At 37.3% G+C, this 62,993-nt stretch overlaps 2 non-coding genes across 2 annotated transcripts; one reads left to right on the top strand and one right to left on the bottom strand.

Moving 5' to 3' along the window:
• Positions 1 to 20,907: 20,907 nt before the first annotated feature.
• LOC121211715 (small nucleolar RNA R71) lies at positions 20,908 to 21,014 on the top strand. The gene has a single exon (XR_005906934.1). It is a non-coding gene; the product is annotated as a small nucleolar RNA R71 (small nucleolar RNA).
• An 11,265-nt stretch (positions 21,015 to 32,279) lies between these two features.
• LOC121211859 (small nucleolar RNA R71) lies at positions 32,280 to 32,386 on the bottom strand. The gene has a single exon (XR_005907076.1). It is a non-coding gene; the product is annotated as a small nucleolar RNA R71 (small nucleolar RNA).
• Positions 32,387 to 62,993: the final 30,607 nt, after the last annotated feature.

Here is a 62,993-nt window from a genome sequence, read left to right as displayed (position 1 = left end):
CAACTTGCCCTTAGCAAACAAACTTTTCCAAGGCGAACTTTAAGGAACACTTTATCTCCCACCTGATATTCAATGTCCTTCCGTTTCAGATCCGCATGACGATTTCTGACGATCTGTGGCTGCCTTCAAACTTTCACGGATTTACTTTTACTTTCTGTTCAGCATCTTTAATCAAATCAACTCCGAAAATTTTACTTTCACCAAGCTCGGTTCCAAAACAATGGTGTACGGCATTTACGACCGTACAAAGCCTCGTAGGTGCCATCTTAATACTTGATTGAAAACTATTGTTGTAAGCGAATTCAATCAAAGGTACATACCGTTCCATGAACCACTAAACTCAAGGATGCAGCATCTCAGCATATCCTCGAGTATCTGAATTATCCGCTCGGATTGACCATCGGTTTGGGGATGAAAGCGGTGCTAAAATGCAGCTGGGTACCAAAGCTTCTTGCAATTTCTTCCAAATCGCGAGGTGAATCTCGGATCTCTATCCGACACGATAGAAATAGGTACTCCATGTAATCTCACAATCTGAGCAACATACAACTCGGCTAGTTTATCCAATGAGAATCCGTACGCACGGGGATAAGTGAGCCGACTTAGTCAGCCTATCAACAACAACCCAAATCGCATCCTTCTTACTTGCGGACAATGGCAGTCCGGACACAAAGTCCATTGTGACTCGGTCCCATTTCCACTCGGGTATCATGATCGGCTGAAGTAACCTGAAGGCACTTGATGTTCCGCTTTCACTTGCTGACATATTAAACATCTCGAAACAAAGTCGGAGATGTCTCGCTTCATACCATGCCACCAAAATCGACGTTTCAAGTCGTTGTACATTTTCGTGCTCCCGGGTGAATTGACATTCGGCTACAATGGGCTTCGTTCAGGATCATCGGAATGAGTTCCGAATTCCTTGGAACGCACAAACGACTTCTAAACCTCAAACAACCATCATCATCAATCTGAAACCTCCGATTCCTTGTTTGGAACACACTCAGCTCGTTTGCAACTAATTCATCATCGACTTTCTGAGCTTCATGAATTTGATGAGTCAATAATGGTTTGGCTTTTAATTCAGCTACTAACAATTGTCAGGTAGAACAGACAAGTGTACATTCATCGCTCGCAAAGCAAACAGTGATTTCCGGCTTAAGGCGTCCGCAACCACATTAGCCTTTCCCGGGTGGTAATCAATGACAAGCTCATAATCCTTCAACAATTCAAGCCAACGTCTTTGTCGCAGATTCAAGTCCCGTTGAGTCATCAAATATTTGAGACTTTTGTGATCCGAAACACATGGCACTTCTCACCAAACAAATAATGTCGCCATATTTTCAATGCAACACAATGGCGGCTAGTTCGAGATCATGGGTCGGATAATTTCTCTCGTGTGGCTTCAATTGTCTCGACGCATAGGCCACAACTCGACCTTCTTGCATCAATACACAACCCAACCCGAGTAGGGATGCGTCACATAACGACAACTCTTTACCCGTTCGGGTTGCACCAAAATTGGAGCTTTAGTCAGATGAGTTTTCAGTTGATCGAAGCTTTTCTGACATTTCTCCGTCCATTCGAACTTAACATCCTTCTGAAGTAGCTTCGTCATTGGTGTGGCTATCATCGAGAAACCTTTGACAATCGTCGGTAATAACGGCGAGCCCTAAAGCTCCGGACTTCGGTAACGTTCTCGAGGCTTCCAGTTAAGTATGGCTGAAATTTTGCTCGGGTCAACCCGAATACCCAATGCGGATACCACATGACCAAGAAGCTAACCTCTCTTAGCCAGAACTCACACTTACTGAACTTAGCATATACTGCTTATCCGCAAATTTGCATCACTAGCTCAGATGCTCAGCATGTTCGGCCTCATCTCTTGAATAGACCAAGATGTCATCAATAAACACAACTACGAACCGATCCAAGTACGGCCTAAAGATCCGATTCATCAATCCATAAACACGCAGGGGCATTAGTGAGCCCAAACGGCATCACTAAGAACTCATAGTGACCGTACCTCGTTCTGAAAGCAGTTTTGGGTACGTCCGAATCTCGAATCCGTAACTGATAATAACCCGATCTCAAATCTATCTTTGAAAACACCGATGCTCCCTTTAATTGATCGAACAGATCATCTATACGCGGTAACGGATACTTATTCTTTATCGTCACTTTATTCAGTTGACGATAGTCAATGCACAACCTCATGGTTCCGTCCTTCTTTTTCACGAACAATACTGGTGCACCCCAAGGCGAGAAACTCGGTCGAGCGAAACCTCTATCCGTCAATTCTTGCAACTGAGCTTTCAACTCTTTTAACTCAGTTAGTGCCATACGATACGGAGCGATCGAAATTGGCGTAGTTCCAGGTACAAGCTCAATTCCAAACTCTACTTCCCGAACAGGTGGCAAACCCGGTAACTCTTCAGGAAAAACATCCGGGTATTCACAACACCGGCACCGATTCGGGTTCTTTTCTAACTCCTTGTCATCAAGTACATACGCGAGGTATGCTTCGCACCCTTTCCTTACATATTTCTGGGCCAACATTGCTGATATTACAGCTGGCAACCCCTTAAGTCCGCAGACTCAACTCGGATTATTTCGTTATTTGCGCACCTCAAATCGATAGTCTTGCTTTTGCAATTCACAACCGCATCATGCGCGGTTAACCAATCCAAACCAAGAATAACATCAAACTCGTCGAACGGCAAAAGCATCAAATCAGCCGGAAAACAGGATTCTCGGATTAATAGAGGGCATCTCTTACACACTTTATCAACAAGTACGCATTGACCCAAAGGGTTTGATACTCGAATTACGAGCTCAGTAGACTCAACAGGTAGAGTCTTACTGGTTGCTAAGGTTTCGCATACATATGAATGAGTAGAACCAGGGTCAATCAATGCAATCACATTAGTATCAAAGAGAGTGAAGGTACCAGTGATGACGTCGGGGGAGGATGCCTCCTCTCGTGCGCGAATGGCATATGCTCTAGCAGGAGCACGGTTCTCGGCGCGATCGGCCGTATCAGAAGCCCCCTCTGACTACCACCCTGCCTCCAAAAATTCTCGGTGGTCTACCTCTAGATGTCACTCCACTAGGTCTTGCACCTTGAATCTTATTCTTCTCATCCAGCTCCGTGCAATCTCTAATGAAGTGGTCCTTCGAACCGCATCCGTAACAGGCCCTGTTAGTAGACTTGCCCCAACATTCACCTAGGTGTCGTCTTCCACATTGGGGACATTCAGGTTTCTCGTGCCGATTATTGCCCACACTAGCTACCGAAGTAGCTCGGGAGCCCATCGATGGTCTTGCCCTGATGGAAATTCCCGTAGTCGCCCTCGACTTACTAATGTCCTCCCTGAACTTCTTCACAGCTGAGAACGGAGCTTTACCCGTCGATCTTTTACGATAATCTCTAGCTTCAATTCAGCCTTCCTCTTCTCCTTTCCAAGTTCCTCCGCCTTGCAGGCTCGTTCGACTAGTGTTACGAATTCCTTTATTTCCAGAATACCCATTAGTAGCTTTAAATCTTCGTTCAATCCTTCCTCAAATCTTTTGCACATAGCAACCTCATCAGCTACGCACTCCCGGGCATACCTACTAAGTCTTACGAATTCATGTTCGTATTCAGATACAGTCATACGGCCTTGCTTGAGTTCCAAGAACTCCTTACGCTTCTGGTCAATGAACCGTTGGCTAATAAATTTCTTCCGAAATTCCGTTTGAAAGAAGTCCCAAGTTACTCGCTCGTTCGGGACTATGGAAATCAATGTCCTCCACCAATAGTAGGCTGAGTCTCGCAACAAAGATACAGCACATTTTAGACATTCATCGGGTGTGCATGACAATTCATCGAACACCCGAATGGTGTTATCAAGCCAGAACTCGGCCCTTTCGGCATCATCAGTTACTATGGCCTTGAACTCCTCGGCCCCACGCTTCCTAATCAAGTCTACAGGTAGCTTACTCAGCCTCACAGGATCAGCGACTGACGGCCTTACAGGCTCTTGGGGTGGGTTATTCAAATTTGGGAATTGTTGGACAGCCGGGTTGGCTCGGGCATATTGCGCGACCCACTCATTCATCATGGTAAAGAAGGCTTGTTTAGCCCCCTCACCTTGATTATTCGCAGATGACTGGGGTTCAACAGGCGGCGTCCCTTGTGCAGGAGCAGCCGCTACGCTCTCAACGTCATCCGCTAGGGTTCTTTCTTCACCGGGATCCATTTACTAATCAAGACAAAAACATTTCAACCGTCAGAAGTCATCACCCTTTTAAACATTAACATTATGGCATGTATAGCTAGACTCATACGTGCTATGGAAGTCCTAGAACCGACTAAACCATAGCTCTGATACCAATAAAATGTAACACCCCAAACCCGAAACCGTCATCGGGGTCGAACACGAGGTGTTGACTGGCTTTACCCTCTTACAAAATTTATTTTCCAGACACTGCCCAATCTGTGTACTAGTCGTTTTAAAATTCATATCTTGAGTTTCGTAACTCGAAAATCAGTTTCGTAATTTTTCCCAGAAACTAGACTCATGTGCCCATCTATGTATTTTTTTCTAGAATTTTTGGTTGGGCCAATTAGTACAGTTTATTAGTCAAAGTTCCCCAAGTTGCAGGGGTCGACTACACTGACCTTTGCCCATTACGACTGGGATATCTCCCTGCACGGGGCTTCAATACTGTTGCCGTTTGTTTCTATGGAAACTAGACTCAGAGAGGAATCTGCACATATATGGTACGACCCCTAATTATCTCTGGTTAATTTATAATGAATTTCCAAAGTTGGAGCAGGGAATCCAGAAACCGTTCTGGACCTGTCCCACTAAAATCTGATTATCTCTTAATATACTGCCCATATGATCTTTTCATTACTTCCTCATGAAAACAGACTCATCGAGCTTCGATTACATAATTTATTCATCAATTAATTCCACTCCTACTATTTTTAGTGATTTTTCAATCTCATGACACTGCTGCTGCCAGCATCTGTTACGAAAGTAACTAGGTCCATTTCATGCCTACCCTCGATCCAACTCAATCGAACATTCGTGCCATTTTCGCATGGCTTAAAGTTTACATGCCATAATTCAAACACAACGTACTAGCTTATACATGCCAAAATGATCTTCTAAGCACACTAAGAAGAAAGTACCAAAACTAGCTATCTGGTGTGATGACTTCGTTGACGGCCCGACCCCGCAAAAATTGATGAGTCCAAGCAACCTATAATGGGTGACAAGGAAACACCGGGTGAGTTTATAACTCAGTAAGTCATAAGCAATGCTCTACTATACATCAATAACATTATCACAAGAGGAATAAAATGGAATGAGACAATTTACTCCATCCATACCGAACCATACCATAGTTCCACCAACCTACCGATTCAATTTCATATCAATTCATGCCTTCACAATTCATATACTCATCAATAGGACATTGAAGCATTTTCATAAATCAATTTATTTCGTTACAATCAAACCACAAAACGGCCTTTCACCCATCCTACGATAAATTTTTATGTACGTGACTTCAAGTATAGTTGTCACATAGGTTCAACTTACCGAGCTCAACACCAAGTATACGCATAGCACATATTAGCCATGTCCTCAAGACACTTACCCGATCCGCTGTCCGCGATCAGCTCAATAGTGTCGCACACATAGTGTCCATAATGATTCACGAATGTATATTGAGCCCGCACACTCAGTGCTATATAATCAACTCGCACATTTAGTGCCACGTAATCAAATCGCACACTTAGTGCTACATAGTCAAACCCGCACACTTAGTGCCGCATGGTCAATTCGCACACTTAGTGCATCATATTCATTTCGCACACTTAGTGCAACAAAGTAGAATCGCACACTTAGTGCTGTACAATTTAATCCCGCGCACTTAGCACCAATCTCATGGTCATAAATGGTTATCCCGCACATTTAGTGCCGAGATCAACAACTCATTACATCTCACCTCATTTATTTCATTCAACAATTTCATCATCACATACGTACATGCATATATATATGTACATTTATTCATTCCATTCAGCATCAATACACAACATTATGACCATTGAAATAATACCAACTACATGCTTAATGACTTACCTCGTGTTGGGTAAGACGGTTCCAACTCGGCTACTCGATAACCTTTTCTTTGCCTTTGCTCGATTCACCTCCTTTAGCTCCTTGAGCTATATCAATAATTTAACTAGTTTAACCACCTTGCTAAATATTTACAATCCAATCTCACATGTACATGTATGTTAGTATATTCGGCTAATAATCTCATGCAACTACCAAAGCCGAATCAACTAAATATACTTATGTATACACACATATATCATCATCGAAATCACCTAAGCTTAGACATCGATTTTTAATTTCAAGTAAGTTGCCGAATGCAACCTTACTAAATTCTCATGGATTCAATATACCATTACCATGAAATCAACAACCAAATTCATAGACAATTTAGGAAAATCACATTACAATTCTCATATTCAAGCAAAGACCATGGCCGAATGCACATATGACCTCATAACAAAAATATTGAACCTTTGGTTGCCCAATTAGCTTAACATCCATCAAATTTTTAAATCAAGAAGCTCACCTCATCTATAATCAACTCTCAATGCCCTAAGGCATCAAAAACAACATCAAAGAAATACAACCATCCATGGCCGAATGTCCTAGCCGAATTGTTTTAACCATGAGTAACATAACAAGCATAGATCGTGTTTATGGATATACCGTGGCCGATTCAAGCTAATCACCTCCAAAATCATCAACCATTTTCGTTGCATATAACATATATAAACATGAATAAGTTTCATATAATCCCTTAACACATTAATTTCTTTCATCAACAACCTTTTCCTTGAACACTTTCTCATGACCGATTGCTCATGTTATCAACAAGATTCAAAGTTTAAACATGGGCTATTTAAAACATGCATGCATCTCAAAGACAACATCAAACATACCTTAGTCTAACCACCACCATAGCCGATTTTTCTCAAGCCTTTTTCCCCTTCCTTTCTTTCCTCTATTCGGCCAAGGATGTTCAAGAATGAACTCTTTTTTTTTTTTTTTGTTTTCTTTCTTCAATTCACGGCAACAAGGGGGGGGTGAGACCATGTACTTTTTTTTTTTTTTTTCTCCATCACCCTTCTTTCATTATTTAATCACCATGCTTATTATTTTATTATTCTTAACATGCATCACTAGCATAACATGTTGGAGACATGTTTCCACCTATAGCATGGCCGGCCACTACATATTAGGGAGGGGGAATTTGACATGCAAGTCCCCTTTTTCTTCCACATGCACTAATAGGTCCTCATGCATTGACCTATCACATTTTAAAATTTTCTCATATAAGTCCTATTGACTAAATTCACATGCAATCGACTAAATCGAAGCTTGAAATTTTTACACATTCATGATTACATATTCTAGACAATAAACATCACATTCAAACCTTTCGGTGACTCGGTTTAGCGGTCCCGAAACCACTTCCCGGCTAGGGTCAATTTTGGGCTGTCACATTGCATATGAATCAATAGCTAAATATAAGATAGACAGAGGGCTAAGGCTAAACCAAGCGAATGCTAAAAGACCAATTAAGTGATAGTGGATAATACTATTAATAATTCTAATAATGTGGCCAAATCAAGCAAGAGTAAAGATCAATGAAACAACTAAGTAAATCTTTATCATTAGTAAAATTGGAAATCACTAAACATAGATAAGCATGCAAATTATTAACAATGAAAGCAATTATAAGTCAAGAAATCAATAAAAAAATTAAAAGAAAGAGTAATAGGTAAAAGGGAAACAAACGACTAATGAACGATAGTGGTGCTTGACGGAGGAGGAGTGTGGCGTCGGCGTGTGGCAGATGATGGCGGTGGTGCTGGCGCATTGGTGGGGCGTGGGATAAGTGAAGAAAGGAAGAAGAAGACAGGAATGTGTAGGGAAGGGAGGATAAGAGAGAAGATTTTGATGTGTATGGAAGAAAAAGGGGGGAGAAAGGGTGGATTTTGAGAGCTTAGGTAGTGATAGCGACGGAGAGGGTGGTGGCTAGGGTTAAGGTATTGGGGAAGGGGATGATGAATAGTGGGGGTTTATATAGATTTTGGGGCACACAGCCGTGGGGCACGCCCGTGTGCCCTTAATTCAGCCTGTCTGTTTCGTGGTTTTCAAATTTGAGCACATCTGGAATTCAGCCCACGCCTGTGTACTTTGGGCGTGTTGGTGCACACGATCGTGTCGCATGGTCGTGTCCTGCTTCGTTCGTTTCTCCCACACCTGTGTATATATGGGCACGCCTGTGTTATTTTGACAGCTTCGACTACGGGTGGTGGGCATGGGCATGTCACACGCTCGTGTTGATTTCTCAGTTGCTACCACGACTTATAGACACGAGCGTGTCGTACGCCTGTGTTGATTTGGCAGGATTGCCCGTGTTTGGGGAAAAATTTTACTCTATTTTCACACAGCCATATCGCATGGCCATGTCACCGCCCGTGGTATGGACACGACCTAAGGCACGCCCGTGTACCTGGCCATGTGGATTTGGAAAACCTATTTTCAAGGACTCAGTTAGTGATTTAGATGTTAAAAACTAAAATTTAAAGAACTCAACACTGTTAGTGCTCGGGTTGCCTCCTAGGAAGCGCTTATTTAGAGTCTAAGCTCGACTTACCTCTCTGTTGCATGGTCATGGTGGTGCGAGGAGTTTACACTCCTTATTCCTGCTATCAATTTTATCAAAATAATGTTTTAGACGAGTACTATTTACCTTAAAAGTGCCGAATTTGGGATGAGTTACCTCGATTGTACCATATAGGAAAATGTTAAGTACCGTAAAAGGGATTGCTCCATTGGGTTCAGAAGTGGTAATATGAGAGTCTGCCTCATCTAATAGTGCTTTGTCTCTACCTTAAGTTGATTTGATAAAACATTGAGTCCATCATGGCGTGGTTTTGGGTTATCGTGTGTTCTCGATTTCTGTGTCCACCATTCATCTAGTTCCTCAATCTGTAGCCTTTGCTTTTCATAGATGAGTGCTTTGTTGTTACTTGGACGTGGCTCATGTATGCTCTTCGAACGTGTTTCCTGCAAAGAAGGTTGCACCACATGATTAGTATTAGTAGCATGATTTATACAACCACCCTCAATATTCGATGTGTTACTAAAATTACGAGCTTGAAGAGTGATTGCTTCATCACCCACACGAAGTGTGAGTTCACCTCTATCAACATCAATAATGGTTCTAGCAGTTGCTAAAAAGGGTCGTCGTAAAATTAAAGGTACGTCACTATCCTCTTCTGTAACAGCCCGATTTAGGGCAAAAAAGGAATAGTGGTTTAGAAACCATGAATTTGAGGTTAAAAAAATTATTTTGATTAAGTTTTAGTGTTTATATTATGATTGCATAATCGTGTGAAAATTTCGTTGAGAAATTTTATCGATTGGGTGTTTAATTTGACGTTTAGGACGAGATTGAAATAGGTGAAAAATGTGTGTGTTCTTGTTCATAAAGAACTTGATTGAAATGGAGGTTTTAAGTAGAGGTCCTTAAATGGAAATTAGACCATTATACTTTATATGGACAAAAATTTGGGCATGGATGGAATTTTTAGAAAGTTTAGTAGTAAGGGCATTTTGGTCATTTGCATAATAAATGAAATGAAATGGGAAAAATCACACAAAAATGTGTTCATCTTCATTTAGCTTGGCTGAAACTTGCATGTTCTCCATAGCTAGGGTTTGTTTCAAGCATTCAAGCTCAATAGTAAGTGCATTCAAGCCCCGTTTTTAATGTTCTTACATTTTTGAAATCCTCGTAGCTCGGTTTACCTGTTTCTACCATTATTTTGAGTTAGGGTTTATGTTTAAAAATTTACCCATGAATGATATGCATGTATTTTGATGTTTGGTGGTAGAATATGAATGTTTGAGGTTAGGAGAACGATCTTTTCTAAGCGATTTTTAGCAAAAACGAGCAAAACAACATAATCGGTAAAAATACCTATTGTTCATAACTATGTGTTAGAGTGAGAATTTGTTGTCATAGAAGGGAAAAATGATCAGCATGTCATAAAACATAATAATAAGGGCTGAAATTAAATTTTCGAGCCTAGGGGCAAAATCATAATTTTGTAAAAGTTAGGGGGCAAAAATGTAATTTTTCCATAATGTGATTTTTGGATTGAAATAAATAGTATGAGTGTTAAATGAGCTAATGTGTTGTTATAGATCAAGAAAGGCGTGGAATCGATCTCGAACGGGGGAAGGAAAAGGTTTTGGACTAAATTGCAAAATTTCTATATTTTGCACCGAGGTAAGTTTGTATGTAAATAATACATTAACTTCATTTTCATTTTTATATTTCAGCCTATTATATATATTTTAACTGATTTTGAAGCATAAATCGACTATTGGAAGAATGGAAATAAGTAATAGAGAGAAAAATCCCGGTTGAACATTCGGAAAGATTGTATAATATAGATGGAGCGTAGCTAGGTCACATGTATGGTGCTGAGTGCACATCATGTGTACAAGAGAGCTATGAGATACTATGTAGTAGCTAGGTCACATGTGTGATACGGGATATATCCTATGTAGACAAGAGAGCTACGGGAGAGATAAATGTAGCTAGGTCGCATGTGTGATTCCAAGGGAAGGACATCATGTAGACAAGAGAGCTATGAGATAAACTGGCTAGGTCACATGGGTGGTACTAAGTGTTCATCATGTGTACAAGAGAGTCGAACTATATGAAATATAATGGTGGGGCTGTGTGCTGAAACCATCAAGTATCGAGGATTGATCCGAATTGTTCAACGGGATGGTTTTAAGGTGATATTGTAATCATGGACCTATACTTGTGATGTATGAAATGTGGTGAAAATGAATTGTGATATCCATGTTAAAATGAGGTTAATACAAAGAAAGTGTGAAAGAGTGAATTAGCAATAATACTGTTTTGGACAGTCACAGTGATGTGAATTTGAAAAATCACCAAAAATAGTAGGAATTTAATTAGAGGCTGAATAAGATATGAAATTAAAGCTTAATGAGTCTGTTCCCATGTCAAAGAAACAGAGCAAGTAAAGGAACTCTATATTTTGAGATATTTATATTTGTGTGTGATTTGCTCAGAATGACTATGTGATCCCCTATTCTAAATTTGAAAAATCAATAAAAATTGTACAAAACAAATTAAGAAATAGAGTTTATATGTCTAGATTTCGTATTGAGTCTAGTTTTAAATGAAATAGAGTTCATGGCTATTTGAATTGTGTACTGGTAGAAATCGAATTTGTAGTGAACAGAGGTCAGATCAGTCAAGCTGTATAACAGGGGAAACCTTAACTAATAAACTGTACTAATTGGCTAGACAAAAAATTCTAGAAAAATTTTAGTAAAAATTAATGTGAGTCTAGTTTCAGGAAAAAAATTACGGATTTCAATTTTGAGTTTTGTAACTCGAGTTATGATTTATTTAGTGAATATAACGCAAGAGAGACAGCTTCACCAAAGTGGAGTAAATAGTAAAATTAAAAAGTAGATACACTTGAGTTATTGTGTAAACATATTAAATTCTTTATTCATTATTTATTTACTTGCTTACTAAGCTATAAGCTTACTTTCTTTTCTCTCTTTTGTCTTTTAGTGCCGTCCAGCTTGCATAGGAGTCAAGGATAGTTGAAGATCTGCCTACACTATCAATACTTTTAGGTATTTGAACTGAACATTTTGAATTATGGCATGTATAGTAGACTTAGTTATGTGTCATAATTGTCTAGGTTTAAAATATTAATTATAGTATCTGACCGATTATTTTGTACGAAGCCTTTGAAATTGGCTAGTATTGTTAAAGGCATATGTTATAATGATTCATGGTCTAATTGCACGCCATATTTTTGTCTCGGTTTTATTAAATAGTATGTACTATGATTTGTTAATACATCGTACCCTGTTTCGGCGATGGATACGGGTAAGGGGTGTTACATTTAGTGAATCAGAGCTATCGTTTAGTCGGTTCTCAGACTAATAAAGTGTGTGTAAAAGTCTAGCTATACATGCCATAAATATACTGTGATAGTGAGGTGACTCCTGATTATTCTAAACTGTGTTTTGTTTTAATATAGTAATGGATCCTGAAGGAACTGCGGCTGATGATGCTGCTAGTAATGTGCCGGCTCCCACACAAGGGATCGCGCCTGTAGAAAGGAGACCTAAGACATTGAGACAAGGAGATGAGGCTCGGGATGCCTTTCTCCAAATGATGAACAATTGGTACACTGAGTTTATTCGAGAAAACCCAAATGCTCAACCACCCCCTCTCATACCTTAGACGGTTCCTGTAGCTACTCAAGGCATAGATTTGGTAAGAATGAACAAGCCTCCGGTTGACAAGATTCGAAAACAAGGGGCCGAAGAGTTTAGAGCAAAGATTGATGATGATCCTGAGAAAGCGGAGTTCTGGCTTGAAAATTCTACACGTGTATTTGATGAGCTCTCGTGTACACCCGAGGAGTGCTTAAAGTGTGCTGTATCACTTTTGAGAGATTCAGCCTACCATTGGTGGAAGACTTTGGTAGTAGTGGTGCCAAAAGAAAGGGTGACTTGGGATTTCTTCCAGGAAGAATTCAGAAAGAAATACATAAGTCAGCGATTTATTGATCAAACATGGAATGAGTTACTTGAATTGAAGCAGGGCAAGATGTCTATGGCAGAGTATGAACGTGAATTTGTAAGACTCAGCAAGTATGCCCAGGAATGTGTGTCCACCGAGGCCATTATGTGCAAAAGGTTTGAGGATGGGCTAAATGAGGACATTAAAGTGCTTGTGGGAATTTTGGAGCTGAAACAATTTGTAGTATTGGTTGACCGAGCTCTTAAAGCCGAAGAATTGAACAAAGAAAGAAGAAAGCTGCTACTGAGGCTCGAGATGCCAGAAAGAGGCCGATAAGCAAGTCATTTCAATCTCAATCAAAGAGGTTCAAAGAGACAAACCCTTGAATGACAGTTTCAGCCTGGAGATTCACACAGAGATCGTGGTAGGGGATATTCGGGGTCTAAAGCTGAGGGTAATGTGCGATCTAGAAAGCCTGAATGTCAGCAATATGGCAGGCAACATTATGGTGAGTGTTGGGGAATCGATCGAGCTTGTTTCAAGTGTGGTTCTCACGAGCATTTTATCAGAGATTGTCTAGAGAATGTTAAAAAAGAAAAATTTTGGAGTGCTAGACAGAGTACTATCGCTAGCAGAGGTAGACCACCAAGAAATACTAGAAGTGGAGCTAGCAGTAAAACTGTAATGAAAGATTCAGCGGCAAGATCAGAAGCTAGAGCGCCTGCTATAGCTTATGCCATACGTGCCCGAGAGGATACATCATCTCCCGACGTGATTACTGGTACATTTTCTCTCTATGATGCTATTGTTATTACATTGATTGTTCCCGGGTCTACTCATTTCGATATTTGTCTGAATTTAGTATCTAAAAAGAAGTTGCCTATTAGTTTAATGAGTTTACGATTAAAGTGTCGAACCCCTTAGGCCAATATGTGCTAGTTGATAAGGTTTGCAAGAATTGCCCATTAATGATTCAAGGTCACTGTTTTCCGGCTAATCTGATGCTGTTACCATTTGATGAGTTTGACGTTATTTTGGGAATGGACTGGTTGACATTGTATGATGCCAAGGTAGATTGTAAACAGAAAACACTAGAGTTGAAATGTGATAATGGTGTAATTCTGTGGGTTGTAACAGATGAATCAAATAAATTGCCTGTGGCGATTTCGCACATGCCTGTACAGAAATACATGAGAAAAGGGTGTGAAGCTTATCTGGCCTATGTAATGAATACTGAGCTGTCTGAATTGAAGCTTGAATCAGTACCAATAGTCTGTGAATTTCCAGATGTATTTCCAGAGGAATTGCCTGGATTGCCTCCAAACAGAGAGATAGAGTTTGCCATTGATTTGTTACCGGGGATTGTACCGATCTCGATTGCTCCATATAGAATGGCTTCAACTGAATTAAAAGAATTAAAGGCTCAATTGAAAGAGTTAACAGACAAGAGATTTGTGAGTTTCTCTCCCTAGGGTGCTCCTGTATTGTTCGTAAAGAAGTATGGCTTAATGAGGCTTTGCATTGATTACCGTCAGCTCAATAAGGTGATTATAAAGAACAAGTACCCATTTCTGAGGATTGATGATTTATTTGATCAGTTAAAGGGGACCACAGAGTTTTCAAAGATCGATTTGAGGTCCGGTTACTACCAGTTGAGAGTTAAGGAGTCGGATGTGCCGAAAACCGCCTTTAGAACAAGGTATGGACATTATGAGTTCCTTGTGATGACTTTCGGCTTAACAAATGCTCCAGCTATATTTATGGACTTGATGAACCAAATCATTCGGCCATATTTAGATAAGTTTGTAGTAGTGTTTATAGAAGACATTTAATTTATTCTCGGGATGCGTCTGAGCACACCGAACGCTTGAGAACCATATTGCAGATCTTGAGAGAAAAGAAACTATTTGCTAAGTTTAGTAAAAGTGAGTTCTGGCTTCGTGAAGTCAGATTTTTGGGACATATAGTCTCAGGTGATGGTATTCAGGTGGATCCGAGCAAGATTTTCGCGATCGTTGATTGGAAACCGCCAAAGAATGTATCCGAGGTTAGAAGCTTTTTAGGCTTTGTAGGGTATTATAGACGTTTTGTCGAGGGATTTTCAATGATTGCCTCTCCTATGACTAAGCTGCTGCAAAAGAATGTTAAGTTTGAATGGACTGATAAATGTCAGCAAAGTTTTGAAAAGCTGAAAGCACGATTGACTGAAGCACCAATTTTAGTACAGCCCGAGCTGGGGAAGGAGTTCGTAATTTATAGTGATGCATCATTGAAAGGCCTTGGATGTGTGCTTATGCAAGAGGGTAAAGTGGTAGCTTATGCCTCGATACAATTAAAACCGCATGAGAAGAACTAGAGAAGAACTATCCTACACATGATTTGGAATTGGCTGCTATTGTCTTTGCCTTGAAGATCTGGCGACATTATTTGTATGGTGAAAATGCCGAATTTTTACTGATCACAAAAGTTTGAAGTATTTAATGAATCAAAAGGATTTGAATCTGCCATAGCGAAGATGGCTTGAATTAATGAAGGATTATGAGCTAATGATTGATTATCATTCGGGAAAAGCAAATGTAGTTGCTGACACCTTTGGTAGGAAATCTCTTTTTACTTTCAGAGCCATGAATGCGGGGTTAGCATTGTCCGATGATGGGTCAATCTTAGCAGAGATGAGGGCTAAACTGTTATTTCTCCAGCTGATTTGTGATGCTCAAAAGAACGATAGTGAGTTGCGAACCAAGAGAACTCAGTGCGAATTGGGTTACGACTCAGATTTTTGAGTTGGACTAGTTGACTATTTGATGTTTCGAGACAGGATATGTGACCGAAAAATGATGAATTGATTCAGAAAATATTACATGAAGCGTATAGTGGCTGTTTGTCAGTTCACCCTGCTAGCACAAAAATGTATAATGATTTAAAGAAGTTATATTGGTGGCCAGGCATGAAAAGGGACATTTCTGAATTTGTAACCAAGTGTTTGATCTGTCAACAAGTAAAAGCTGAGCATCAAGTGCCTTCGGGATTACTCCAACTGGTAATGGTGCCTGTGTGGAAATGGGATAGGATTACCATGGATTTTGTAACCGATTTTCCACTGACTCCTAAAAAGAAGGATGCTGTCTGGGTAATGGTTGATAGGTTAACAAAGTTGGCTCACTTTATACCGGTACGTACCGATTACTCACTTGATAAATTAGCTGAATTATATATTACTGAAATTGTGAGGTTGCACGGGGTACCTATGTCTATAACATCAAATAGAGATCCGAGGTTTACCTTGAGATTCTGGAAAAAGTTACAATAAGCTTTGGGCACAAAATTGAACTTTAGTACCGCGTTTCATCCACAAACAGATGGTCAGTCGGAAAGAGTAATCCAAGTACTCGAAGATATGCTTAGATGCTGTGTTTTAGAATTTGAAGGCAGTTGGGAGAAATATCTACCTTTGGTTGAATTTGCCTACAATAACAGTTTTCAGTCAAGTACAAAGATGGCACCATACGAAGCCTTGTATGGTCACAAGTGTCGGACTCCTTTATATTGGACCGAACTTAGTGAGAAACAGATTCATGGAGTTGATCTAGTTAAAGAAACCGAAGAGAAAGTAAAAGTAATTCGTGATTGCTTGAAAGCTGCTTCAGATGGACAAAAGTCATATGCAGATTTAAAAAGAAAAAAGATTGCATTTTAGGTGGGTGATAAAGTGTTCTTGAAGGTGTCACCATGGAAGAAGATTCTGAGATTTAGCCGAAAAGGCAAGTTGAGTCCGCGTTTTATTGGGCCGTACGAGATTATTGAGAGGATTGGATCAGTGGCATATCGGTTGGCATTACAGGCAGAATTAGGAAGAATTCATAACGTGTTTCATGTATCAATGTTGCGACGTTATCGTTCTGATCCTTCACATGTGATTTCTCCAACAAAAATTGAGATTCGATCGGACTGGACCTATGATAGGTACCGATTAAGATTTTGGCTCGAGAAGTAAAATAGTTGAGAAATAAAAGTATAGCTTTAGTGAAAGTGTTATGGCAAAGACATGGAGTAGAAGAAGCTACGTGGGAACCGGAGGAAGCCATGAGAAAACAGTACCCAAACCTTTTTACCTGTCAGATTTTCAAGGACGAAAATCCCTAAAGGGGGGAGAGTTGTAACAGCCTGATTTAGGGCCAAAACGGAATAATGGTTTCGAAACCATGAATTCGAGGTTAAAAAAAATATTTTGATTAAGTTTTAGTGTTTATACTATGATTGCATAATCGTGTGAAAATTTCATTGCGAAATTTTATCGATTGGGTGTTTAATTTGACGTTTAGGACTAAATTGAAATAGGTGAAAAATGTGTGTGTTCTTGTTCATAAAGTACTTGATTGAAATGGGGGTTTTAAGTAGAGGTCCTTAAATGGAAATTAGACTATTATACTTTATATGGAAAAAAATTTGGACATGGATGGAATTTTTAGAAAGTTTAGTAGTAAGGGCATTTTGGTCATTTGCATAATAAATGAAATAAAATGGGAAAAATAACACAAAAATGTGTTCATCTTCATTTAGCTTGGCCGAAACTTGCATGTTCTCCATAGCTAGGGTTTGTTTCAAGCTTTCAAGCTCAATAGTAAGTGCATTCAAGCCCCGTTTTTAATGTTCTTTACATTTTTGAAATCCTCGTAGCTCGGTTTACCTATTTCTACCATTATTTCGAGTTAGGGTTTATGTTTAAAAATTTACCCATGAATGATATGCATGTATTTTGATGTTTGATGGTAGAATATGAATGTTTGAGGTTAGGAGAACGATCTTTTCTAAGCGATTTTTAGCAAAAACGAGCAAAACGGTATAATTGGTAAAAATACCTAATGCTCATAAGTGCATGTTAGAGTGAGAATTTGGTGTTGTCATAGAAGAGAAAAATGACCAGCATGTCATAAAACATAAGTGTAAGGGCTGAAATTAGATTTCCGAGCCTAGGGGCAAAATCGTAATTTTGTAAAAGTTAGGGGGCAAAAATGTATTTTTTCCATTATATGATTTTTGGATTGAAATAAATAGTATGAGTATAAAATGAGCTAAATGTGTTATTATAGATCAAGAAAGGCGTAGAATCGACCTCAAACGGGGGAAGGAAAAGGTTTTAGACTAAATTGCAAAATTTCCATATTTTGCACCAAGGTAAGTTTGTATGTAAATGATAAATTAACTTTATTTACATTTTTATATTTCAGCCTATTATATATATATTTTAGCTGATTTTGAAGCATAAATTGACTATTGAAAGAATGGAAATAAGTAATAGAGAGAAAAATCTCGGTTGAACATTTGAAAAGATTGAATAATATAGATGGAGCGTAGTTAGGTCACATGTATGGCGCTGAGTGCACATCATGTGTACAAGAGAGCTACGAGATACTATGTAGTAGCTACGTCACATGTGTGATACGGGATGTATCCCATGTAGACAAGAGAGCTACGAGAGAGATAAATGTAGCTAGGTCGCATGTGTGATTTCAAGTGAAGGACACTATGTAGACAAGAGAGTTATGAGGTAAATTGGCTAGGTCACATGGGTGGTACTAACTGTTCACCATGTGTACAAGAGAGCCAAATTATATGAAATATGATGGTGGGGCTGTGTGCTGAAACCATCAAGTATTGAGGATTGATCCGAATTGTTCAACGGGATGGTTTTAAGGTGACATTGTAATCATGGACCTGTACTTGTGATGTATGAAATGTGGTGAAAATGAATTGTGATATGCATGTTAAAATGAGGTTAATACAAAGAAAGTGTGAAAGAGTGAATTAGCAATAATATTGTTTTGGACAGTCACAGTGACGTGAATTTGAAAAATCACCAAAAATGGTAGGAATTTAATTAGAGGCTGAATGAGATATTAAATTAAAGCCTAATGAGTTTATTCCCATGTAAATGAAACAGAGCAAGTAAAAGAACTCTATATTTTGAGATATTTATATTTGTGTGTGACTCGCTCAGAATGACTATGTGATCCCCTATTCTAACTTTGAAAAATCAGTAAAAATTATACAAAATAAATTAAGAAATATAGTTTATATTTCTAGATTCCTTATTGAGTTTAGTTTTAAATGAAATATATTTCATGGCTATTTGAATTCTGTACTGGGAGAAATCCAATTCGTAGTGAACAGAGGTCAGATCAGTCGAGCTGTATAACAAGGGAAACTTTAACTAATAAACTGTACTAATTGGCTGGACAAAAAATTTTAGAAAACTTTTAGTAAGAAGTAATATGAGTCTAGTTTCAAGAAAATTTTACGGATTTGAATTTCGAGTTTTGTAACTCAATTTATGATTTATTTAGTGAATATGATGCAGGAGAGACAGCTTGACCAAAGTGGAGTAAATAGTAAAATTAAAAAGTAGATACACTTCAGTTATTGTGTAAACATATTAAATTATTTATTCATTATTTATATACTTGCTTACTAAGCTATAAGCTTACTTTCTTTTCTCTCTTTTGTCTTATAGTGTCGTCCAGCTTGCAGAGGAGTCAAGGATCGTTGAAGATCTGCCTACACTATCAATACTTTTGGGTATTTGAACTGAACATTTTGCATTATGGCATGTATAGTAGACTTAGTTATTTTGTTACGTGTCATAATTGTCTAGGTTTAAAATATTAATTATAGTATCTGACCGATTATTTTGTACGAAGCCTTTGAAATTTGCTAGTATTGTTAAAGGCATATGTTATAATGATTCATGATCTAATTACACACCATATTTTTGTCTCGGTTTTATTAAATAGTATGTACTATGATTTGTTAATACCTCGTACCCTGTTGCGGCGATGGATACGGGTAAGGGGTGTTACATCTTCCATGTCTAGAAGAACAAAATCAATTGGGAATATAAATTTATCAATTTTGACAAGAACGTCTACAATGATACCCCTAGGAAATCTAATGGTTTTATCTGCTAACTGAATGCTCATGCTAGTTTGTTTGGGTTTCCCAAGACCTAGTTGTTTAAACCTTTTATAGAGCATGACGTTAATGCTCGCCCCTAAATCAGCCAATGCATTATTAACATCTAAGCTACCAATTAAACAAGGAATCGTAAAACTCCCTAGATCTTTCAATTTGTTGGCCAGTTTATTCTGCAGAATGGCTGAGCAAACTGCATTCAACTCCACATGCGACGCCTCATCCAACTTTCGTTTATTTGCTAAAAGCTCCTTTAAAAATTTAATTACGTTTGGCATTTGTGAAAGAGCTTCAATAAACGGTAAGTTAATATGAAATAGTTTTAGTAATTTAAGTACCAAATTGTTCGTCCGTGTGGTCTTTCCTTGTCGCACTGGGATATGGCACACGAGGCTTGTACTCTTTACTTACCGGTTTTCGATTACTGTGGTCCACCTCACCTTTACCTTTACTTACCACAATTCCCTTCCTCGGTTCTGGTTAAGGTTCAACTAACCCTTCTTCATCTCGAACGGTAATCGCATTAAGTTGTTCCCTTGGGTTAGATTCAGTATTACTCGACAAGCTACCTTGTGGCCATTCAGAAATCAGTTTGGCAAGTTGGCCTGTCTGAGTTTCGAGCCCTTGGATCGACGCTTTTTGATTCTTAAGTACTGTCTTGGTATTCTGAAAATGAGTTTCTAACACCGAGATAAATTTCGTTAGCATCTCTTCAAGGTTCGGCTTTTTTCCTGCTGGTAAGGTGATTGTTGAAAACCTGGGGGATGATGTGGCCTTTGATTTCCTTGGCCACCCCACGAGAAGTTGGGATGGTTCCTCCAACCTGCATTATAAGTGTTACTGTATGAGTTATTTTGAGGTCTAGAATTATTGTTACCCATATATTGAACTTGTTCCTCCTCGGTGCCAGGGTTGAAGGGTGGAAAATCTGAGTTGTGCATTCCTCCATTTGAATCACACCTCATCACTGGATGTACCTGAGTAGAACCATATAAACCATCAATCTTTTTATTTAAAAGTTCTACCTGGTTTGACAGCATAGTGACCGCATCGAGGTTAAAAACACCAGCTGCTTTTGTTGGCTTTGTTCAGATGACTTGCCACTGATAGTTATTCAGTGACATCTCTTCAATAAATTCATAAGCCTCTTCAAGTGTTTTGTTGTTCAAGGTTCCACTGACGGCTGTGTCGATGAGTTGTATTGTTGAAGGGTTCACACCTTTGTAAAAAGTTTGAACCTGCAGCCATAGAGATAGCCTATGGTGAGGACACCTTCTTAATAGGTCCTTGTATCTCTCCCATGCATCATAGAGTGTTTCTAAATCCATCTGCACAAAAGAGGAAATATCATTCCTTAATTTAGCCGTTTTAGCCGATGGAAAGTATTTAAGAAAAAAAATTTTGGTTATTTGTTCCCAAGTGGTGATCGATCCTCGTGGTAATGAGTTCAACCACTGTTTAGCCTTATTCTTCAATGAAAAGGGAAATAACCGAAGGCGAATGGCATCATCAGAAACGCCATTGATCTTAAAGGTGTCGCACAATTCCAGAAAATTTTCCAAATGAGTGTTTGGATCCTCATCCTGCAAACCATCAAACTAAACAAATTATTGTATCATTTGAATCGTGTTAGGCTTCAATTCAAAATTATTTGCAGCAATAGTAGGTCTAACTATACTCGATTCAACTCCTATTAAACTAGGTTTAGCATAATCATACATAGTACAAGGAGCAGGATCCTGATCTAATCGGTTCGCAATAGCCACAGGAGGTAGCAGATTATTATGATTATCAGCCATCTCCTCGGTTGTGGTTTGAATATCGTCCTCTCGCCCTTCCTCTATGTATTGTAGACTTTACCTTATCTCTCTTCGATTTTTTCGAGTTGTGCTTTCGATCTCACTATCAAAAAGTAGAGGTCTTGATAGGTTTTTTCTAGTCATAAACTATAAAAACGTGCCAAAAGTAAATAAAAGAAAATTTAGTGATATAAACAAAGTTAAAACAAAAATTAAATTGCAATAAAATAAATGGCTAAAGTAATAAAAATTAAGCGTTCCTAATATCTCAGTTCCACGGCAACGGTGCCAAAAACTTGATGCGTGTGATAAGTTTTATATTTATGATTAATCATACTTGAAAACTAACTATTATCACGATAAAGGCAAGTGCACCTATCGAATAGTAGTATAGCTTATAGCAAGACCGAAATGTCGAACCCACAAGAACTAAAAGTACTAGTATTAACCTTCTTTTTATTATCTAGCCTAAAAATAAGGGGATTTTCTTTAACTAAACTAAGAATACATAGGAAGTAAATTGGGGAAATACTTGTTATTTGATTTAGACAATACCCAAGGAAGAATACACCTAAACTTCACTTGTTATTTGACTCTGAATTAGATGATTTATTCACTTGACTCGATCCGTAGAAATCCCTAATTTATTGATAAACCGTAATTTATACATATTTTTACCCCATGCTTAACGCATTTTATGGATGATTTCCTATTAGAATTGGTGAATTCGATGCTCCAAATGCTTTAATTTCATGTTTTATACTTAGGAGAGCATAGGAGAGCAAAGGGAACGAGAAACGAGCAAAAAATAGAGAAAATGGGCCGAAGTACAAAATCAACACGGCCTGGACCTCCTCACACGGGCAAACCACACGGCCGTGTCAATTTGGCAGTTTCGAAGCTGTGATAACCCGAATTAGGGCCTAATCGAAATAGTGGTTTTGGGACCACAAAATCTGAGATATAAATAATTATTTTATGATTATTTTGAGGTCTATGATATGATTTCATGATTGTGTGAAAATTTCGTGAAGAAATTTTATGCATAAAGTGCTTAATTTGAAGTTAGGGACTAAATTGAATAAGTTGCAAAACTTGCATTCTAGAAGTTTCTAGTATGAAATAGCTTTGAAATATTAATTAGGAGGTCTTAAATAGAATTTGACCAATTTCTAAGTTTATGGACAAAAATTTGACATGGATGGAATTCTTGGAAGTTTAGGAAGGAAGGAGATTTTGGTCATTTGGATATTAAATGAAATAAAATGGGAAAAATAACACAAAAATGATCATCTTCTCCATAAGTTGCTGCTGAATTTTGCTCCCCACCATAGCTAGGGTTTCAACACTTTTATGCCTTGATTGTAAGTGATTTCTATGCCCGTTTTTATTGTTCTTTACATTTTTGAAATCATCGTAGTTCGATTTACCTATTTCTACCAATATTTTGAGCTAGGGTTTATATTTAAAATTTTACCCATGGATGATATGTATGAATTCTGATGTTTTATGGTAGAATATGAAGTTTGAGATTGTGTTAAACAACTTTTGCTAAGTGATTTTTCGTAAAAACGAGTAAAATGACATAATCGGTAAAAATACCTAATATTCATAAGTACATGTTAGAGTGTGAGTTCGATGTTTCTATAGAAGGGAAAAATGATCAGCATGTCATAAAACATAAGAAAATAAGATGAGGTTTAATTTACGAGCCTTGGGGTAAAAGTGTAAATATGTGAAAGTTTAGGGGCAAAATGGTAATTTTGCCAAAGTTCGTACTAGGGGCTGTTTTGATGAATGTGTGTATTAAATAAATTAATTTGGTATTATAGATCAAGAGAAAAGAGATTCGAGTCAAGATCGGGGGAAAAATAAAGTTTACGAGGAATAGGCTCGACTATTCTCATTTTGTATCGAGGTAAGTTCATGTGTAAATAAGGTATCATAATTTTTATTTTAAGTGATTTAATGATATTTTTATGATATGATATTTATTATCATGAAATATTGTGCTTTGTGAATTATTATTTGGTAATACACAAATTATGTGAATAATTTAATAAGTTGAGACGTTAGCAAATATCGATTTCTATATTCCGAAGAAGGCGATTGAAATGTGTAATTGAAAAGAATCCCATTTGAACCTTGGGAATAGATTAGGGTACAAGTGACATGTCACTAGGATGGTTGAGTTCCGAACTCGTTGAGTTGAGTTTGAGTTCGTGAGATGTAACTAGGCATCCAAGCTCGTTGAGTTGAGTCCGAGTTCACTTATGGATGCGAACTTCCGAACTCTAGTCATCCAAACTCGTTGAGTTGAGTCCGAGTTCACTTATGGATGTGAACGTCCAAAGTCGTTGAGTTGAGTCCGAGTTCGTGAAATGTAACTAGGCATCCGAACTCGTTGAGTTGAGTCCGAGTTCGCTTATGGGCGGGTTACATGGTAGCTTGTCTACATATGTGGCACTTATGTGCAAACTTTCCATGTATCCGAGTTATATTCCAATGTGTTCAATGGGTAAAATTCTAGTGAAATGGAGGAATACTCAAGATGCAAGTGACATATTGGTAAGTGTTGTGGAATAGGCACTTTGGAGAGGTATGTACTTAACCCTCAGGTTGAGACTTGATACGAAAACAATAATATGGTAATATGATGAATGATGAATAGAAATGTGATACATGTTTTGGTGATATTATGCTAATGTTGGTTGGTATAATTGCTTTGTTAAGTTATTTGTTATTTGCATGTGGACTTATTAAGCATCTATGCTTACTCCCTCCTTTTCATTTTTTGTAGTTTTGACAAGTAAATTTGGAGATCGAGACGGTCGGAGGCACGCTCACACTATCACTGGACAATCGTGATATAATGACTTGAAATTTTTGGAAATATGGCATGTGTAGCATTCCAATCATTTTGTGTGTATAATCTTATGATATGTCCATGGATGGAATGGAAATGTTTGAGAATGATTAGCTATGGGAATGGCTAATCAAGTTTAAATATGATAACTTGTATGCTTTATGTCTTAACTAAACCATGAAAATCCTTGGAAAGGTAAAATTTGCCACAAAACAGAATCAAACATCAGTATTGATGTGAATTTGAAAAATCACTAAAAATAGTAGAAAGGGAATTAAATGATGAATAAGTTATGGAATGAAAGTGATGAGTCTATTTTCATATGGAAGAAATGAAACAGGTAAATGAGTTATATTTTATGAGATATTTATGTTTTGGTGGAATAGGGTCAGAGTGGTCTCTGAATCCCGTATTCTGAAGTTAAAAATTCACCATAAATTGTACAAAAACAATTAAGAGTTTTACATTACATTTATGAAATACTTATTGAGTCTAGTTTTATAGAAACAAACAGAATAGTCATTGAAACTCTTTACATGGAGATATATGATTTGTAGTACATAGGGGTCAGAGTAGCCGAACCTTGAAACAGGGGAGAATTTAACTAATAAACTGTAGTAGTTGGCCCAAGAAAAAATTCTAGAAAACAATTATCAAGTAGATATATGAGTCTAGTTTCAAGGAAAATTTACGAAATTGGATTTTGAGTTTCGTAATTCAAGATATGAATTTTTTAGCGACTGTGACGCAATTAGCCAGCTTGTCTGGAAATTCTAAAATAAATTGTTTAAGCTATTTAATTCATGAATTAAGTCCGTTAACATCTCGATCTCGACTCCGGCGATGGTATCGGGTGCTGGGGCATTAAATTTGGTGGTATTAGTACAGGTTTAGTCGGTTCTTGGACTAACGTGGTGTAAGTACGGATTTTGCTATACATGCCATATTTATATATTGTGATAGTGTGACGACTCCTGACCTTTTTAAATGATTTTTTTATAGTAAATGGATCTGAATCCAACTATGGCTGATGATGTAGAGAGTAATGCGCCAGCTCCTACTAAAGGGGCGGTGCCGACTGAAAATTGACCTCCTACTGTTTTCCAAGGAGGAGGAGAAAGGGCTTGGGAAGCCTTTCACCAAATGATGAATGCTTGGTATACAAAGTTCATTCGTACGAACCTGACTGCTCAACAACCTCCCCCACCACCCTCAATTTCTCGACCTATACCCAGATGCCTTCAGGTATGGATCTGATGAAATTCCATAAATCTCCGGTTGACCGAATCCGGAAGCAAGGGCCAAAGAATTCAGGGCAAATGTTGATGATGACGCTAAAAAAGTAGAATTTTGGCTCGAAAATTCTATTCGGGTATTTGATGAGTTATCTTGTACACCTGAAGAGTGCTTGAAGTGTGCTATATCATTGCTAAGGGATTCGGCTTATCATTGGTGAAATACATTAATTTCAGTGGTGCCGAAAGAGAAGGTGACTTGGGAATTCTTTCAAGAAGAATTTCGGAAGAAATATATCAATGAAAGATTTTTAGACCAGAAGCGTAAAGAGTTTCTCGAGTTGAAGCAAGGCAACATGACAGCTATCGAGTATGAAAGAGAGTTCATTCAATTGAGCAAGTATGCTCGAGAATATATCCCTTCAGAGGTTAAAATGTGTAAACGATTTGAAGATGGACTTAATGAAGACATCAAGGTATTTGTGGGTATTCTTAAGTTGAAAGAATTTATGGTACTTGTTGATCGGGCTTGCAAGGCTGAAGAACTAATTAAAGAGAAGAAAAATACAGAGTCTGAGACAAGAAATTGGAAGAAAAGATCGATGTTTTTACAAGAGATTTATGAAGCTCAGAGAAGTGATAAAGAATTACAAGCTAAAAGAAAACAATGTGAGGCAGATACAAGATCAGACTTCAGAATCAGCTTTGATGGTTGTCTGATGTTTAAAGATCGAATTTGTGTACCGAAAAATAATGAGTTGATTCGGAGGATCTTGCACGAAGCACACAATGGTTGTTTATCTATGCATCCGGGTAGTACAAAGATGTACAATGCCTTGAAGCAAATGTATTGGTGGAACGGAATGAAAAGAGATATTTCCGAGTTTGTATCGCGATGCTTGGTTTGTCAGCAAGTAAAAGCTGAACATCAGGTGCCTTCGGGTCTACTTCAGCCTATCATGATTCCTGAATGGAAATGAGATCGAATTATTATGGATTTTGTATCAGGATTGTCGTTAACTCTGAAGAAGAAAGATGCCATCTGGGTGATAGTCGACAGATTGACTAAATCAGCCCATTTTATTCCGGTACGCACTGATTATTCTCTTGATAAGTTAGTTGAATTATATATTAGTGAAATTGTTAGACTCACAGAGTACCTTAGTTGAATTATATATTAGTGAGATTGTTAGACTTCACGGAGTACCCTTGTCGATTATTTCGGATAGAGATCCGAGGTTTACTTCACAATTTTGGCAAAAGCTGCAAGAAGCATTAGGTACAAAGTTAAATTTTAGCACTGCCTTCCATCCACAGACTGATGGACAATCAGAGAGAGTAATTCAGATTCTTGAAGACATGCTCAGATGTTGCGTGTTGGAGTTCCAAGGAAGTTGGGAAAGGTACTTACCGTTGGTGGAATTTGCTTACAATAACAGTTATCAGATGAGTTTGAAAATGGCACCTTATGAAGCGTTGTATGGTCGCAAGTACCGGACACCGCTGTATTGGACCTAACTCAAAGAAAACCAGAATTATGGAGTTGATTTAATCAAGGAAACTAAAGAAAAAAGTGAAAGTGATTCGAGACTGCTTGAAAGCTACTTCAGATAGGCAAAAATCTTTCGCAGATTTGAAGAGAAAAGAGATCGAGTTTCAAGTTGGTGATAAAGTGTTTTTAAAGTGTCTCCGTGGAAGAAAGTTCTTAGATTCAGTCGGAAAGGCAAGTTGAGTCCACGTTTCATCAGACCGTATGAGGTAATTGAAAGAATTGGCCCGGTAGAGTATTGGTTAGCATTACCGTCGAAATTAGAGAAGATCCATGATGTATTCCATGTATCTATGTTACGTCGGTATCGTTCTGATCCTTCACATGTGATTTCACCGACAGAAATCGAGTTACAATCGGATATGACTTACAATGAAGAACCGATTAAAATTTTAGCTAAGGAGGTCAAGCAACTGAGAAATAAAAGTATCGCTCTCGTGAAGGTATTGTGGAAAAAACATGGGGTAGAAGAGGCTACATGGGAGCCCGAGGAAACTATGAGGAATCAATACCCACACTTGTTTATCGGTAAGATTTTCGGGGACAAAAATCCTTAAAGGGGGGAGAGTTGTGATAACCCGAATTAGGGCCTAATTGAAATAGTGGTTTTGGGACCTCAAAATCTGAGGTAGAAATAATTATTTTATGATTATTTTGATGTCTATGATATGATTTCATGATTGTGTGAAAATTTTGTGAAGAAATTTTATGCATAAAGTGCTAAATTTGAAGTTAGGGACTAAATTGAATAAGTTGCAAAACTTGCATTCTAGAAGTTTCTAGTATGAAATTGCTTTGAAATATTAATTAGGAGGTCTTAAATAGAATTTGACCAATTTCTAAGTTTATGGACAAAAATTGGACATGGATGGAATTTTTGAAAGTTTAGTAAGGAAGGGCATTTTGGTCATTTGGATATTAAATGAAATAAAATGGGAAAAATAACACAAAAATGATCATCTCCTCATAAGTTGCTGCTGAATTTTGTTCTCCACCATAGCTAGGGTTTCAACACTTTTATGCCTTGATTGTAAGTGATTTCTATGCCCGTTTTTAATGTTCATTACATTTTTGAAATCCTCGTAGCTCAGTTTACCTATTTCTACCAATATTTTGAGCTAGGGTTTATATTTAAAATTTTACCCATGGATGACATGTATGAATTTTGATGTTTTATGGTAGAATATGAAGTTTGAGATTGTGTTAAACAATTTTTTCTAAGTGATTTTTCGTAAAAACGAGTAAAATGACATAATCGGTAAAAATACCTAATATTCATAAGTACATGTTAGAGTGTGAATTTCATGTTGCTATAGAAGGGAAAAATGATCAGCATGTCATAAAATATAAGGAAATAGGATGAGGTTTAATTTACGAGCCTTGGGGCAAAAGTGTAAATATGTGAAAGTTTAGGGGCAAAATGGTAATTTTGCCAAAGTTCGTACTAGGGGCTGTATTGATGAATGTGTGTATTAAATAAATTAATTTGGTATTATAGATCCAGAGAATAGAGATTCGAGTCAAGATCGGGGGAAAAATAAAGTTTACGAGGAATAGGCTCGACTATTCTCATTTTGTATCGAGGTAAGTTCATGTGTAAATAAGGTAACATAATTTTTATTTTAAGTGATTTAATGATATTTTTATGATGTGATATTTATTATCATGAAATATTGTGCTTTTTGAATTATTATTTGGTAATACACAAATTATGTGAATAATTTAATAAGTATGAGACGTTAGTAAATATCGATTTCTATATTCCGAAGAAGGCGATCGAAATGTGTAATTGAAAAGAATCCCGTTTGAACCTTGGGAATAGATTAGGGTACAAGTGACATGTCACTAGGATGGTTGAGTTCCGAACTCGTTGAGTTGAGTCCGAGTTCGTGAGATGTAACTAGGCATCCGAGCTCGTGGAGTTGAGTTCGAGTTCACTTATGGATGCGAATGTCCGAACTCATTGAGTTGAGTTCGAGTTCGTGAAATGTAACTAGTCATCTGAGCTCGTTGAGTTGAATCTGAGTTCACTTATGGATGCGAACGTCTGAACTCGTTGAGTTGAGTCCGAGTTCGTGAAATGTAACTAGGCATCCGAACTCGTTGAGTTGAGTCTGAGTTCACTTATGGACGGGAACGCCCGAGCTCGTTGAGTTAAGTTCGAGTTCGTTTATGGGCGGGTTACATGTTAGCTTGGCGACATATGTGGCACTTATGTGCAAACTTTCCATGTATCCGAGTTATATTCCGATGTGTTCAACGGGTAAAATTCTAGTGAAATGGAAGAATATTCAAGATGCAAGTGACGTATTGGTAAGTATTGTGGAATGGGCACTTTGGACAGGTATGTACTTAACCCTCGGGTTGAGACTTGATACAACAACAATAATATGGTAAGATGATGAATGATGAATAGAAATGTGATACATGTTTTGGTGATATTATGCTAATGTTGGTTGGTATAATTGCTTTGTTAAGTTATTTGTTATTTGCATGTGTACTTACTAAGCATCTATGCTTACTCCTCCTTTTCATTCTTTGTAGTTTTGACAAGTCAATTTGGAGATCGGGACGGTCGGAGGCACGCTCACACTATCACTGGACAATCACGGTATAATGACTTGAAAATTTTTGGAAATATGGCATGTATAGCATTCCAATCATTTTGTGTGTATAATCTTACGGTATGTCCATGGATGGAATGGAAATGTTTGAGAATGATTAGCTATTGGAATGGCTAATCAAGTTTATACATGATAACATGTATGCTTTATGTCTTAACTAAACCTTGAAAATCCTTGGAAAGGTAAAATTTGCCACAAAACAGAATCAGACAACAACAGTAACGTGAATTTGAAAAATCACTAAAAATATTAGAAAGTGAATTAAATGATGAATAAGTTATGGAATCGAATCTTGATGAGTTTATTTTCATATAGAAGAAACGGAGCAGGTAAATGAGTTATATTTTATGAGACATTTAAGTTTTAGTGGAACAGGGTCAGAGTGATCTTTGAATCCCCTGTTCTGACTTTAAAAATTCACCATAAATTGTAAAAAAACAATCAGGAGTTTTACATTACATGTATAAAATCCTTATTGAGTCTAGTTTTATAATAAATAAATAGAATAGTCATTGAAACTCTTTACAGGGAGATATATGATTTGCAATACGCAGGGGTTAGAGTAGTCAAACCTTGAAAAAGGGGAGAGTTTAAATAATAAACTGTACTAATTCGCCTGACCAAAAATTCTATAAAAATATTAGTAAGTATATATATGAGTCTAGTTTTAAGGAAAATTTACAAAATTGGATTTTGAGTTTCGTTACTCAAGATATGAATTTTTGAGCGACTGTGATGTAGTTAGCCAGCTTGTCTGGAAATTTTAAAATAAATTGTTTGAGCTATTTAATTAATGAATTAAGTCCGGTAACATCTCGTGCTCGACTTTGGCTACGGTCTCGGGTGCTGGGGCATTACAGAAGAATGATTCATACAGGCGTGTCCCTGCCGAGCACAAGTTGAGTCCAATACACCCTATAGGAGGAAGAATAGGGAGGCACAGAATAGGGAGTAAGGAATTACTCCGAGGAAGCCAATTGATCCATCTCAGAAGCCGGATTCACCTCAAGACTGAAGATCTCTCCTCAATTTCCCCTTCAAGAGTTCTGGGTTTTCTTTATGTTTTGTATTCTTTATTATTCTGAGATGTTTTCTTATTTAGTTATAAACTAAATCCCCTAAATACCTAAGGGGAATGAAACCTAAGACGAATCTTGTTATTATTTTTTGAATTGTATGATAAATATTTAACTTGTTCTTAGTTATGTGTTCTTAATTCTTTTTTTGATATCCCAGCATACTGATCCAATATAAACTCTTATTCAGAAGAGGAATAGACCCTGTCTAAGAGTACATTTGTCATAATTAAGTAGATTTGATTGCGCGCCTAGACATAGGGTGATAAGATTTTGTCGGATTAGGTTGAAACCTAATAAGGGGATCCATAGATCGAGTTAATGCAACCCTAGGGTGTTAATAGAGAAAGGTCTCAATTATTCATTCTAGGGATTAGACGTTATTAGTCTTGAACAGGGATAATAACATAACTTAGGGATCTCTACGAAACAAGTTAAATGAATAAATCGTCTGATTTGGAGCCAGAATAACAAGTAAAGTGTAGGTGGATTTTTCCTTAGGTATTGTCTTAATTCAATCGATTTTCCCAAAAGCAATTTTCCAATTCCATTCTCTGTGAATTCTTAGTTAGATAATTAGTTAGTTAAAACAAAAACCTCTTTATTTTTAGGCTAGATAATAAGAAGACAATCATTACTAGTACCTTTAGTTCCTTTGGGTTCGACAATCCGGTCTTACTAAAACTATACTACTGTTCAATAGGTACACTTGCCTACATCGTGATAATAGTTAGTTTCAAGAATGATGAATTATAAATATTTAAAACCTATCACGAAATCACGCGATCAAGTTTTTGGCGCCGTTGCAGGGGAGCTAAGGTATTAGGAACGCTCAATTTTTATTACTTTAGCCATTTATTTTTCTTGCAGTTTATCTAATTTTATTATTATTAGTTATTAATTTTTATAGTTTATGACTAGAAGAAACCCGTCAAGACCACTACTTTTTGACGAAGAAATCGATCGCACAGTTTGTAGAAACCAAAGAGAAATAAAGCGAAGCTTAAGATACACGGAGAACGAACAAGAGGACGATGCTCAACCCCCAACCGAAGAGATGGCTGAAAACAAAGACAATCAGCTACCTCCTGTAATTGCGGTTAATCAAAATCCTGCTCCACGTACTATGTATGATTATGCTAAACCTTCTTTAACAGGAACTGAATCAAGCATAGTTAGACCTGCTGTAGTTGTAAATACCTTTGAACTAAAACCTAACACTATTCAAATGATACAACAATTTGTTCAGTTTGACGGTTTACAGAATGAGGATCCCAACGCTGACTTAGCAAACTTCTTGAATTCTGCGATACTTTTAAAATCAATGGCGTCTCTAATGAGTCTTCGGTTGTTTCCCTTTTTATTAAGAAACAAAGCTAAACAGTGGTTGAACTCATTACCACGAGGGTCAATTACTACTTGGGAACAAATGACTAAAAAAGTGTTACTAAAATATTTTCCGCCGGCTAAAATGACTAAATTACGTAATGATATCTCTTCTTTTGTGCAGATGGATTTAGAAACACTCTACGATGCATAGGAGAGATACAAGGACCTTTTGAAAAGGTGCCCTCACCATGGGTTACCGCTTTGGTTACAGGTTCAAACGTTCTATAATGGCCTGAATCCTTCGACTCGACAAATGGTTGACGCAGCTGCTGGCAGAACCATCAATAATAAAACACCTAAAGATACCTATGAGTTTATAGAGGAGATGTCACTGAATAACTATCAGTGGCAAGTCATGAGGACAAAGCTAACGAAAACATCCGGCGTTTATAACGTCGACTCGGTCATCATGCTCTCTAATCAAGTAGAACTCTTGAATAAGAAAATTGATGGTTTTCTTAGTTCTTTGCAGGTTCACCCAGTAATGCAGTACGAAGCAAGTGGAGGTGGAACAAGTCATTCGTAATACCAACCCTATGGCCACAACATGGATAACGAACAATTAAATTACATGGGTAATAATCCTCGACCTCAAAAAAATCCATATAGTAACACTTACAATGCAAGTTGGAGGAACCACCCCAATTTCTCGTGGGGTAGTCAAGGAAATCAAATACCATAACCACCTCCAGGCTACCAACAACCACCCTACCAACAGGAAAAGAAGCCGAACCTTGAAGAAATGCTCTCCAAGTTTATATCGGTGTTAGAAACTCGTTTCTAGAATACCGAGACAACACTTAAAAATCAACAAGCGTGGATCCAAGGGCTCGAAACTCAGATAGGCCAGCTTTCCAAATTAATCTCCGAACAACCACAAGGAAGTTTTATAATATCCTGATTTTGGGCCTAGTCGAAATAGTGGTTTCGTGACCACAAAATCTGAGATAGAAATAATTATTTTATGATTATTTTAAGGTCTATGATATGATTGCATGATTGTGTGAAAATTTCGTGAAGAAATTTTATGCATAAAGTGCTTAAATTGAAATTAGGGACTAAATCGAATAATTTGTAAAACTTGCATTCTAGAAGTTTCTAGTATGAAATTGTTTTGAAATATTAATTAGGAAGTCTTGAATAGAAATTTTACCAATTTCTAAGTCTTGGACAAAAATTGGACATGGATGGAATTTTTGGAAAGTTTAGTAGTAAGGGCATTTTGGTCATTTAGGGGTAAAATGAATTAAAATACAAAATTAAAAGCCAATTTTGCTCATCTTCAACCCCATGGCCGAATATAGCAATGAGAAACCATGGCTAGGGTTTTTCAAGCTTCCAATCTCGATTGTAAGTCCGTTCTAGCCTCGTTTTTAATGATTTTTACGTTTTTGGAGTCCCGGTAGCTCGATTAAGCTTATACTAGCAATAATTCAACCTAGGTTCATATTTGGAAAAATTCCCATAGGTGAAATTTGTGTATTTTGGTGTTTTATGATAGAATATGAGGTTTTAAATTATGTTAGACAACTTGTGCTACTCGGTTTTAAGCGAAAACTAACAAAAGGGCTTAATCGGTAAAAATACCTAATAGTCACAAGTATATGTTAGAGAGAGAATTTGATGTTGCCATAGAAGGGAAAAGTGATCAGCATGTTATAAAACATAAGAATAAGGAATAAAGTTTAATTCCCGAGCCTAGGGGCAAAAGTGTAATTATGCAAAAGTTTAGGGGCAAAAGTGTAATTTTTCCAAAGTTCCTATTAAATGCTGTTTTGATGAATGTATGTATTAAATAAGATTAATTTGGCATTATAGATCAAAAGAAACGAGATTCAAGTCGCGATCGAGGAAAAGAAAAGATTGTGGACTAAATTGCAAAATCTTTATATTTTGGTACCAAGGTAAGTTCATGTGTAAATAATGTAGCATAATGGTTATTTTTAAGTTATTGATGTTAATTATATGTTATGCTGAATTTTATTATGAAATGTATGCTTTGTGGTTAATTTCAAATAATATGTAAATTATGTGAGCTACTTGTTAAATATAATTGTTACTGAGTATTGATTTCGGCATTCTACGGAAGACGGCAAGGATAAGTGTTCGAGGAAAAAAGCCCGTTTGAACCTTAGGAATAGATTAGGATACAAGTGACATGTCACTAGGATGGTTGAGCATCCGAACTCGTTGAGTTGAGTCCGAGTTCACTTATGGATGCGAATGTCCGAACTCGTTGAGTTGAGTCCGAGTTCGTGAGATATAACTAGGCATCCGAACTCGTTGAGTTGAGTTCGAGTTCACTTATGGATGTGAACGCCCAAGCTCGTTGAGCTGAGTCCGAGTTCACTTATGGGCGGGTTACATGATTGCTTGATTGAATATGTGGCACTTATATGCAAATTATCCATGTATCCGAATTATATTCCGATGTGTTCAACGGGTAAAGTTTTACTCAAATGGAGGAATACTCGAGATGAAAAGAGACGTATTGGTAAGTGATGAGAAATGGATATTTTGGACAGGTATGTATTTAACCCTCGGGTTGAGTGTTGATTACAACCACGATAAGGTAATAAGATGATGAAAAATGATTAAAAAATGTGATAAGTGTGTTGGTGATATATGCTAATGTTGATTAGTTTGATTGTTTGTTATGTTATTTATTATTTACATATGAACTTACTAAGCATTTATGCTTACTCTCTCCTTCTTACTCATTGTAGTTTTGGACAAGCCAGTTCAGGAGTCGGGATAGGTCGAAGGCTCAGTCACACTATCCGGAAGATTTTTGGTAAATGGCTTGTAAATTTAAGTATGGCATGTATAGCAATATACTTATTTTGTGTAAATGATTTTATGATATGGTGACAGGATGGTTGAGAAAATATTTGATAATGATAAATTATGAAAATGGTAAGTTTAGATTATGTTTGATGATAAGGAAAATTATTAAGATACTTAGTGCATAAAAACTCATAAGAGGGATGAAATTTGCCATAAATAGAATACTGCAGCAACACTGACGTGAGTTTGAAAATTTACTAAAGTTCATAGAAATTTAATTTAGTGATGGACTACATATCAAATTGAATCTTATTATGTCTAGTTTCACATGAAACAAATGAAACAGGTAAAGGAATTATATGTTAGAAGATATTTGAATTTTAGTGAAATAGGGTCATAGCAGTTTCTGAATCCCCTGTTCCTACTTTAGAAATTCACCATAAATAGTGAAGATATAATTAGGTGGTGTATTTTATATCCTCAGAATACTTATTGAGTCTAGTTTTAGGAGAAACAAACCTCATAGTCATATGAATTTTGTACAGAGAGAAATGTGGTTTGTAGTAAATAGAGGTCAGACCAGTCAAGTCCTGAAATAGGGGTAACTTTAACTAATAAACTGTACTAGTTGGCCCCACCAAAAATTTTATAAAAAAATTAGTAGATAGGTATATGAGTCTAGATTCAGGAAAAATTTACAGATCTTGATTTTGAGTTTTGTAACTCAGGATATGATTTTTCTTGTGACTGTGACGCAAGTAGCTTAAAAGCTGTGAATGTAGAAACAAATAATCCAAAGTTCTAAAAATGTTAAATTAAGCTTAGTAACACCTCATACTCGACTCCGGCGACGGTCTCGGGCGTGGGGGCGTTACAAGTTTGCCAAGTAATACTGAACCTAACCCAAGGGAACAGCTCAACGCGATTAATGTTCAAGATGAAGAAGAAGTTGTTGAGCCTGAGCCAGAACCAAGACAAGAAACTGTGGTAAGTAAAGGTCAAGGTGAGGTAGATCAAAATAAAAACAAAATGGTTCATTTTGAATATAAACCTCGTGTTCCATACCCCAACGCGACAAGGAAAGACCACTTAGATGAACAATTTGATAAATTCCTTAAACTCTTAGAAAAATTACACATTAACTTACCGTTTATTGAAGCGCTATCGCAAATGTCAAACGCAATGATATTTTTAAAGGAGTTTTTAGCAAATAAGCAGAAGTTGGACGAGGCGTCGCATGTGGAGCTAAACGCAGTGTGCTCAGCTATTCTACAAAATCAGCTACCGAAACAAACTAAAAGATCCAGGGAGTTTTACGATTCCTTACTTAATTGGTAGTTTAGATGTTAATAAAGCATTAACTGATTTATGGGCTAGTATCAACGTCATGCCTTACAAAATGTTTAAGCAACTAGGTCTCAGGAAACACAAACAGACTAGGATGAGCATTCAATTAGCAGATAAAACTACAAGATTCCCTAGGGGTATTATTGAAGATGTGCTAGTTAAAATCGATAAATTATATTTCCCATTGATTTCATTGTTATAGACATAGAGGAGGATAGCAACACTCTTTTAATCCTAGGAAGGCCCTTTTTAGCAACTACTAAAACAATTATTGATGTTGGCACAGGTGAACTCACACTCCATGTGGGAGACGAAACAATCACCCTTGAAGCTCGCAATTCTGGCAACACAATGGAAATTAAAGGTGATTGTCTAAACCATTCTACTAAAACTGACAATATGGTGCAACCTTCTTTGCAGGAAATGAGTCTGAAGAAAGTACATGAACCATTCTCAAGCAATAGTGGAGGACCCATTCATGACGATTGATGGCTACAAATCGAGGAGCTAGATGAATGGCGGACGCATAAACTGAGAACACTTGACAAACCGAATCTACGATAGAACGAGCTCAATACCTTTCCAAATCAACTTAAGATTGGGGATAAAGTTTTATTAGATGCCGCTGATCCTCACATTGTCACAACTACACCGAATGAAGAAATCCCTCTTACGGTACTTAGTATTTTTCCATTCGGTACAGTTGAGGTAAGTCACCTCAAGTTCGGCACTTTTAAGGTAAACAACACCTGTCTAAAACCTTATTTTGATGAGATTGATAGCAGGAATGAGGAGTATAAACTTCTCAAACCACCATGATCATTCAACGGAGAGATAAGTCGAGCTTAGACTATAAATAAGAGCTTCTCAGGAGGCAACCCGAGCAATAACTATATTAAATTCTTTAAAATTTAGTCTTAAACATCTAACTTACTAACAGAACACTTGAATACAGGTTTTCCACAGAGACACGGCAAAGAACACGGGTGTGCTTAGGGCCGTGTGAAAATAAGGCAAGGGTTTCCCCAAACATGGGCTATGATAAAAAGCTACGACCATGCGACATGGCCGTGGTCGAGCCTGCCAAAACAACATGGACGTGTGACATGCCCATGTGGAGGAACCGTGGGCAAACCTATTAAAACAGCACGAGTGTGCGACATGCCCGTGGCTAGCACCCGTGGTCGAACTTGTTAGATTGACACGGGCGTCGGAGAAGCGAACAACGCCAGACACGGCCTTACGACACGGCCGTATGCACCCACACACCTAAGGAACACAGACGTGTACTAAATGTCAGACGCGCCCAAATTCAAAATTCGCGAATCACACGGGCTGAAATTGGGGAACACGGGTGTGTTACCTAGCTGTGTGGCCCAAAACCTATAATTACCTTGCACTATTCACTTTCATCCCCATTCAAAAACCCTAACCCTAGCCCCTACAAGTCCACACGCCCTCCATACCACACTCGTGCGCCGCTTCCCACTCCATTTTTGACACTCAATCTCTCTCCCCTAGCGTTTGTTTACTTCTTTCACTTCTATTTTACTTATTTCAAATGCTTATTATCAAATGCTTATTATCAACATAATCTTTATATCTTTTGAACTATTTTTCATTTTTCTCATTATTATATCATTTAATTTGCATTCTTAGGTTGGTTATCATACATTTCGTGTTAAATCGAGTTATTAGGGAAACCTCATACCCATGACATTACTATGTTTATTTTCATGCTATTACCATGCCAATGTCTATCATTTAATTTGAATTCTTAGGTTAGTTATCATACATTCCGTGCTAAATCGAGATTAGGAAAACCTCATACCCATTACATTACTATTCTCATTCTCATGGTTATTTTGGTTGAGTTTGCTTCGTATTAGTAGTTTTGGCTGAAATAGTTAGTTCAAATTCATGACTTTTTACTTTTTCAAATTCTTTTACCTATTATTATTCTTTATATTACAGGCTTATAATGTCATCTTCACAAGGAAAGAAGGCCGTTGTCCCTACTTCGAAGAAGAGGAAGGGACCGTCATCTTCCACGAGTCCAACCACGGAAATTCGTCACCCTCTCCTTCAGTTCCCCTGAGGGCCCCAAGAAGAACTTTTCCAAATACTTCAGGCCCGACCTTTAATTGCGGGCTACTGCATCGACTGGGCTACCGTAGAATAAGTTTAGTTGGCTGATGCAATTCGGGCCCTTTTAACCACCGTCCCGTGGGAGCTGTTCTTTGGGATCATCGAACCAACATACCTCGAGCTCACAATGGAACTATGCTCAACGTTCTATATGCAAACTGTAATGACGAACTACGACGATCCCAGTACAATCCAGTTTCGCCTAGGCAGGTTAGGCCGCCAGCTAAGTGTCCAAAAGTTCGGTGCTGCACTGGGTTTATATACGGAGAAATTTAAGGAAGGGAATGAGCTACATGCTCCCAAATGCCATATCCATTGTTCTCATTCACGGTGCTAGGACGCGCTAGTACCAGGTGAGGCCACCTACAATCCTAGCCGCTTTAAGGCATCAGCTCTCCCTTCATCTCTGAGGTACCTACACACCATTTTGGCTCACATGATTATAGGGACGCAAGAGAGCACTGGCGTCGTCAACACTCACGATGCCTATTCTTATGGTGTATGTCGCACGGGCACGTCATCGACCTTGCCTATTTCATTGCCCTCGTGATTCAGCACCAGATGGAGCAGCGTAGGAAAGGGGTCATCTCTATTGGCCCCTACGTGACTCGGTTGGCTCGACACTTCGGGCTCTTCAGCACCGCGGCCCAAGAATCATCCCTTACTCTCATCGGCCAGATGTCTCCACAAGGCATCTCAAGCATGCTCAGCATGAGGATGATTGAGAGGAGCCGGCGAACCTACCCTCCCCAATATTGTCTCACCCAATCTACAGAGGAGGAGGCCTACGAGGACATTTCTGATGATGTCCCTCCATAGCACGAGGACCCACCGACTCAGCCACCACCACCCTCTCGTCCAGTTCATGCGGCGACGTCATATGCTGACATCTTTGAGCGCCTCACTCGATTCGAGCAGCAGTATTTTCAATGATTTGACAACATTGCCGCTACTCTACAGTAGAATTTGTCAGCACCTCCACATCTCATCGCCAGTCCCACCTCGCAAACCATCCAGCGATGAAGATGTCTAAAAACATTTATTTATTATTTTATGTTTTTAATTTTTATGAAAACTACTTTTTATTTTTATTAGATTTTAGAATTTTATTTTTAATTATCAATTTCAGTTATTTCTTTATGAATAATTATTCTTCCTAATATCCCCTAAAAAGTTCCTGATTTTATCACAGTTATATAGAGCTCTTAAGCTCATCATCGCATAAGAACTAAAAACTCCACCGGGAAAAGTTCTCCATGACTGCCATGTCCTGATCGACCACGACCATAGCTACCACTAGATATAATATTCTTTTGGCCCAGGACTTATGGATTAATGAAATTCTATGACCGCCGGAGTATCCTCCTCCACTCTCGAACCGATTACACTCCAAAACTCCAGTTTGATGAATTCATCATACAGGAAGTTTCATTTCTCCCCTATCTTATTTTTATATTCTAATATCTATCTTTGTACATTGAGGGCAATGTACATCTTAAGTGTGGGGGGGTATTTATTTCATTATCATAAAAATCCCTAAATAACTGCCTTGTTCTCTTGAAAAGCTCTCATATCATATTTAGGATAAATTTTGATTGATTTATGATTTTAATTGGTATATCTTGAATTAAAATATAGGCATTTATGCATTGATTGTTTAAACCTTAAGACATTAGAGAATCAAGCCAGATTCACCGTCAAGACTAAAGATCTCTCATCAATTTCCCTTTCAGGAGTTTTGGGTTTTCTTTATTTTTTGTATTCTTTATTATTCTGAGATGTTTTCTTATTTAGTTATAAACTAAAACCCCTAAATACCTAAGAGGAATGAAACCTAAGACGAATCTTGTTATTATTTTTTGAATTGTATGATAAATATTTAACTTGTTCTTAATTATGTGTTCTTAATTCTTATTTTGGTATCCCAGCATACTGATTCAAGATAAGCTCTTATTCAGATGAGGAATAGACCCTGTTTAAGAGTAAATTTGTCATAATTAAGCAAAGTTGATTGCGCGCCTAGACATAGGGTGACAAGATTTTTCCAGATTAGAATGAAACCTAATAAAGGATCCATAGATCGAGTTAATGCAATCCTAAGGTGTTAATTAGAGAAAGGTCTATATTATTCAATCTAGGGATTAGACGTTATTAGTCTTGAATAGGGATAATAACATAACTTAGGGATCTCTACAGAATAAGTTAAATGAATAAATCATCCGATTCGTAGCCAGAATTACAAGTAAAGTCTAGATGGATTTTTCCTTAGGTATTGTCTTAATTCAATCGATTTTCCCAAAAGAAATTTCCCAATTCCATTCTCTGTGAATTCTTAGTTAGATAATTAGTTAGTTAAAACAAAAACGTCTTTATTTTTAGGCTAGATAATAAGAAGACAGTCATTACTAGTACTTTTAGTTCCTCTGGGTTCGACAATTCGGTCTTGCCAAAACTATACTACTTTTTGATAGGTACACTTACCTACATCGCGATAATAGTTAGTTTCAAGAACGATTAATTATAAATATTTAAAACCTATCACGAAATCACGCAATAATTTATATTATTATCTCTCTCGAGACTAACAATGTCTAACCCTAGGTTGATTAATTGAAATCTCTTTCTAATTAAAACCCCTAGTGTTGTATTAACTCGATCTATGGATTCCTTTATTAGGTTTGACCCTAATCCGGTAGATTTATGTCGCCCTATGTCTAGGGGTGCAATCAACTCTGCTTAATTATGCTAGATCTACTTCTTGGATAGAGACTTTTGCTCCTCTGAATAAGCACATCAATACTTGAATCAATATCTTGGAATATTAAAGCAAGAATTAAGAACACATAATTAAGAACAGATCAAGTATTTATCATATAATTCAGAAAATCGTGACAAGATCCGTCTTAGGTTTCATCCCCCTTAGGTATTTAGGGAATTTAGTTCATATATGTAAAAGAAAACATCTTAAAAGAATAATAATAACAAAACATAAAGAAAACCCAAAAATTCCTCAAGGAAATTGAAGGGAGATCTTTAGTCTTAAAGAAGAATCTGGCTTCTGAGATGGATCAATCGGCTTTCCTCAAGTAATTCCTTGCCTCCTTCTCCATGTCTTCCTAGGTGCCCTTCTAGGGTATTTATATAGGATTTAGAATGCTTCCAAACCCTGAAAAGTGACCTTTTTTTGAATAGAACTATACTTGGGCCCAACAGGGGCACGCCCGTGTGACACCCCATGTGGGGTGGCTTAGGCCGTGTTAGAGTTTGCTAAATAGACACGGGCTTGTTGTCTACCCGTGTTGGGAAGTCTAGGCCGTGTTGATTTCCCACGTTGACCCAATTTCTCCGTTTTTAGCTTGTTTCTCACTCTTTTTACTCTTCTATGCTTACCTAATTATAAAACATGAAATTAAGGGATTAAGAGCATCGAATTTCACAAATCTAATGATAATTCATCCAAAAATGTGCTTACCATGAGATAAAAAATATGTATAAATTATGACTTATCAGTGGGTAATGCGAGTGGCAGTTAGAGAGGAATTAAAGATATAGTAAACAGATCTGAGGCTCGTGCACCTACCAGAGCTAATGTAATTGCATTGATTGATTGATTGATTGATCGCATGATTTCGTGATAGGTTTTAAATAGTTATAATTAATTGTTCTTGAAACTAACTATTATCGCGATGTAGGAAGTGTACCTATCAAACATTAGTATAGTTTTAGCAAGACTGGATTGTCAAACCCAAAGGAACTAAAAGTACTAGTAATGACTGTCTTTTTATTATCTAGCCTAAGAATAAAGAGGTTTTTGTTTTAACTAACTAATTATCTAAACTAAGAATTCACAGAAAGTAAAATTGGGGGATTACTTTTTGAAAACAATTGAATTAAGACAATACCTAAGGAAAAATCCACCTAGAATTTACTTGTTATTCTGGCTTTGAATCGGACGATTTATTCATTTAACTTGTTCTGTAGAGATCCCTAAGTTATGTTATTATCCCTATTCAAAACTAATAACGTCTAATCCCTAGATTGAATAATTGAGACCTTTCTCTAGTTAACACCCTAAGGTTGCATTAACTCGATTTATGGATTCCCTTATTAGGTTTCACCCTAATTCGGAAAAATCTTGTCACCCTATCTCTAGGCGCGCAAACAACTCCGCTTTATTATGACAAATGTACTCTTAGACAGGGTCTATTCCTCCTCTAAATAAGAGCTTATCTTGAATCAGTATGCTGGGATATCAAAACAAGAATTAAAAACACATAATTGAGAACAAGTTAAATATTATCATACAATTCAGGAAATAATAACAAGATTCATCTTAGGTTTCATTCCCCTTAGGTATTTAGGGGTTTTAGTTCATAACTAAATAAGAAAACATCTTAGAATAATAAAGAATACAAAACATAAAGAAAACTCAAAACTCCTGAAGGGAAATTGAGGAGAGATCTTCAGTCTTGATGGTGAATCCAGCTTCTGAGATGGATCAATCGACTTCCTTGGAGTAATTCCTTACTCTCTATTCTCCTTCTCCCTTTTCTTCCTCCTCTAGGGTGTATTTATAGTCTTTGGAATGCCTAAGATTCCTCAAAATTAGCCTTTTCCGAATTGGACTCAACTTGGGCTCTGTAGGGACACGCCCATTTTCTATTACTCTAGGCCCTGCTCGAGCCTGCCAAATTGACACGGCCGTGTGATCTGCCCGTGTGAGGAGGTCCAAGCTGTGATGATTTCGTACTTTGGCCTATTTTCTCTATTTTTGGTCCATTTCTCTTCTTTTCTCTCTCCTATGCTCTCCTAAGTATAAAATATGAAATTAAAGAATTAGAAGCATAGAATTTATCAATTCTAAGGGAAATCATCCATAAAATGTGTTAAACATGAGGTAAAAATATGTATAAATTATGGTTTATCATTGTTCCTAGTTCAACTCATTCTTATGTCTAAGAGACTTTAGTATTTAGTAAGACTCTGCCTATTGAGTCTACTGAGTTTGTGATTAGATTGTCAAACCCCTTGGGCTGGTGTGTTATGGTTGACAAAGTGTGTAAGAATTGTCTTTTAATGGTTCGAGATTCGTGCTTTCTGGCTAATTTGATGTTGTTTCCATTTGATAAGTTTGACATAATTTTGGGTATGGATTGGTTGACTTTGCATGATGCTGTTGTAAACTGTAAAAGAAAGACTATTGGTTTACGGTGCTAGAATAATGAGATTATCCGGATTGAATCTAATGACCTAAATGAGTTACCAGTAGTAATCTCTTTGATGCTAGCTCAAAAATATGTGAGAAAAGGTTGTGAAGCTTATTTTGCCTATGTGCTTGACAGTAAAGTGGCTGAAAGAAACATTGAATCAATAACAGTTGTATGTGAGTATCCAGATGTATTTCTTGAAGAATTACCGAGTTTGCCACCTATTTGGGAGGTAGAGTTTGGTATTGAGTTAATGCCTGGGACAACTCCGATATCCATAGCTCCGTACAGAATGGCACCAACAGAATTAATAGACTTGAAAGCTCAGTTGCAATATTTGACAGATAGAGGTTTCGCGTGACCGAGTTTTTCTCCTTGGGATGCACCAGTATTGTTTGTGAAAAAGAAAGATGGAACTATGAGAATGTGCATTGATTATAGACAGCTCAACAAGGTGACTATAAAGAATAAATATCCTTTGCCACAGATTGATGATTTGTTTGATCAGCTGAAAGGGGCTACAGTGTTTTTGAAGATAGATTTGAGATCAGGCTACTTTCAGTTACGAGATAAAGGCTCTGATGTGCCAAAAACTACTTTTTGAACGAGGTATGGGCATTATGAGTTTTTAGTTATGCCATTCGGACTCACTAATGCACCTCCTATCTTCATGGATTTGATGAATCGGATCTTTAGACCGTATCTGGACCGATTTATGGTTGTTTTTATAGATGACATTTTGATCTACTCTTGTGATAAAGCTGAGCATGCCGAACATTTGAGACTTGGGTTACAGACTTTGCGAGATAAGCAGTTGTATGCAAAATTCAGTAAATGTGAGTTCTGGTTAAGTGAAGTCAGTTTTCTGGGTCATGTGGTATTAGCATCGGGAATACGGGTTGATCCGAGCAAAATTTTAGCTATTCTTGACTGGAAACCTTCGAGAAATGTTTCTGAAGTCTAAAGTTTTCTAGGACTTGCTTGTTACTATAGACGGTTCGTGAAAGGTTTCTCTATGATTGCAGCCCCGATGACAAAGCTATTACAGAAAGATGTTAAGTTTGAATGGTCAGAGAAGTGCCAGAAAAGCTTTGATCAGTTGAAAGCCCTTTTGATTGAAGCTCCAGTGCTAGTTCAGCCAGAATCGGGGAAAGAATTTGTTATTTATAGTGATGCATCTTTAAATGGTTTGGGCTATGTTTTGATACAGGAAGGCAAAGTTATAGCTTATACCTCGAGACAGTTAAAGCCACATGAAAGGAATTATCCGACACACGACTTAAAATTAGCAGCTATTGTGTTCGCATTGAAAATTTGGCGCCACTATCTGTTTGGTGAAAAATGTCATGTTTATTCTGATAAAAAAAGTTTGAAATACTTGATGACTCAGAAAGATCTGAATTTGAGACAATGCCGATGGTTAGAATTGCTAAAAAACTATGAGCTTGTGATTGACTATCACCCAGGAAAGGCTAATGTGGTTGCTGATGCTTTAAGCCGAAAATCATTTTTTGCTTTGCGTGCAATAAATGCGCATATGACAATGTCTGATGATGGTTTGGTAGTAGCTGAATTGAAAGCTAGACCGTTACTTGTTCAACAAATTTATGATGCCTAGAAGGTTGATAATGAATTATTAGCAAAATGAGCTCAGTGTGATACAGATGCTAATTCAGAATTCAGAGTTGATGCTGAGGGTTGTTTGAGATTGAGAAACCGGATATGTGTCCCAAGAAATTCAGAGTTGATTCAGATGATTTTTAATGATGCTCACAACAGTCGGTTATCTATTCGCCTAGGTAGTACGAAAATGTATAATGATCTGAAATAGCTTTATTGGTGGCATGGAATGAAACGAGACATTTTTGACTTTGTTTTGAAATGTTTATTCCTTCAACAAGTAAAAGCCGAGCATCAGATACCTTCTGGATTGCTTCAGCCGATTATGATACCAGAGTGGACGTGGGATAGAGTTACTATGGATTTTGTATTTGGTTTACCGTTGACATCGTGCAAGAAAGATGCAATCTGGGTTATTATGGATAGATTAACTAAGTCGGCTCATTTTGTTCCGATACATACAGACTACTCACTTGATAAGCTGGCTAAATTGTATGTTTCTCAAATTGTGAGATTACATGGTGTGTCTATATCTATTGTTTCGGATAGAAATTCAAGATTTACATCGCGATTTTGGAAGAAATTACAAGATTCTCTATGTACGAAATTACATTTCAGTACTGCTTTCCATCCGCAAATAGACGGCCAGTCTGAACGAATCATTCAGATACTTGAGGATATGATGAGATGTTGCATTCTCGATTTCGAAGGTACGTGGGAACAATACCTACTTCTGATTGAATTTACGTATAATAATAGTTTTCAATTGAGTATCAAAATGGCACCTTATGAGGATTTGTACGGTCGTAAATTTCGTATACCATTGTACTGGACTGAGCTCAGTGAAAATAAGATACACGGAGTTGACTTAATTAGAGAAACTGAGCAGAAAGTGAAAGTGATCCGTGAAAGTCTAAAAGCAGCATCAGATCATCAGAAATCATATGCGAAATTGAAACGTAAAGATATAGAGTTTCAGATCAAAGATAAAGTCTTCTTGAAAGTCTCACCGTGGAAGAAAATACTCAGATTTGGTCGTAAAGGCAAATTAAGTCCAAGATTTATTGGGCCGTATGAGATTATAGAGTGTATCGGGCCAGTTGCTTACAGACTATTGTTACCACTTGAGTTAGAAACATCCAAAATGTATTCCATGTTTTGATGCTTCTTAGATATCGATCTAACCCTTCAAATGTGATTAGTCTGTCTAAGATTGAGATTAAGCCTGATATGATGTACGAAGAAGAACCGATTCATATTCTAGCTCACGAGATTAAAGAATTGCAAAATAAGAAGATTCGATTAGTTAAAGTACTATGGCATAGCACAGAGTTGAGGAAGCAACGTGGGAGCCAGAGGACGCAATGAGAGAACGTTATCCGAACCTATTCACCGGTAAGATTTTCGGGGACAAAAATCCCTAAGGGGGAGAATTGTAACAGCTCGATATAGACCCTGATTGGAATGTGGTTTCGGGACCACGAATTTGAGTCAAAAAAATATTTAAAAATTTTTTACTGTGTTTATTTTGTGTGAATTTATATAGTGAAATTTTCGTGATTTAATTTTGTCGTTTAGGTATTTGATTAAATAAAAGGACTTAATAGCGTAAAAGGGAAAATTGGTTGTTATTTCTAAAAGGGGACTTAATTGCTAATGGCTTTCTAAATTGGAGTATTTATGTTGTAAATATTCCATTAACATGTTGTTGGGACGGTAATGGACTTATATTATAAGATTTTATTATTTTCTCACTAAGGTAATAAAAGTAATTTAGTAATAAACATATATTAGTTAAAATATAAGTTATCAAAATTCATTTTATACTCATTTGTTCTTCTTGCCGAAAGTTAAAACAAAGAAATAGAAAGAAGCAAAGCTAGGGTTCGACATTTATTCAAGCTCAATCAAGGTTCGTTTTTGTTCAATTTTTTGATAATTTCTACGTTTTTGAGATCGTTGCTTCGAGTACTACAAAACCCATGCTTGAATTTTTTATTTTGGTGAATATTTTGAGTTATTCCATTGTTGAGAACTTGTAATTTTTGTTGTTTGATGATGAAATATGAAAGATATGTTTTAGATTAACATATTTTGTATTGAAGTTTTTGATGATTTTGAGTTATTAATGTGACAACCCTAATTTGACCCTAGTCGGGAAGTGGTTTCGGGACCACAAAACCGAGTCACAAAAATAATTAAATGTTATATTCTATGCTTATTATATGTGAAAGTGCATGTGTGAAAGTATCGTGTCTTAATTTTTTCATTTGAATGTGGAATTAATTAAAAATGACTTATGTGAGAAAATTTGAAAATGTGATAGGCTAAACTGTAGTAGCCAAATATTGCATGGCTTAAAATATGGGGATTTGCATGTCAAATTCCCCATTTTTAAGTAAGTGGCCGGCCATAATGATGGTTGAATAGCCATATATACATTATATATTAATATTATAATAGTTAATGGCTTAAATTATGAAATAAAAGAAAATTAACTAAAATAAGAAAAGATGGTAAAAAGGAAAAAAAACAAAAACAAAAATGTTTTGTTCATCTTCTTCCTTAGCTTAGCCGAATCTTAAAGAACGAAAAGGGAGATAAGCCATTCGGTCACCTTTAAGCTTGAATTAAGGTAAGTAATTCATGTTAGTTCTTGAAATTTTAGCATATTTTAAGCTAGTTACTAAGTCCCTTACTTAGCCTATGTCAAAATTTTGAATTGTGTGGTGATATGAGTAATCGGCCGTGGAAGAATTTGAGGAAAATGATTGTTGTCTTTATGTTTTAATGAGTAATTGTGGATGGGTGAAGTTTGAGCTAGTTAAATGTTCATATAGGTGGTTTGGGTGATAGGAAAAATCGGCTTGTGTGTATGTATAGTTGCCGAATGTGAATTTAGATAACATTTGTGTAGTATTTGCATTTTAAAATGATGGAATGGGGATTTAAGCTTGATAAAACTTTTGTTAAGAATGAATGAAAGAAATATGTGTATTCGGCTATGGATGATTGGATAATAAATTGGTGTGGATGCTTTGAATATTGAGTATATATTGTTATAAGTTGAATTTAAGGTTTGTTAAATTGTCATTATGATTGCCGAATGTGTGTATAGTCAAAGAAAAATTTGTTAAAGTGTTTAGTTAATTGACATTAGGTTAATGGTGTATGTATAAATTATTTAAAATAAAAACTTTGTATGAGTATTAAAGATTGTATATGAATTTGGCATTGGGAGAAATTTTAGTATAAAATGCTTGAATGTTAAATAGGTTATTGCTTTAATGACCAAATTTGCCAAAGGATAATGCATGAACTAGTTGATCAATATGTGTTAAGGAAATGTGAATAAATATCTATTTGATAAGCTATATATTCGGCTATAAGGTTAAGAGATATATATGAAAATATGATAAGCCATATGAGTTTTGTGTTTGTGTATGTGAATTAGGTATACAATGAATATTCAGCTATGAAGGCTAAAGGTTAAGTAATAGAAATTTTGGTGATATTCATATTCGGTCATTAGGGTTATAAGTAACTTGGCTATGTGGGTTACGTGTTAAGGTAATTTACTTATTTGTTATGTGTATTCGGTCATAAAGGTGTACATAAGGAAATGTTAAATTAATGGTATTAAATTGCTTAATGTGATTAAAAATGTGTATGACCATTTTGTATTTGAGCTAAAAGTAGCTATATGACCTATTAAATTTCTTGTCATATTCGGCCATAAGCTAGCATGATGGGACTTTAATAACTTAAATTTGTTTGAATTAGCTCAAGAGTATAGAGAACCAAGGTTGGACAAGGGAAAAGGGAAAGTAGTTGAATAGCTGATCTGAGACTATTCGAAAATATTCGAGGTAAGTTTTAAGTAGTTAAACATAAATAATATTCGATAATGACATGACATATTATGAGAATTAAGTATTACTTGTAATGAATGTATATGGTCGAATGGAAAATATATTATGGAAGTAAAACTGTGATATGCTTTTATGATTAAATGATAAGTGTTAGATGAATATGAGTGAGATGTTATGTGTAAACTATCAAATGATAAGTGCAAATGATGAAATGTAATAAAAGTGAATAAAATGTAGGATGATATATTCGAATGATGCTAGTACCTAATTTGGTGTGATTGTGTTATATGAAAATTGTTGATTTGAATATCGTATAGTACTATTCGAGCCTTTGAGAGTAGCTGGCTATGATGCCGGTGAAATACTATTCGAGCCTTTTAGCTTAGCAGGCTATGATGCCGGTGAAATACTATTCAGGCTTTTGAGCCTAGTAGGCTATGATACCGGTGAGATACTATTCGGGCCTTCGAGCCTAGCAGGCTATAATGCCGGTGAAATGATATCGGGCTTTGAGCCTAGCAGGCTAAATACCGATGATTTGATGAAAGTCTAAGACTAAGATATCTCGTGTTAGAACGAAAAATGAATACATTCAATAAGTTAAGTTGGCCAGGTACGTATTATGTACTTATATGTGGGCTTGAAATGATTTGAATCATAAGTGTATAATGTGATACATATGTGAATAAATGTCATAACTATATCTATGATCATGATACATTCGGTCAAAGTATGTGAAAGTATTTGATTTATTTATGTCATATGAATTCATATTAAGTGAAATAAAAATGCTAAATGTGCATTATGTGCTTGTGTATATTCAGCCAAATGGCTATATATCTAGAAAATGGCCTCTTGAGGAATTGAATGATCGAAGTATAATTGAGTTTATTTGTTTGCATTGCTTAAAACTTACTAAGCTTATGAAAGCTTACTCTATTTGTTATGTTTCTTTGTTTTATAGATCGTTGACTCTAGCCACTTGCTCGGGAATCATCAGCAACTCGTCACACTATCTATCGTTTTGGTACTATTATGTTTTGGATCTGGTATTGCATGTATAGAATAGACTATAGATGAATGATGTTTTGAGATGTTGTTGTATATAAGCCATTCGAATATGGTAACTTTTGAATGTCGGTATAAGTTTGAATTTCGATCTTTGATTTTTGTTTGGCTATGTATATAATTGCTAATGAACTTATGTAAATGTGATTGTACAAACGTAGTGTTTTGAATTGGTAGCACTTCATAACCCACTCCGGCGACAGATACGGGTTATAGGGGTGTTACAATTAGGATTAAATTGCAAAAATAATAATTTGAGGGACTAAAATGAGAAATAAATGAAATATATGGATTGGTTTAAGAGTAGGTAAAATTCGGCTCAACATGGGTATACTGAAATTTTGTGTATTTTGTGATTGTGTAATAGGGACTAAATTGTAAAAATGGTAAATGTCAGGAGTAAAATGGTAATTTGCCCATTTATGTGTTTTTGGACTAAATTGAATGAAAATATGTTTGAATGAGCTTAATTTGAATATGTTTAGATCAAGAACCAAAAAAATCAGATTTGGATTAGGGGAAAACGAAAGTTGTCGATTAGCTATCCTGTTCCATTTTATAGAGGTACGTTTATAAGCAAATAGACGTGTTTAATTGTAGTTAAATGCTAGATCTACATGTTGTTCTGAAATGTATGAATTTATATTTATTATGGCCGAATGTGAAAAGGGTTGGTTACTACATTTCCGAATTCGTTTCGACTGAGTTACGACGTCCGAAAGCCCCGTATGAACCTTAGGAATAGTTAGGATACATATGTCATGACTTAGGATTCCGATATGTGTGTGCAAGTAAGACCATGGCATCGATATGTGATTCCAATATGTTTTTAGGAGTAAGACCCTATCTGGGACAGTATATCGATATGTGACTACATGTAAGACCACGTCTGGGACATTGGCATTGTACGACTTGTGTGATTATCCGAGTGTCCTATCCAATTTCAAATGGTTAATCGGGCAAAGGTATAATGAGTTCAAATGTATAAAATGAGCTATATGTTAGGTATGAATTAACTTGTCAGCTACTTGAGAAAAGGTAAGTAAAAACCTTGGCTATTTGTTATAATCTTGTAGAGTGCAAATTAAGAAAATATGTGTATATGATATATGTATTCGATTTTGTGAATGAGTAGACAGCATGTTATGAATAATTCTTATGTATAAGTTGTGACAGCCCAAAATTGACCCTAGTTGGGAAGTGGTTTCGGGACCGCTAAACCGAGTCATAAAAATAATTAACCGTCATAATTGATGCTCATTATATGTACATGTGCATGTGTGAAAATTTCGTGTTTGAATTTTGTTTAATTGTAGGTGAATTTTAGTAAATAGGACTTATGTGAGAAAATTTTGAAATGTGATAGGTCAAAGCATGAAATAAAAAGGGGGGACTTGCATGTCAAATTCCCCCCTAATTAGTAGTGGCCGGCCATGACAAGCATGGTAGACCAAGTGTGATGGGCAAGACATGTCATAGACATGTTGTGTTGGTGCATCATGGGTGGAAACAATAAAATAAGGAGCATGGGCATAAAATAATGAAAGGGAAAATGATGAAAGCAAAAAAAAAGTGTGTGGTTGTTTCCCCCCCCATTGCCGTGAGTTAAAGAAAAGAAAAGAAAAATTTTGTTCATCCTTTTTCATCTTCTTTTGGCCGAAAATTCTAAGGAAGGAGGAAGGAGTTCTTGCTTCATGTTTGGTTTGGAAGAGGATTAGGAGGAGGTTTGGCCATACTTGTATCTAGATCAAGGTATGTTTGAGGTTGTGCCATGAGATTCATGCATGTTTTTTTTAGTTGCTAGCTTGAGTTCTAATTAGCCCATGGTTCAAATCTTTGCTATGTCATGGGGATGATATTCGGCCTAGGTGGATTTTGTATTAATGCCATTGCATGCTAAATATGAAGCTTGTTAATGATGCATGTGATGGTGGATTGATGATTCTTGAATCTTCTTTTTAGCATTTTTGAGTGAGCACATATGTGCATTGGTTGCTAGATGGAGAAGAATCGGCTAGCAAGTTGTGTGCTAAGGCCGAATATAATTTTTGTATATTAATGAGTAATGCATGTGTTAAATTGATGGAAAGGGAGAGGATGCTTTACTAGTGTATATATGTGTGTATTAGCCAAGTTTTGAACTTGAAACAAAATGGTGTTTAGTCAATACAAGTGACCATACTTGTAGAATGTATTAAGTGTTGCAATCGGCCCCAACATAGACATGCATATTCGGCCATAGGAAGGAGATTGGTGTTGCATGTATTCGGTCAGAGGCAAGCATATTGATGCTTTTGTCTTGGCTTAGAAAATTCGGCCAAGGGGGAAAATTAGCCAAAATGTTGAGTTTGATTCATGATTTCCGTACATATGTGACTTTAATGTCTAATGTATAAATATGGGCTAAGTGCCTTGTGTTCCTCTTTTCGATGCTCAAATGATTAAATCAATTTATTTGTTTAATTAAGCTCAAGAGCAAAGGGGAACTAAATCCGATAAAGGGAAGGAAAAAGTGGTCGAATAGCTATCGGAATCGTTCGACAACATCCGAGGTAAGTTCTTGAGTAAAAGAGCTTAAATTATGATTTGATTAGATCATGTTTTAAGCAAATCAAAATCATGCTCTTTGTGTGTGGCTATTGAGCCGAAATTGCAAGAATGATAAGTGTCTTGTGTTTGAGTTTTGCAAACGAAAACGAAATACGAATGTGCCATGATTTATTGTTAAATGTGCATGATTATTTGAATGATGTCCGGGCTAAGTCCCGAAGGCTTTGTGCTAAGTGACCATATCCGGACTAAGATCCGAAGGCACTTGTGCGAGTTACTAAATCCGGGTTAAGTCCCGAAGGCATTTGTGCGAGTTACTAAATCTGGGTTAAGTCCTGAAGGCATTTGTGCGAGTTAGTATAACCGGGCTATGTCCCGAAGGCATTTGAATGAGTAGCTATATCCGGTAAAATTCCGAAGGTACGTGATTTGGGAATGAATGATCTTGCTGTAAAAATTTCAGTTAATACGCTTGAAACATCCCAACATTGAGGTATGTTTCGTATGTGCTTTGAATTAGTTGAGCCCTTACAAATAAGTATTCGCTCAGTTGATAAATGAGCTACCGGCCTTTGGCTAAGTTGATCTTTGTGTATGAATAAAAGGGTTGGTAATGTGAAGTAAGTATGAGATTGAAAAATTGTGCATATGAAATTATCCGTTTAGCTACATGAATGCTATACTTTTGTTGTGCTGGAATCCCTTGCTCAAAACTTACTAAGCATAAATTGCTTACTCCGTCTCCTTGATTCTCTGTTTTATAGATTTTGGTTCTCCAGCTATCGGACTCGGGATTTTGAAGTCGAAGTCGCCCACACTATCAAAGCCCCCATTTTGGTACAATTTTGGTTGAACTTCGAAATGGCATGTATAGGACTACCCTTTTTGTTGGGGGTCATGGACCCTTTGGACTTGTATAATTTTGGATAGCCATGCGAAAATGGCTTATATATGTTTGAGTATAATGTTATCATCATTTGGTATGGATATGGTTATTGAGAGGTGTGGATATGCTTAACAAGGATTGGCCATGGGAATGGTTAATCACTATCATAATTTGTGCTATTTATGCTAAAAGGGCTAGTTGAATCATGGAAACTATGAAATAGGTAAAGTCTACCTTAAAGGCAGATGCTGACAGCAGCAGTGATGTAGATTTGGAAAATCACTAAAAATAGTAGGAATGAAATTAAATAGTGAATAAATTATGTAAACGAACCTTGATGAATCTATTTTCATAGGAAAGTAACGAAACAATCATATGGACAGTATGTTAAGGGATATTCAGGTTCTCGTGACACAGAGCCAGAACAGTTTCCGGATTTCCTGTTCCGACTTTGGAAATTCATTATAAATTAACCAGAGACAATTAGGAGTCATGCCATATATGTATAGATTCCTATCTGAGTCTAGTTTCTATAGAAACAAACGGCATCAGTATTGAAGCCCTGTATAGGGAGATATCCAAGTCGTAATACGGAAAGGTCAGTGTAGTCGATCCCTGTAACATGGGAGACTTTGACTAATAAACTGTACTAATTGGCCCAACCAATAATTCTAGAAAACAATATGTAGATGGTCATATGAGTCTAGTTTCAGGGAAAATTTACGGAACTGGATTCTGAGTTTCTGAACGCAAGATATGATTTTTAAAGCGACTAGTACGCAGATTGGTAGTGTCTGGGAAATTTTTTAAGTGGTTTAAAGTCTGTTAACACCTCGTGTTCGACTCCGGTGACGGTCTCGGGTTCGGGGTGTTACATTTGATTGGTATCAGAGCTACGGTTTAGTCGATTCTAGGACTACTGTAATGCGTTGGGTCTAGCTATACATGCCATTTTATGTGATTATTTGATAGTGTGGTGATTTCTGACAATTGTAAATGTGTTTATTTATAGTAATGGATCCCGATCCCGACCGAGCGGTAGCTGATGATCTTGAGAGTGTAGCGCCTGCTCCCGCACAAGGGACAGCACCGGTGGACTCTCAACCTAATGCTAGTAACCCGAATGATGAAGCTAGACAAGCTTTCTATAGCGTGATGAATGATTGGTTCAACAAATACATTCGAACTAATACGGCTGTTCCACAACCTCCATTCCCGACAAATACCACCCCCGCACCTACAATACCTCCGGTAACTGACCAAATAAGGTCAAATAAGCCCCCAGTTGACAGAATCCGAAAACATGGGGCTATTGAATTTAAAGCTACGGATAGCGACGATGCCGAGCAAGCTGAATTTTGGTTGGACAACACTATCCGGGTACTCGATGAGCTATCTTGTACACCCGATGAATGTCTAAAGTGTACTATCTCCTTGCTACGCGATTCTGCCTACTATTGGTGGAGTACTCTGACTTCGGTTGTGCCCCGAGAGCAAGTAACTTGGGAGTTTTTCCAAACTTAGTTTCGGAAAAAGTATATCAGTCAGAGATTTGTTGATAAAAAACGGAAGGAATTTCTTGAGCTTAAGCAAGGTTCTATGTCAGTTACTGATTACGAGCGAAAATTTGTTAGACTTAGTAGATACGCTCGGGAATTTGTTTCGTCCGAGGCTATCATGTCTAAACGCTTTGAGGATGGGCTGAATGAAGATATAAAAATGTTCGTGGGCGTTCTTGAAATACGAGAGTTCGTAGTACTTGTCGAGTGAGCTTGTAAAGCCGAAGAGTTTAGAAAAGAAAAACAAGAAGTTGATGTGGGAACTGGAGAGTTTCGTAAAAGATCCTCGGGAAAGTCTCTTCAACAGGCATCGAAGAAATTTCGAGATGATGTGGGCCGGTCTAGAGGCACTTCGGGCCTTTTTAGACGAGATCGTGATCGACCCCCTGTGGGTACACGAGGCACTTCGGTAGCCAGTGTTGGGAATGAACGTCGAGACAGAACGGAATGTCGATATTGCGGTAAATGGCATTTGGGGAGTTGTAGATTCCATGACCGCTCCTGTTACAAGTGCGGATCAGTTGACCACTTCATTAAAGATTGCCCGAGGTTGTCTGAACAGAATGTAAATCAGAGTGGGAAACCGGGTGCTACCACTGCTCGAGGTAGACCATCTAGAAATACGGGCAATGCTAGCGGTGGTCAGAGAGGATCTAGAGATGCTACGACCAGATCCGAGGCTCGCGCGCCTGCTAGAGCTTATGCTATACGTGCCCGCGAGGATGCTTCTTTGCCTGATGTTATTACTGGTACTTTTACTCTCTTTGATACTAATGTAATTGCTTTGATTGACCCCGGTTCTACTCATTCTGACATATGTGAAACCTTAGCATCCAGTAAGACTTTACCTATTGAGTCTACTGAGTTCGTAATTCGGGTGTCAAATCCCTTGGGTCGTTACGTGCTTGTCGACAAAGTGTGTAAGGAATGTCCCCTAGTAATTCGAGGTTCCTGTTTTCCGGCGGACTTGATGCTTTTGCCATTTGATGAATTTGATTTTATTCTTGGTTAGGATTGGCTGACCGAGCATGATGCAGTTGTGAACTGCAAAAGCAAGACTATTGATTTGAGGTGCGCAAATAACGAGATAATCCGAGTTGAGTCTACGGACTTAAAGGGGTTGCCAGCTGTAATATCCTCAATGTTGGCCCAGAAATATGTAAGAAAAGGGTGCGAAGCATACCTTGCGTATGTACTTGATGACAAAGAATTAGAAAAGAAACCCGAATCTGTGCCGGTGGTTTGTGAATACCCGGATGTTTTTCCTGAAGAATTACCGGGTTTACCACCTGTTCGGGAGATAGAGTTTGGTATTGAGCTTGTACCTGGGACTACGCCGATTTCGATAGCTCCGTATCGTATGGCACCAACCGAGTTAAAAGAGTTGAAAGCTCAGTTGCAAGAATTGACGGATAGAGGTTTCGCTCGACCAAGTTTCTCACCTTGGGGTGCACCAGTATTGTTCGTGAAAAAGAAGGACGGAACCATGAGGTTGTGCATTGACTATCGTCAGCTGAATAAAGTGACAGTAAAGAACAAATATCCGTTACCGCGTATCGATGATTTGTTTGACCAACTGAAGGGAGCCTCAGTGTTCTCAAAAATAGATTTGAGATCGGGCTATTATCAGTTGCGAATTCGAGATTCGGACATACCCAAAACTGCCTTCAGAACGAGATATGGTCACTACGAGTTCTTAGTGATGCCATTTGGGCTCACTAATGCCCCTGCGGTATTTATGGATTTGATGAATCAGATCTTCAGACAGTATTTGGACCGGTTCGTAGTTGTGTTCATTGATGACATCTTGGTCTATTCAAGAGATGAGACCGAACATGCTGAGCACCTGAGATTAGTGTTGCAAATTTTGCGGGATAAGCAGTTATATGCTAAGTTCAGTAAGTGTGAGTTCTGGTTAAGAGAGGTTAGCTTCTTGGGTCACGTGGTATCCGCATCGGGTATTCGAGTTGACCCGAGTAAAATTTCAGCCATACTTAACTGGAAGCCTCCAAGAAATATTACCGAAGTTCGAAGCTTCCTGGGGCTCGCCGGTTATTACCGACGATTTGTAAAAGGTTTCTCGATGATAGCCACACCAATGACGAAGCTACTTCAAAAGGATGTTAAGTTCGAATGGACGGAGAAATGTCAGAAAATTTTCGATCAACTGAAAACTTATTTGACTGAAGCTCCAATTTTAGTGCAACCCGAATCAGGGAAAGAGTTTGTCATTTATAGTGACGCATCCCTACTTGGGTTGGGTTGCGTATTGATGCAAGAAGGTAGAGTGGTGGCCTATGCGTCGAGACAATTAAAGCCACATGAGAAAAATTATCCGACCCATGATCTTGAACTAGCTGCCATCGTATTTGCTTTAAAAATATGGCGACATCACTTATTTGGTGAAAAGTGCCATGTATTTTCGGATCACAAAAGTCTCAAATATTTGATGACTCAAAGAGACTTAAATCTGCGACAAAGACATTGGCTTGAGTTGTTGAAAGATTACGAGCTTGTCATTGATTACCACCCGGGAAAGGCTAATGTGGTTGCGGACGCCTTAAGCCGGAAATCTTTGTTTGCTTTACGAGCGATGAATGTGCACTTTTCTGTTCTACCCGACAATGTGTTAGTAGCTGAATTAAAAGCCATTATTGATTCATCAAATTCGTGAAGCCCAAAAAGTTGATGATGAATTGGTTGCAAAACGGGCTGAGTGTGTTCCGAACAAGGAATCGGAGTTTCAAATTGATGATGATGATTGTTTGAGGTTCAGAAGTTGTTTGTGTGTTCCAAGGAATTCAGAACTCATTTCGATGATTCTGAACGAAGCCCATTGTAGCCGAATGTCAATTCACCCGGGGAGTACGAAAATGTACAACGATTTGAAACGTTGGTTTTGGTGGCATGGTATGAAACGAGACATCTCTGAATTTGTTTCGAGATGTTTAATATGTCAACAAGTGAAAGCGGAACATCAAGTGCCTTTAGGATTACTTCAGCCGATCATGATACCTGAGTGGAAATGGGATCGAGTCACAATGGACTTTGTGTCCGGACTGCCATTGTCAGCAAGTAAGAAAGATGTGATTTGGGTTGTTGTCGATAGACTGACTAAGTCGGCTCACTTTATCCCCGTGCGTACGGATTTTTCATTGGATAAACTAGCTAAATTGTACGTTTCTCAGATTGTGAGATTACACGGGGTACCTATTTCTATCGTGTCGGATAGAGATCCGAGATTCACCTCACGATTTTGGAAGAAATTGCAAGAAGCTTTGGGTACCAAGCTGCATTTTAGCACTGGTTTTCACCCCCAAACCGATGGTCAATCCGAGCGGATAATTTAGATACTTGAGGATATGTTGAGATGTTGCATCCTCGAGTTCAGTAGTTCATGGGAACGGTATTTACCTTTGATTGAATTCGCTTACAACAATAGTTTTCTATCAAGTATTAAGATGGCACCTTACGAGGCTTTGTACGGTCGTAAATGCCGTACACCATTGTTTTGGACCGAGCTCGGTGAAAGTAAAATTTTCGGAGTTGATTTGATTAAAGATGCCGACCAGAAAGTAAAGGTAATCCGTGAAAGTCTGAAAGCAGCCACAGATCGTCAGAAATCGTATGCGGATTTGAAACGAAAAGACATTGAATATCAGGTGGGAGATAAAGTGTTTCTTAAAGTTTCGCCTTGGAAAAAGGTACTCAGATTTGGCCGTAAGGGCAAGTTGAGTCCGAGATTCATTGGGCCGTACGAAATCTCCGAACGAGTTGGTCCAGTTGCGTATCGATTGATTTTGCCCCCTGAACTTGAAAAGATTCACGATGTCTTTCATGTTTCGATGCTTCGACATTATAGATCCGATCCGTCACACGTGATTAATCCCTCAGAAGTTGAAATTCAATCTGACTTGAGTTATGAAGAAGAACCGATTCGTATCCTAGCTCGTGAAGTGAAAGAGTTGCGAAACAAAAGGGTTCCGTTAGTTAAGGTGTTATGGCTCAAACATGGGATCGAGGAAGCTACTTGGGAAACCGAGAGCTCGATGAAAGAACGATACCCAAACTTATTTACCGGTAAGATTTTCGGGGATGAAAATTTCTTAAGTGGGGGAGAGTTGTGACAGCCCAAAATTGACCCTAGTCGGGAAATGGTTTTGGGACCGCTAAATCGAGTCATAAAAATAATTAACCGTCATAATTGATGCTCATTATATGTACATGTGCATGTGTGAAAATTTCGTGTTTGAATTTTGTTTAATTGTAGGTGAATTTTAGTAAATAGGACTTATGTGAGAAAATTTTCAAATGTGATAGGTCAAAGCATAAGGACCTATTAGTGCATGAAATAAAAAGGGGGGACTTGCATGTCAAATTCCCCCCCTAATTAGTAGTGGCCGGCCATGACAAGCATGGTAGACCAAGTGTGATGGGCAAGACATGTCATAGACATGTTGTGTTGGTGCATCATGGGTGGAAACAATAAAATAAAGAGCATGGGCATAAAATAATGAAAGGGAATATGATAAAAGCAAAAAAAAAGTGTGTGGTTGTTTCCCCCCCATTGCCGTGAGTTAAAGAAAAGAAAAGAAAATTTTTGTTCATCCTTTTTCATCTTCTTTTGGCCGAAAATTCTAAGGAAGGAGGAAGGAGTTCTTGCTTCATGTTTGGTTTGGAAGAGGATTAGGAGGAGGTTTGGCCATACTTGTATCTAGATCAAGGTATGTTTGAGGTTGTGCCATGAGATTCATGCATGTTTTTTTAGTTGCTAGCTTGAGTTCTAATTAGCCTATGGTTCAAATCTTTGCTATGTCATGGGGATGATATTCGGCCTAGGTGGATTTTGTATTAATGCCATTGCATGCTAAATATGAAGCTTGTTAATGATGCATGTGATGGTGGATTGATGATTCTTGAATCTTCTTTTTAGCATTTTTGAGTGAGCACATATGTGCATTGGTTGCTAGATGGAGAAGAATCGGCTAGCAAGTTGTGTGCTAAGGCCGAATATAATTTTTGTATATTAATGAGTAATGCATGTGTTAAATTGATGGAAAGGGAGAGGATGCTTTACTAGTGTATATATGTGTGTATTAGACAAGTTTTGAACTTGAAACAAAATGGTGTTTAGTCAATACAAGTGACCATACTTGTAGAATGTATTAAGTGTTGCAATCGGCCCCAACATAGACATGCATATTCGGCCATAGGAAGGATATTGGTGTTGCATGTATTCGGTCAGAGGCAAGCATATTGATGCTTTTGTCTTGGCTTAGAAAATTCGGCCAAGGGGGAAAATTAGCCAAAATGTTGAGTTTGATTCATGATTTCCGTACATATGTGACTTCAATGTCTAATGTATAAATATGGGCTAAGTGCCTTGTGTTCCTCTTTTCGATGCTCAAATGATTAAATCAATTTATTTGTTTAATTAAGCTCAAGAGCAAAGGGGAACTAAATCCGATAAAGGGAAGGAAAAAGTGGTCGAATAGCTATCGGAATCGTTCGACAACATCCGAGGTAAGTTCTTGAGTAAAAGAGCTTAAATTATGATTTGATTAGATCATGTTTTAAGCAAATCAAAATCATGCTCTTTGTGTGTGGCTATTGAGCTGAAATTGCAAGAATGATAAGTGTCTTGTGTTTGAGTTTTGCTAACGAAAACGAAATACGAATGTGCCATGATTTATTGTTAAATGTGCATGATTATTTGAATGATGTCCGGGCTAAGTCCCGAAGGCTTTGTGCTAAGTGACCATATCCGAACTAAGATCCGAAGGCATTTGTGCGAGTTACTAAATCCGGGTTAAGTCCCGAAGGCATTTGTGCGAGTTACTAAATCTGGGTTAAGTCCCGAAGGCATTTGTGCGAGTTACTATAACCGGGCTATGTCCCGAAGGCATTTGAACGAGTAGCTATATCCGGTTAAATTCCGAAGGTACGTGATTTGGGAATGAATGATCTTGCTGTAAAAATTTCAGTTAATACGCTTGAAACATCCCAACATTGAGGTATGTTTCGTATGTGCTTTGAATTAGTTGAGCCTTTACAAATAAGTATTCGCTCAGTTGATAAATGAGCTACCGGCCTTTGGCTAAGTTGATCTTTGTGTATGAATAAAAGGGTTGGTAATGTGAAGTAAGTATGATATTGAAAAATTGTGCATATGAAATTATCCGTTTAGCTACATGAATGCTATACTTTTGTTGTGCTGGAATCCCTTGCTCAAAACTTACTAAGCATAAATTGCTTACTCCGTCTCCTTGATTCTCTGTTTTATAGATTTTGGTTCTCCAGCTATCGGACTCGGGATTTTGAAGTCGAAGTCGCCCACACTATCAAAGCCCCCCTTTCGGTACAATTTTGGTTGAACTTCGAAATGGCATGTATAGGACTACCCTTTTTGTTGGGGGTCATGGACCCTTTGGACTTGTATAATTTTGGATAGCCATGCGAAAATGGCTTATATATGTTTGAGTATAATGTTATCATCATTTGGTATGGATATGGTTATTGAGAGGTGTGGATATTCTTAACAAGGATTGTCCATGGGAATGGTTAATCACTATCATAATTTGTGCTATTTATGCTAAAAGGGCTAGTTGAATCATGGAAACTATGAAATAGGTAAAGTCTACCTTAAAGGCAGATGCTGACAGCAGCAGTGATGTAGATTTGGAAAATCACTAAAAATAGTAGGAATGGAATTAAATAGTGAATAAATTATGTAAACGAACCTTGATGAATCTATTTTCATAGGAAAGTAACGAAACAATCATATGGACAGTATGTTAAGAGATATTCAGGTTCTCGTGAGACAGGGTCAGAACGGTTTCTGGATTTCCTGTTCCGACTTTGGAAATTCATTATAAATTAACCAGAGACAATTAGGAGTCATTCCATATATGTATAGATTCCTCTCTGAGTCTAGTTTCTATAGAAACAAACGGCATCAGTATTGAAGCCCTGTACAGGGAGATATCCAAGTCGGAATGCACAAAGGTCAGTGTAGTCGATCCCTGTAACATGGGAGATTTTGACTAATAAAATGTACTAATTGGCCCAACCAAAAATTCTAGAAAAAAATATGTAGATGGGCATATGAGTCTAGTTTCAGGGAAAATTTACAGTACTGGATTCCGAGTTTCTGAACTCAAGATATGATTTTTAAAGCGACTAGTACGCAGATTGGCAGTATCTGGGAAATTTTTTAAGTGGTTTAAAGTCTGTTAACACCTCGTGTTCGACTCCGGTGACGGTCTCGGGTTCGGGGTGTTACATAAGTGGATAAACGATGAGATACATATTCGGTTATATGGTTAATATCTGTATATGAAATTATATTAAGACATATGAGTTTTGTATTTGTGTATGTGAACTAGGTATATAATGAATATTCTGCCTTGAAGGTTAAATGATAATGTGTAAATTTTGACTATATAAACATTCGGTCAAGGTGATGATATAAATTGAAATAATTATATATGTTTATATATACTTAATATGAATATATATATAGATGATTGGATCTAAATGTGAAATGATAAAATAATCTGGTTTAGTTTAGTTAATTTGATAACATCATTGGGTTATTTATTTGCTTATGACTTACTAAGCTGTGATAGCCTACTCTGTGTGTTACGTTTACTCTATTTTTTATATTTTGGACTTAACCTACAAGCTCAGGGATTGTCAGCCAAGTTCATCACACTATCTATTGTTTTGGTACCTTATAAGCTAAACTTAAATTATGAC

Source organism: Gossypium hirsutum, chromosome A12 (assembly GCF_007990345.1).
Source record: "Gossypium hirsutum isolate 1008001.06 chromosome A12, Gossypium_hirsutum_v2.1, whole genome shotgun sequence".
NCBI lineage: Eukaryota > Viridiplantae > Streptophyta > Magnoliopsida > Malvales > Malvaceae > Gossypium > Gossypium hirsutum.
This window is presented reverse-complemented; position numbering and strand designations above follow the sequence as displayed.